Here is a 62,251-nt window from a genome sequence, read left to right as displayed (position 1 = left end):
AAATTGGGATGATTGAGTTACAGGGGGTTAATTTGTATATTAGAACATTCGAACCACTACTGTAGAGGTAAAATGCATGGTATGCGATGTGCAGGTCCGCGTGTTTTATTATATGAATTAACGGGTAGAGATGAAGAGTATTGTATCGCACTCATGCATTGTTGATGATAATGATTTGGTACTTGATTACATGATTTTATGACACTTAATTTAATATTTTCAATTTATTGTGATAAAGTTATGTCCCTATTGAGCTGTTGAAGCTCACCCCTCTATTGTTATGCAGGTTTAAGAACTAAATAGTAAAAAAAAGGGTAGACAGGATGAGATCAGATTAAGTGTGAGGATATAATTTTGTATTTATTTATTTAGCCTTGTAAATAATTATTGAGTTATTTTAAATAAGAAGAATTTTATTTTTCACTCCGTTATTTCAGTTTTATTTTAATTAGTTAGCTTTTATCTCACGTTTCGGATTCAGAGTTATTTTTCCTATTGACCCCGGGTCCGGGGCGTGACACGCAGCCTAGCCCAACTCCTGAGAAGGCCTGCAGCCCTTCTTGGACCCATCTACATGTCCCCAGCCCAACCTGCCAACATCCTATACTATAGTGCTAGTAATTTATTTTTATTGAGAATGGATCTCACATAGATAGGAGGGACTTTGCATGGACTTATAAGTCAGGGTTTTATGGTGAAATCTTAACTTTCTTCAAGGTATCAGAACAAGTTGTTGTGTGAAGTCCAACGGTTGCACGTGCTCTACATACTAGGCTTGAAAATTTACCACACGTGAAGAGATATGTTGAAAATAAAAATAAGACCTAATCGGATAAATGGTCCACGTGGTCATAAGGTATTCGGAAGATAGCCCCTGTGGTAAAAAAATTTGGATTTAAACCCTTGTGGTCTAAGTCTATTAGGATTTATGCTCTTTTGTCATTCCTCCGTTAGGCTTGACAGAGAAAATACCACTTTCCGGCCACTCCCCAGCCCACACCCTTCAAATCCCTCAAATGCATCCAAACGCTACTGTCTTCCAATCCCAACCCATTAAAGCACCCGTCGCCGCCTCCCCAAAACCCTGGCTCCGCCTCCATCTTCTCCTGCTCCGCCCTCACCCTCTCCCCCTCCTCCAAAACCGCCGAGCTCGTCCCCTTAAAACTCCAAACTTTGATATCCGAGTTCCAATCTCTACCTCAACCAATCAACAAAGTTAAACGCCTGTTGCACTACGCGGCTCTCCTCTAGCCGTTTGATGTCTTGGGTCGGGTTGCTTCGAACCGGGTCATGGGCTGCATCGCCCGGGTGTGGCTTGGTGTTTTCGATTTCGAAAACTTCGCCATTTGAGATTTCATTTTCTTGCAACGTTTTTCCAATTCCATGACCCTGCACTGCATGCCTTGCAGATGTGCTCTGAGCTTCTCATTGTCATTTGAGAGATCGATTTTCCCAGCATAAAGCACAAGTTGTACATTGGCATCATCTTTCCTCAATTCTCTATTTTCGGCCTCAGTTATGGCGCTATAAGGGGAGTCGGTGTAGGACTTGGGATTGTTGGTTGTGTGGAGTAACCTTTTGAGCTTGGATTGCTGATAGACAAGAGCTTGGACTGCATATTTTGATGAAAACTTTGTGTTATGTGAAAGGAGTACGCAAGTCTCTACTGAGAGCTTCCCATAGCTCAACACACAACATATCTTCATCTTTTTGTCTTCGGACAGTCATGGGCTGCACTGCCCGTGGTCGACAGCGCGTCGCCGGAGGAGGTGTTGCAGGTCAAGACTAGGGATGAGCAAATACCCATTGGTTATGGGTAACCGCGGTTATCCGCCTATTTAAATTAAACGGTTATGGTTATGGGTAACCGTTTACATAAATAAACAATTATGGGTATAACCGTTTACTCACGAAACTTAAATGGACGGTTATGAGTATTAACCACGGTTATAAACGGGTAACCGTTTACCCATTTATTTTATATATGTAAAACTAACACAAATCATGTTCTCGATCCAATAATACTTAGCACCCAATAAATTAGCAAGGAATTTGTTTGTACCATACTTGACCAATCCCGAAACTACCGAGCACCGGCCAACGCTATACTGTCAAGGACCCAGAAGAGTTCCCCTCCGACCAGGAGGCCAATCACTACTCGACACGTGTCAAGATTAGAAGCCAATCAGAGCGCAGCACGTGTCGACATCAAGAACCAATCACAACATGACACATGTCAATGTGACAAAGCTACAAGTTTTTCTATAAATAGGGGTCATTCCCCCACAATATTGCCTAATGCCATTTTGTGTTAAATCATTCACAAGAACTCACTAAATTGAGAGCTTGATCCTTTCTACTTGTGTAAGCCCTTCACTACTAATAAGAACTCCTCTACTCCGTGGACGTAGCCAATCTGGGTGAACCACGTACATCCTGTGTTTGCTTCTCTGTCTCTATTCATTTACGTACTTATCCTCACTAGTGACTGAAGCAACCAAGCAACCAAGCGAAGGTCACAAAACCTGACACTTTCTGTTGTACCAAAGTCTTCGCTGATTTTGTGCATCAACATTTGGCGCCGTCTGTGGGAAACGACACTTATTCCTACTCTCTTCAGCTGTGTCAAGCTGGTTTCTATCATTCGTACACTTTCTTTTGATCAGGCATCCCTCTCCAACATGGGAAGCGAAGGAAGCCACAGCACACAGAATGACACCCCCCTTGCACATAGTGCGAAACAACGAAAGAAGGAAGGAAAACGAGTTCTTCTTCAAGCTAAAGTCGATGAGTTGGAAGCTCAGAACAACAAGATAGCAATGAGGAATGAGGTCCTCCAGGAGCAATATGAGAAGCTCTTCGAGACACTCCACGAAGCTAGGCAAGCTCAGACACGCGAGCTTGTTGCCCCCGTGGAAGTCAACCATCAACTGGGTGCCCTCCAACATGGAGGGTCACATGCATTCGACATAGATATCCCTGATAGGGAACAGATTACCCCTCGACTTGATAATCAACATGAGGCTTCTCTTAACCCAGTTGCTTCGACCCGAACCATGAGAAGTGGAGGGAGACACCTCTTTGCTGAAGGGGCAGAAGGATCGAAAGCCGTCTTTCGCGATTGTCGGGATTTCCTGAAGCAACGTCGAGAGAATTCCATCCATATAAGCTCAAAGATCAATGACCCAAGGATTTCTGAGAGACTCGGTCCCCTGCCACGGCCCAAGCCGGCCACCAATTTGGGGAAGGGGCAACAAGTCCTAGAGAGACATGAGGGTACAGGGGACTCAGAGGTGTTCCGACAGACATACCCTGGAAGCCAGTACAGCGAGTCCAGGGAAAAATCACATGCCCTTGATCAAACCTTCCTAATTCCAATAGGAGATGGAGATTTACGAAAGAAAGCTCCAGTGACACATAACTCCGCTCAGGACCCCCTTGTCCTACAACTTCTTGAGGAAGTAAACAAGTTGAAGGCTGAACGTCAGGCTGAAATACCTGACTGGAACCAACCCAGGCCTGGCCCTCTTACAAGGAGGATCCTCAACACCCCCCTTCAAGCAAAGACAAAGCAAAAGCTTGGCTTGCAACTTTATACTGGAAAAGAGGACCCGATTGAGCACCTTAACCTCTTTGTGTCCACCATGGCATACCGGATGCACACCGACGACGAGCGATGTCTTCTCTTCCCCTCCACCCTCTCTGGTGGAGCTCTAAATTGGTATTGTCGTCTTACACCTGAGACGGTAGACTCATTTGAGGAATTGAGGAAACTATTTGTTTCCCAACACATTTTCCAAACCGATCGCTTGCACTCTGCAGATGACTTGTACACTATCCGCCAGAAGCCAGACGAGTCATTACGTATGTATGCTGGCCGCTTCAGCCATGAATACTCCCGGTGTGCCGAGGCAGACGACAAGACTGCCCTCAAAGCCTTCACGGCAGGCCTACGTGATTGTTTCTTTAAATACATGATCAATGCCAATACTTGGAAGACTTACTCTGAGGTAATGGCGCAGGCTTATAACCATGCCTCCGCCGAGGCAAAGACATATCAGGAGAAACCCCCTACAACCATCCTTTATCAACAAGTGGGAGGTGGAAGCCAGACTCACCTAAATGAGAAGACCTCGACTTCCCAAACAGCAGTGGCACCTCCCCATGCCTTGCATAATGCTTCACCGAATCAACAGACATATCAATTTCAAGGCAAGAGGAAGGATTTCCATCCTCACCACTCTCCTTTCAGTAAAAAGAGTAAGGGACACTATCCCGATAACCAAGGGTATCGCCACAATAACGCTCGCCCCAAGGCAGTCAATGCAGTGGGTCAAACCCGCGTCAAGATACCCCCTACCCCAAGGTATGAGACATACACGCCCTTGAATGCCACATGCGCGGCCATTTACCCCAGCATAGCTCACCTGATACCAAAGCCAAAGCCGAGGCACCCAGATTACACGCCCCCGAATAACGCGAGCAGGTTTTGTTGCTACCATGAGCATAACGGCCATGATAGCGAAAAATGTATCATCCTCCGTGATCGTATTGAAACTTTGGCACGAGAAGGAAAAATTGATCAATTCCTTCTTCACCCTCAAAGGGATAACCGTAACCAACGCCAGGTGAATGTCATATATTCCATAAGCGGCGGCACACCCATATCTGAATCTTCCAATAGGGCCATGAAAAGCAGTGAACGAACTTTGAGACCTGGCCATCAAGTGTTTCACGTGGAAGACATCAGAGGAGGCAAGTATCAAAAGCCTAACTGGGATCCAATATGTTTCTACCCTGAGGAAGAAAGAGGTATAATCTACCCTCACAATGACCCGCTGATCGTGGAAGCTCACATAGCAAATTTTGATGTGAAACGAATCCTGATAGACACAGGTGCTTCAGTCAATATCATGTTTGCTGAAGCTTTCAAGGCACTTAATGTAGCTGAACACTTGCTAGATCGCTCGATTTCTCCTCTGATAAGCTTCTCTGGCGATATCGTGCAACCTTTAGGGAGTATACACTTACCCTTCACCATTGGTACAGGCCCCTACACAGCTACTATTACCACTAACTTCTTAGTGGTCAATTGCCCGACGGCATACAATGTCATCTTTGGGCGCACAGGCATCAATGATCTCAAGGCTATGGTATCCACACATATGCTGTTGATGAAATTTCCAACCCCCCATGGCAACGGCTACATCAGAGGAGATCAGCTTAGTGCACGATCATGTTACAACACTTCAGTCAAACAACAACACCTGTCTGTCCCCAAGGAGACTCTCTCTATACATAACCAAGTCGTAAAGACCAGCCTAGATGAAGCGAACTTGGATCTTCCTGATAGCAACAGTCAACCCGACGACCTTCGAGATGACTCCTTCACCCAGCAAGCACAACCCGCTGAAGAGTTAGAGAATGTCTCTATCTCCAAAGACCATCCAGACCGCATGGTGAAGATTGGCACTACTTTGTCACCACTCCTTCGGTTGTCGCTGATCTCCTTTTTGCAAGAGAACGCCGAGGTCTTCGCTTGGTCATATAAAGATATGCCGGGCATCTCTCCCGATATCATCTGTCACCACTTGAGTATTGATCCCAAGACCAAACCAGCAAAACAGAGGCGAAGATCTTATGATGTTGAGCGATACGAGGCGATGAAAGCAGAAGTTGATAAACTCAAGGACATAGGCTTCGTCCGTGAAGTTAATTACCCAACATGGGTAGCAAATGTTGTCCTTGTTAAGAAAAATCCGACCAAGGAAAGTCTCCTGCTTCAAAAGGTCTTGTGGAGAATGTGTGTCGACTACACCGACCTAAACAAAGGATGCCCGAAGGATAGTTTCCCTCTTCCTCTCATTGATAGACTTATAGACTCTACGGCAGGGTGTGAGCTCTTGAGCTTCATGGACGCTTATTCAGGATACAACCAAATCCTCATGAACCCCTCAGACCAAGAACATACGGCTTTCACTACTGACAGGGGACTGTATTGCTATAAGGTCATGCCTTTCGGCCTAAAGAATGCAGGAGCAACTTATCAGAGACTGGTCAATTCAATGTTCGCCGAACAGATTGGGAAGAGCATGGAAGTTTACGTTGATGATATGCTAGTCAAGAGCAAACATGCTGACCAACACATCACCAACCTATCTGAAACTTTCACCATTCTAAAGAGGTATCGAATGAGGTTGAACCCCAACAAATGTGCCTTCGGCGTGGGCTCTGGCAAATTCTTAGGCTTCATGATTAGCCAACGAGGCATTGAAGCTAACCCTGAAAAGATCAAAGCAATCCTCGACATGAAAGAGCCAATAACTTCAAAAGACATCCAAAGCCTTACTGGCAAGGTGGCAGCCTTAACCAGATTCATCTCTAAGGCCACAGACAGATGTGCTCCTTTCTTCAAAGCACTCAAGGGAAATAAGAAGTACATTACATGGACGGAGGAATGTGCCAAGGCATTCAGGAATCTCAAAGAGTACATGAGTAAAGCCCTTCTGCTCTCCAAACCAGAAGTTGGTGACACTCTCATCATCTATCTATCGGTTTCGGCTTCAGCAGTCAGTTCTGTTCTTATTCGAATGGACAGTGGTGTCGAACGGCCCGTCTACTACGCTAGCAAGGCCCTACAAGATGCGGAGACACGATACTCCAACATTGAGAAATTAGCTCTAGCATTGGTCATGTCTGCTCGGAAACTTCGCCCTTATTTCCAAGCACACGCCATCATCGTGCTTACCAATCACCCTCTTCGACAGATACTCCAGAGTCCTGACACGTCTGGACGAATGATCAAATGGGCGATAGCATTGGGTGAGTTTGACATCTCCTACCAACCAAAACCAGCCGAAAAAGGTCAAGCAGTAGCAGATTTCATAGCCGACTTCACATATCCTGTTGACATTGCTTCTACACCTGAAGCAGTAGCTTCATTACCATCGGAAGCTCAGAAAGTAGAATCAACGACCTCAACATGGAGTCTGTATGTTGATGGCTCATCCAACCAACAGGGCTGTGGAGCGGGACTAGTCTTGACTACGCCCGACAAAGTAGCAATGGAGTATGCTATTCGTTTCAAATTCAAAGCATCAAACAATGAGGCCGAGTATGAAGCCCTTCTAGCAGGATTACGTTTGGCCAAACACCTCGGGGTTAAACAAATTGATATTTTCAGTGACTCCCAATTAGTGGTCAACCAGGTTACCAACAACTTTGATGCTAAGGACAGCTCCATGGCAGCATATCTTGCGCAAACACAACTTTTGCTCAAGCACTTCCACTACCAGATCACCCAAGTTCCTCGAGCGGCAAACAGTCATGCAGACGCCCTGGCTCGCCTCGCCTCAGCTGTGGAAGACAAGATTGGAAGAAAAATTCATGTCGAACTGTTGGCAACACCAAGCACCATGGCCGCAGAAGTATGCAACTTACAACAGGGGGATAGTTGGATCACCCCGATCTATAATTTCCTTGCTCATGGCACCCTCCCAAATGATAAAGTCCAGGCTAAGCAAATTCGATACAAGTCTACCCGCTACCTGATCATCAATGATCAACTCTATAAGCGAGGTTTTAGCCTGCCATACTTAAGGTGTCTTACGCCTGCCGAGGCGGAAATCGTCCTTCGGGAAATACATGAGGGAGTCTGTGGAGATCATGCTGGATCTCGGTCCCTAGCACACAAGACTTTTCGCCAAGGATATTACTGGCCAACACTCCACCAGGATGCCATCAAAGTATCCCGCTCATGTGACAAATGTCAACGATATGCAACTATTCCTCATTCCCCTCCAGAGCCTCTTACTCCTATGATCAGCCCTTGGCCCTTCGCCCAGTGGGGACTTGATTTGATCGGCCCAATGCCGGCAGGGAAGGGCAAAGTCTGTTACGCAGTCGTTGCAGTGGACTACTTCACAAAGTGGGCCGAAGTAGAACCCTTGGCAACCATTACTGAGGCAAAGATAGAAGACTTCGTGTGGAAGAACATCCTTTGTAGATTCGGCATTCCCAATGCGATAGTCACTGACAATGGGCGACAGTTTGACAACAAGAAGTTCAGGTTGTTCTGCTCTAAGTTCAACATCAACTTATGCTTTGCCTCTCCAGCTCATCCCCAGTCTAATGGACAAGTTGAGGCCATCAACAAAATAATCAAGCGCACTTTGAAAACCAGCTTGGACAAAGCTAAAGGCTGTTGGCCAGAATTTGTACCCCAAGTTCTTTGGTCATATCGGATTTCAACAGGAGAAACTCCATTCTCACTTGCCTTTGGCACAGAGGCGGTTGTCCCTGTTGAGCTCGAGCAAGCAACATTCCGAGTCCAGAACTACATTCAAAGTGAAAATGACAAACAACTCACCCTCAACTTGGATTTAGTCGAGGAACACAGAAACCAAGCTCACTTGAGGAATGTCGCCTACAAGCAGCGCATCTCCAACTATTATGACTCTAGGGTCAAGCCTCGTTCTTTCAAAATAGGAGACTGGGTCTTAAAGAAAAGATTACTCTGCGACAGAGTCCCGAGTGAAGGCACACTTAGTCCAAACTGGGATGGACCGTATGAAGTCATTGGCATCAGTCGCCCTGGCTCTTACACACTTAGAAGCTCCGATGGCAAGACCCTTGGCCATCCATGGAACGCTGATCACTTGAAGTACTACTACAAATAGACTCACGATGTACAAGTGTTGAGCTATAGCCGTTCGGCATCCTATGTAATGAAGGCCATTTGGCAATGAATTCAATAAAGAGGTAATTTAGCCAACTCAGCCCTCACTCTTTTACATTCATAGCAAGCGATGCCGGAACCCTTCTCAATCAGAAAGCAATCTGTCTTCCACAGTCACTACAAAACAAGCAAATGAAGACCGTGTCAAGCGCCAAAAAAAAAAAAAAAAAAAAAAAAAAAAAAAAAAAAAACAACTTCATCCAAAAAGCTTCACCCGAAAAGCTTCACCTCCAAAGCTTCACCCACAAAGCTTCACCTAAAAAGCTTCACCCAAAAAGCTTCACCATCAAAGCTTCACCTAAAAAGCTTCACCCAAAAAGCTTCACCTAAAAAGCTTCACCCAAAAAGCTTCACCATCAAAGCTTCACCTAAAAAAGCTTCACCCAAAAAGCTTCACCCGAAAAGCTTCACCTAAAAAGCTTCACCCAAAAAGCTTCACCCGAAAAGCTTCACCTAAAAAGCTTCACCCACAAAGCTTCACCTAAAAAGCTTCACCCAACAAGCTTCACCCGAAAAGCTTCACCTCCAAAGCTTCACCCACAAAGCTTCAACACCAAAGCTTCACCTACAAAGCTTCAACACAAAACCTTGCTCCAAATAAACAAATTTTGTTCACAAAACCCAAGATGCCCTTGAACTTGTACAAAAACACTTGGGTAAACATAAACATTTTTTGTTTTACACCCACAAGGGCCCAAAATTTTCCTTCTTATTTATTCACTTATATATGTTCCCAAACATATTATAATAGATCCAACAACAAGCCAAAGTCCCAAATTTCATAATGGACAAAAGTACAAGCAATTCATCAATAATGAAGGTGCTACAAAAATTGGAATCTGCCCCAAAATAGAAATCCAACCCAAGAGACTTTTTCTCTCTCTCCCTCTTCCGCCTCCTTTCATCTATCAAATTTCTGCAACCTCTGCTCTTCTCCAATGGAGCTGAATTTTGGACACCCTATAGTTCTTGAGCATATGAACAACTTTCAAGAAGGAACCATTTCTGTTTGAGCGACGGAAATTAAAGTGTTGAAGCTCCAAACATGATAGTCGGCTTCTTGCAGATTTCGAAGCTGTTGTGATGTTTCGAAGATCTGGAAATATTTAACCGTTAGTTCATCCTGAATTTTTGATATGTTATGAAAGAGTCGATGAGGAACAACTTCAATGAAGAAAGCATACCGATCTGAACAAGAGAAAATGGAGTTTCGAAGCTCACAACAAATCTGACGGGTTGACAGACAAATAATAACCAGTCATTCATCATACCTGAATTTCTTGAGTTATACAGCTCCGAGGGATCTCAAATTTGGATATGTTGTAGTTCACAAGCTGAGGAACAACTTCAATGAAGAAAGCATACCGATCTGAACAAGAGAAAATGGAGTTTCGAAGCTCACAACAAATCTGACGGGTTGACAGAAAAATAATAACCAGTCATTCATCATACCTGAGTTTCTTGAGTTATACAGCTCCGAGGGATCTCAAATTTGGATATGTTGTAGTTCACAAGCTGAGGAACAACTTCAATGAAGAAAGCATACCGATCTGAACAAGAGAAAATGGAGTTTCGAAGCTCACAACAAATCTGACGGGTTGACAGAAAAATAATAACCAGTCATTCATCATACCTGAGTTTCTTGAGTTATACAGCTCCGAGGGATCTCAAATTTGGATATGTTGTAGTTCACAAGCTGAGGAACAACTTCAATGAAGAAAGCATGCTGATCTGAGCAAGAGAAAATAGAGTTTCCAAGCTCACAACAAATCTGACGGGTTGACAGACAAATGATAAACAGTCACTCATCATACCTGGATTTCTGGAGTTGTACTGCTCCGATGGCTCTCCAATTTGGATATGTTGTAGTTAAGGAATTAACGAACAACTTTCATGAAGACAACTTTGTGATTCGACCTACAGATGATGGTGTTATGTTGAAAAACAATTCCAGTTGTTAGGGGAAATGAAAAACAATTCCACCAAAGAAACATCATTATGATGTTTCATCATTATGGTGTTTTCATCATTATGATGTTTCATCATTATGGTGTTTTCATCATTATGATGCTTTCATCATTGTGATGCTTCCATCATTGTGATGCTTCCATTATGATGTTAATGCACCAACGGTTACACCTTCTGCAATTCCACTTATTCGGGCCTAGCAACCTTCATCAACAAAATCTATGAAGAAAAAGTCCGGGGCTACCACTTAGAAAACAAAAGAATGAAGTTTTGGTACTTACGACATGGACTATTAGCAAGACACCTCATTCGTCAACTCCCTCGACTAGAGACTTGGGGGACTCCCACCATATGCTACTACGCCTTGGTACTCAAAAGTTCGTGACTACTCAGTGACTTGGATTTTTCAAGTCTCCAACCGAGAAGTTTTCCTCACTCGGGAAATTAAGGGAACACTACCTCAAACTACATGCTTCACTCACAAAGCTTCAACAATACAGGTTTCAACAAAAGCAAAAATTCAAAGAACTTTATGAAGAAGGCTTTGGTGTATTTAACACAATATGTTGAAATGAAGCAAAGCTTATTTATTAATATTTTCGATAAGCCACAAATATGTACATATACATGAGTCAAAATAAACAAACAAAAGGGAGCCTTCACAAAGGTTGCTTAGGGGAAGTCTCAGCAGTCGGTAGAGCCCCAGAAAGAGAAAGCACCGGAGGGTGGTTATCCGGAGCCTCAGTACTTGACAAAACCCCAGAAGGAGGAGGCATTGGAGGTTCATCATTTGAAGCTTCATTACCAGGTACAGCCCCAGAGGACGAAGGCAATAAATGCCTTTGGAACAAACCCACAAACCGCTGATGATCAAGTAAAACCTTACCATCAGATTCCTTCATCTGGTCAAGCTTCCTCTTCATGTTTGTAGCATAGTCATGGGCGAGCCGGTGCAACTGCTTATTCTCATGCTTGAGCCTTCTAATCTCCTGTTTGAGACTCATCACTTCAGCAGCCAATGATTCAACTTGGCGGGTTCTAGCAAATAGGCGTTGGGCCATATTAGACACAGAACCTGCACACTGAACACTAAGAGCCAGAGAGTCCTTAACAGCCAACTCATCAGACCGTTTGGAAAGTAGTCTGTTATCTTTGGGAGTGAGAAGGTTCCTGGCCACCACTGCAGCGGTCATATCATTCTTCATCACAGAATCCCCAACGGTAAGAGGACCAGTAGGGGATATGAAGGATGGGCGCCATATATTGTCTGGAGAAGGCGTGGCTGTCTCTTCTCCAAGGTTCAAGTCAAAACGACGGTCGGAGGGTCCAGACATTTTCAAATGTGTTGAAGAAGGAAGAGGTCAGACAAATCAAGATCTTAGAAGTGCAAGAAATGAGCTTCTACTGGTAGAGATTCAAGTGTGCTGTGGAACTTAATGCCAGCCTCTATAAAAATCTGCACTCGACGGAGCTTCAGAAATCGAAGAGGCGTTTGCTTTCTCAAAAGCTTGGCTGCTCAGAGACCACGAGGGCCGATCTCAGAAATCGAAGAGGCGAATGCTTTCTCAAAAGCTGGGCTGCTCAGAGACCACGAGGGCCGATCTCAGAAATCGAAGAAGCACCTGCTTTTTCAGCCTCGTCAGCACCTGTCACATGCACACTCAGCTTTGCGGAAATTACGGGCAATATGTCGAAGATTTCTGGTGAAGTAGAAAGCACGTGAATCTTACTGTTCAATCACCGCTCTCCATATGCACCATCAACTCCTCGGGTACCACATATAACTTTGTCAAAGATCTCTGACAAAGTTTAGGCACGAGAATTTCGAAGTTCCAGCTACCCTACTATTACCCATAAGGGTAAAGGAACAGCACCACTGCTTGACAACTGGAAAGTCCCTATGTGTGTCGACCTCCGTGTTTTGCGGCAAGACAGGTTGGCAAGAACGTCCAACCTTTACTCACATTCGAGAAAAGACTCCCAACATAATTACTTTCTCAAAAACCGGAGTAGCACCGCTTTCCGAATCTCGAGAGTCAGATCCTCGACGGGATTGCTTGTTCGAAAACCGAAGAGGCACAACTCTCAGAACTTCGAGAGCCAGATTTCCTTAGATAAAGCTTGTCTGTAATCTTCACACGTAATATCAGCTTTCCAGATACCACATACCACTTTTTCAAAGTGCTCTGACAAAATTAAAACACGTGAAGCTGGCAGCTCCCACTACATTGCTGTGACCAAGAAGGGTAAAGGAATAGCATTACTACTTGTTATTGGGAAATCCCTATATACATTGACCTCCCTCCTCAACGGACAGGCAAACCTGCAAAAATGCTCAACCCTTTCTCGCATTCGAAAAGGCACCCTCAACATAACCTCTCGAAATACTCAGCTTTATTTCCCCCCGATAATACCTCAGCAAATAAGCCACACCAAGAACAAGAGTATCTCATATCATCAGGGTCGAAAGCAAGAGTATCCCATATCATGCTTTCTCCCTGTCTTTGTCTTTGTCCTTGTCCACACCTGCAGGACAAGGAGAAAGAGAGCAGTCAGTCGGAACCTGAAATCAAACCTCCAATTTGGAACTGACTGCCTGGAGCCTTTGCCTGGTCGCTTACTTAGCATTGCTCTCGAGTACTCATCCTCAACTGCTGTCAAGGTCACGAATTCCACCGGCAAATACCTCATGACAGTTGATCAGATATTGGCTCTTTACACTGAAGCTGCCAAGCGTGAATGAGTCACTATGAAGGAATGTTCTGAAGGACCATTTAAATGCAAAGGTTGCACACCACTTCTGCCATGCAAAAGATTGAAGCAGAAGGTTCAACGGTGGGCTGAAACAGATCACTACAGCACGACACCTTTCCATACCACATTCATTATTCCGTCAACAGCAATAGTATCCCATATCATCAAGGTCGAACGTACTCTAGATTTGATGGACTTGTTTTGACCCTCAAATTTTTGAGTCGGCCTTATACTCTGAAGGGCACCAGAAAACCCTCCAGCACAGTTCAAGAATAAGCCTGTGGAAAGTTACTTCTTCAAAAGCAAAAGTATCTCATATCATCTCTTATCCATTTGCTTCTCCTTATCCTGGCAGTTGAATGAGAGACAAGGAGAATGAGAACAATCAACCGGAAGCCGAAGTCAAACCTCTGCTCCTGGGTTGCTTACTTGGAAGTTTGACTGCTTACCTTGTCTGTCACCTCTTTCGGCAGATCTCCTAGCTCGGCGACTTGGGGGACTCCTACTATAGGGTTTGTATCGCACTTGACCAAGCCCGAAACTACAAGTAAGCTTCAAGTGAAATTGATACATTACCTTGTGCGTCAACATCAGCTAAATACACCATTCCCGGATGGAGGAAAGGTACTTCCAGAGAAGGGCAGATGAAGATCAGACCACACTTCGGTACTTAGAAGTTTCGTGATTACTCAAGGGATTGGATCTTGCAAGTCCCCAACCGAGGAGTTTCCCTCACTCGGGAACTTAGGGGAGCACTGTTTGTACCATACTTGACCAATCCCGAAACTACCGAGCACCGGCCAACGCTATACTGTCAAGGACCCAGAAGAGTTCCCCTCCGACCAGGAGGCCAATCACTACTCGACACGTGTCAAGATTAGAAGCCAATCAGAGCGCAACACGTGTCGACATCAAGAACCAATCACAACATGACACATGTCAATGTGACAAAGCTACAAATTTTTCTATAAATAGGGGTCATTCCCCCACAATATTGCCTAATGCCATTTTGTGTTAAATCATTCACAAGAACTCACTAAATTGAGAGCTTGATCCTTTCTACTTGTGTAAGCCCTTCACTACTAATAAGAACTCCTCTACTCCGTGGACGTAGCCAATCTGGGTGAACCACGTACATCCTGTGTTTGCTTCTCTGTCTCTATTCATTTACGTACTTATCCTCACTAGTGACTGAAGCAACCAAGCAACCAAGCGAAGGTCACAAAACCTGACACTTTCTGTTGTACCAAAGTCTTCGCTGATTTTGTGCATCAACAGAATTCATCGATCATTCTCTCAATAACACTGCTACAGGAATGATGATTCTCATCATCAAGGAATTCACCAAATTAATTTAAATTCCTTGTGGGTAACCGTGAAATTGACAGATATGCTTTGACAGAAATGTCTTCTAAACAATTTTTGTAACCCAATAATACTTAGCAAATATTATATTATTGGTAACAGTTAAAAATATCGTCCGTAAACTATTATTTTAATTATTGGAATGGTATAAGGACTTAAAAAATTAAAATACGGAAATGTACGATGAATGCACTATAACGGTGTTTAATTGTAAAAAAAGAAAAAAAGAAAATTATGACAGTTTTTTTTTTAATTTTCAAGTTGTTAGAAAACATGTAGACGGGTGAAAAAGGAGTAATGGTAAAAAAAAGAAAAGATAAACGGGTTAAAAAGGGTAAATGGGTAAACGGGTATTAAACGGTTACGGTTAAATGGGTATGCGGTTATGGGTATGGTTAACCGTTTATAAATAGTTATGGATATAGGTATAACCGTTAAGACAATTACCCAACGGGTAAACGATTATGCGGGTATGAATATAAACGGTTATGGGTAAATAACCGCGGTTACCCGCCTGCCATAACCGTTGCCCATCCCTAGTCAAGACCGATGACTTGTCATCCCTCAATGTGGTCTTTTCTCTGTCAAGCCTAACGGAGGAATGACGGAAGGACGTAAATTATAACAGACTTAGACCACATAGTTTAAATCCGAATTTTTTTATCATATGGGCTATCTTCCAAATACCTTATGATCACGAGGACCATTTATCCGATTAGGCCTAAAAATAAATCTCACATTAATAAGAGTATATACTTTATATGAGCTTAATGATTCGTGAAAAATGTCACAATCATAAATAAATAGTTGTCTATAATTTAGGCACTATGAAAAGTAGGTGATGCCAAAAATCAAAGGTAAGGACTCACGTGGATGTCGTTCTTTAATAAAAAATATATTGGGACTATAGTTTTACCTCCTTGTAAAGAAAACTCTATGCAGGCACCTAACATGATTTGGTATCATAAGTCACCCCGCAATCTTGAACGAAAACAATTTCTTTGTGACAATTATAATTTGAAAACTTAATTTCGCCGTTGCTTTATGAAAACGAAGGCGTAAAGAATCGTCAACAAGGGCGTCCTAGTACATGAGCTTCGAAGAATATTTTTTTTTACTGTTTACAACTATAGATGTTGTTCATAGACTTGTATCATTTGATGATACCATGTGAATCACTAGAAACATATAAAGTGTATGCTAACCTGATAACGAAGGTTTCGAAAGGGAATTGGAGCAGGCTAATATGAGACAAAGGATTTTCTTTCCAAAGAGGTTCTATTTGCAGATTCCATCCGTGAATCTATTTTCTTCCTTATGAATTCTAGTCTAAAAAAGAATGCTAGTTCTTATTGTTCATATGTTGTGATATGAATATACAACACCAATTCGTTATGTATGGATGATGATACACCATTAATACAGAGCCAATTCCAATAGCATTATTGGAGGATTATGGGGACTCTTGCAAGTGAGACTTTTCAGAAGCAAATTTCAGTTTTACATCATAGTTTAACGTCAATTCCTAACCAACGTTATAAAACATTGTGCTAAAAACATGAGGTAACGGAGAGTCTCACTTTTGAAAAAGTATCCTTAACATTTATCAATTTCAAAATCAATGCAATCTTTGAAAATCTGTCTTAAGCCCAATTTCAATTTTCATTTTCGTTTACCAACCAAAAATTCATCAAACCATTAATTTCTTTCTTTTCAAAACATGCTACATGCTATTTATCACATGCCCATTCATTCTGACCTCGAATTCACAATTAAACCACCAGGTGAAATTTTATCTACAAGTTCCACATAAAACGAAAAATGGAAATAGTTTTCAAATGTAAGATATAAACACAAATTTAACATTAATAATATAATCAATGAATTTAACGAGGATTAGTTGAGTTGGTAAAAATCATTCTCTTCAATAGACCAAGATTAGGTTCGAGTCCCGCTGCCCACAATCCCTCTTGGTGTGCAATTTATAAAAAAAATAAAAAAAGACTAAGGTCCCCTCTATAAATCCTTAAAAAAATATGAGGTATTCATCAATTCCCTCCCTGAACTTGTGACAATTGGCCAATTTCCCCCCTCAACTTTAATTTTGGCCAATTTCCCCCCTCAACTCTCATAATTAGTCAATTTCCCCCCTCAACTTTAATTTGGCCAATTTCCCCCATCAACTCTCATAATTAGTCAATTTGCACCCTACTGTTAATTTTTTTTTAATTTTCCATCTATTCTTTTTTTTTTCTTTCAATCTTTCTAATAACTTCCAACAAAGTACTAAAATTAACATAAACTCACCTGCATAATATAGGGTAAAATATACAAAAACATAATACAATTAGTATGTGATATGGGTTGATTATAAGAAAAAGTTATGAATCGGGTTTAAAGCATATAGAAGAAGAAATAATAATCCTAAACTCATGGATCAGACCTATTTCAATAAAATGTGTTATTCTTAATAAGGAGTCGAAAATTATGAATTGACTAGCCATTTTTGCACTAAAGCTCGATTCTCCGCAATTTAGTTGAACTTAGCTTTCACTTTTATAAAGAATTGTATTCACATACAAAAATGTACACATCAATCCTTTTCGTTATCAATTTTGTATAGTAAAAAATCAAATAAAATTACTCCATACTGATTTATTATGACTAATAATACTATCTATGATAAATTGTAAAATTCTAAATTTTAATCTATTTGTAATAGGATAAAGACATAGGAAAATGATTAACATACATCTTATTTAGTTTCTTACACACACTTGTTTAATTATGATCAAATTAAAAAATTAACAGCAGGGTGCAAATTGACTAATTATGAGAGTTGAGGGGGAAAATTGGCCAAATTAAAGTTGAGGGGGGAAATTGACTAATTATGAGAGTTGAGGGGGGAAATTGTCCAAAATTAAAGTTGAGGGGGGAAATTGGCCAATAGTCACAAGTTCAGGGGGGAAATTGATGAATACCTCAAAAAATATTGTGATACGCTATGGTCTTGGAATAGAATAACGTTCCATTCCCCCTACGTTTTTTCTTATGAAAAGAAAAAGAAAAAACAATACAATTGCGAATCTTATTCATAAGGACAATTCAATACTTGGCTGAGAATTCTATTTTAACATTGAATAACGACACTTAATACTATAGTCTAGTAATATTCCTCTTCACTTGTAAATGAGAGGTCTTAGGTTCCATTCTCGCCAAAGGCGAATTTGAACCATCTTATTGCTAGTCCGTTGTGAGGTTAAGCTCACCCCATTTTCCTTAATGTAAATAATATCGTATGTTCAAAAAAAAAAAAAATTGAATAACTCTTCCTTTCAACTTGTTATTTTTTTGGTAAACATAACCTTTTTCGGACTATTATTCTTGCAAACAATCAATCAATCCCCCCAACTAAACAATTTAAGCACGAATAATGACAAAGACTACCAACAAGAGCACATTAAATCTAGGAGATTGAAAATATTCTGATATCAAGTTGAACATTCTTATGAACATACCAACAAACTACGAAGATTAATTTATTCATAAAAAAATAAAGGTAAAAAAATACCGAGACGACTACAATTGAATGTTACATCTAGACTAACTTCCCCTTCCAACTTGTTTGTGATACTTTCACTCTTTACTTTTGGTACACATAATGGGAGCACTGGACCACTGGGACCATTTTACCCCCATCCAGAAATCCACTCATCAACGGCTCTCTACTTTTTCTACGGAATCGGATCCCTTATTGAGCATAGGATGGGGATCATTCTGAACGGGCCATCTGGACCATTAAAATTTGATTTAACGATTACAATAATTATAACTTTTAGAGGACCCTTTGTTTATAATCGTTGGATCAAATTTTAATGGTTCAGATGATCCGATCAAGATGATCTCCATCCTATTTTTTTATTATAACAATATAGAATAATTTATTCATAGTTGGTACAAGTAATGTTACATCGATTATCTATTTATTTCATCATTTATATTATCTATTTGATACGATAAAGTCTCTTTAATAAAAATAAGACCTATACATTACATTTTAGTCGGATTCTTGATGCCCATAAACTAGCTTGCAACCATTCGCGTCTATACCAAACAGGTGGAGAATGGATAAGGCTCTAGCCACGTGTCAAAAACCCACCACGCCAGTCCAAATTGCCGCACGTGCTGACTCATACTGAGTTTCAATCTCAGTGAATTTCCATTTACTGACCATCCTATTTCCGTACTCTTTCCATTTATGTAGTCACGGTTAAGTTACGTTAATATTTTATATTTTTACTATTTACAGCGACAGAGGTAGATTGTTATGGTTAAACCAGTCAATATTTTATATTATTTTTTATAAATATAATAAGATAAAAAGTAATTAGAATATAAAATATTAACATGTTTAACCGTGATCGAACAAATAAAGGGAAAATGAAGGTTACCCAAACAAGAGCGCAGACAATCTGCCTCCTACAGCGACACCACCACCCATAGATACCAAGAAAACCAGAAAGATACCAAGAAAACCGGCACAAAAAATAAAGGTCTCAATGGGTGATTCGAATCCTCTGGTTAAATTCTAACCCTAGGGTTCCGAAAATTCCCGATTTATTGTCTTTATAAATTTCCCATTTGTGGACGGAAGTCCTTGTAATTTACAATAGAATTTTGGGGGCAATGCTTTTGGCTGCGTGCGATATCTTCTAAGCAAGTGTCCCATTGTGAGAGTGCGAACTCAGGGTTGCATGCGGGTGGTTGCGTGTCTGCAAGGTCGTACTCGCTTCTGGGCTCGGCGACGGAGCCATGGCGGTTAAGAAGGCGAGCGAGTCGTTCTCGAAGAGCTTGATCGACGAGGTGCAGAGATGGGGATGTATGAAGCAGACGGGGGTGAGCCTCAGGTACATGATGGAGTTCGGGTCCCGGCCGACGCAGCGGAATTTCATAATCTCGGCGCAGTTTTTGCACAAGGAGCTCCCCATTCGGATTGCGAGGCGGGCAATTGAGCTCGAGAGCCTCCCTTATGGCTTGTCTGAGAAGCCTGCCGTTTTGAAGGTGCTTTCTTTTTGTTTGTTTTGTTAAATTATGGTCTCTTTTTTTGTTCTTGGAATCGAATTGTGGGAAATGGGATTTGGGTTAAATTTTGTATAAATTGTTATATTATTATTTATTTGATTACACCATAAAAGGGTTATGAAAAGCTTTGACTAAATATCCACTTTTAGTTAATTTTTTTCTAATGTGAACGGGGATCTCCCTGCTAATTGCTGTCTGGGTTTTATAGAATATCCATTGATTACTCTGTTTCTGTGGACTTTGTTCTCTGAATATGTGAAGTAAGTTTTTTTTCCTTGGGCAAAAGTACAGTAATTTTTCTTAGGGTGGGGAGAATGTGAATTACTTTGCTAGTAGGTCTATGTGCTTTTGAAAAGGTGAATTCTTTGCTTTGAAAAGCAAAATGCGCACGAGTTGTTTGCAAAATCGTTCTTCAGAGTAACGAGTGCGAATTGCTTGAGGCTGAGATTGTTCCTTCTGCAAATTACAATAGTACTAGATCATCCGAGCTCTTGTATTTGAGCATTTAATAATTTAGACAGTGAACTATGAGGAAACAATATTTTAAATGTACTTGTTCAAGAATCAAATATTGCAAGGATGTAATTTTGCTTTTTTTTATTTGCAGGTACGAGACTGGTATTTGGATTCCTTCCGTGATCTTAGAACCTTTCCTGATATCAAGGATGCTAAAGATGAAAAGGATTTTACACAAATGATTAAGGCGATTAAGGTAAGACACAACAATGTTGTCCCGATGATGGCTTTGGGTGTTCAGCAGTTGAAGAAGGAGAAGGTTCTCTACGAGGATCTTGATGAAATTCACCAATTTTTGGATCGCTTCTACATGTCAAGAATTGGGATTCGCATGCTCATTGGTCAGATTGCCTTTTTACTGTGATTTTTTTAGCTTGCTGGTTTTGCAAGTTATGTCACTTTTCTTTCAGTGGGTTCTAAAATATCTCTAAAACTCAGGCCAGCATGTTGAGTTGCACAATCCCAATCCCCCTCCTCATTGTGTGGGTTATATAGATACAAAGATGTCTCCCATGGAGGTAGCACGAAATGCCACTGAGGACGCCCGTGCAATGTGCCTGCGTGAGTATGGAAGTGCACCTAATGTTACTATCTATGGGGATCCCGATTTTACATTCCCGTAAGTATATTTTGTTCTCACTTGGTTGGGTCTGTTTCTAATTGAATCGATTTTACATTCCAGCAAGTATATTTTTCTTTGTACTATCCTGAAACTTATGTGACTCTTTGCATTGAACCAGTAGTGGTGGTTAGTGATATATTATTATCCGACAACTAAAGTTCTGTTTGTTTTCATAACAGGTATGTTCCAACACACTTGCATACTATGGTCTTTGAGTTGGTTAAGAATTCCTTACGTGCTGTCCAAGAGCGTTTCATGGACTCGGATAAAGTTGCGCCTCCTGTTAAATTAATAGTTGCTGATGGAATTGAGGATGTCACTATCAAGGTATTATTTTGTGTGATTCAGAGAATTTCGTTTGTATATTGAACCAATATTCGTGAGATGCTTATCAATGAGGTGCTTATCGAATTGGTACGGCTGAATTCATAGGTCTCGGATGAGGGGGGTGGCATACCAAGAAGTGGTCTCCCCAAGATTTTTACATATCTTTACAGCACTGCAAGTAACCCTTTGGATTCAGATCTTTCGGAAGCTGATGCAGTTACAATGGCTGGATATGGGTACGGGCTTCCTATAAGCCGCTTGTATGCGAGGTACTTTGGAGGGGATTTACAAATTATCTCTATGGAAGGATACGGTGAGTTGTCAAGTTCCCGAACCTGTTCCATTTAGATTATTACACACAATTAGTGGGTTTCGCAATCACACTCATACCGTTTGCTTTACCTTGGTTTCTTTGTATGAGTCATGAAGAAAGGGTATATTATGACAATAGCCGTAAGCTATTGTAATTAAACCCTTGTCTACGTCAATGTCTAGTTATCTGCACGTTTAACACACCGAAAATTCTACACGGTTTTCATCTGCGTTTGCAAGTATGTTGCATTCAGAGTATTACGCATGTTTAGCAAGACTTTCGCAACCAAAGTCTGACAGTGTTGTATGCATCTTTCCGTTATCAGTTCATAAGGGGTAAAGCCTGTCGATGTCGCTAGTTCATCATCTTATGTCTTTACTTGCCTCTTTACTCTTGAGAGTCACCCGTCGTTGTCTATCTGCATCATCGTTGCTCATCCACTCGACATTTTGCACCTTGCTTCACCCACATCACAAGCCCGTTGTGTTGCACGATTGCGGAGGACTTTCCCATCTGAGTTCTGAAGGGGTAGTTCTTGTACAGTAACTACATCGTATTCTGGACTGAAAAAAACACTTGCATCTTCATCTGTCCCTAAAATCACCTGTCGTTTTCTTTCGCTTCGCTCACCGATTTTCTCACATGGACGTATACTTGGTGCCGTGTATGTACAGGGACGGACGCGTATCTGCATTTGTCTCGCTTGGGAGATTCTCAGGAGCCATTGCCGTGATGCGAGCCTTGTGTTTCGACGTTGATCATTAGGACACGGTTGAATGGTGAAATTAATTATTTCAGGGGATATTACAAGTGAAAATTGTCATATAGACGTTTATTGTAAATGGATAAGTCACTGTCAATTTTTTATTTTCTAATAAAAATTGGCAGTTAGTATTTTTTGTGTAGTTTCTATTTAGTTTTTACCTCACCAGGTAAATCAGAATATATATATTTTAAACATTTGCCTCTTTTGGCATTTCCTTTCTTTATTATTACTAGCATTTGCGTTTATGAACACAATTTTTTAGAAAATGAGGAGAGAGAGGGAGAGAGAGAACGTGAGGGGAGTTAGAGGTTTTTGTTTTTGGTTTTTATTTTATAATTTTAATATTAGAGGTATTTTAACAGCATCCATAAGTAAGGTTTCAATAAAAAACAGTAAAATTTGAACTTGTGAAATTACATTATTGTCCATCAATTTTTTTGTGTGATAGAAGACATTAAGTAGTATTTTCATCATCTTTTGGAGATTATTATTGTTAAGAGATGGGGAGAGAAGGTTGGGGGGGGGGGGGATAAAAATGGAGTTTTGAATTCAAGATGCATGGCCTCTAATCAACTTGTTTTTACAATTTTGTTTTGGGTCAAAACCTGGTCATATAATTTTACAAGTGGAAATTGAAGTAAATATAGTAATGGATCATGAGGAACGGTGAGATCTATGCTAATCTGAAGAGTAAAGAACCAACGACGACGCTTCCTTGGAACGAGAATTGAAATTTCTCTGGATTACTTGCCAAACATCATGATGAAAAAAAGGAGGTTGCCTAACCGAAATTTGCAATCCAATACCCTGGAAAATAAAAAATTAGATGCGTTTGGGAAGGAGCAGTTAATCTTATTCTTGTTCGCTCACCGCAAATGTAATGCGGAGACAAGAAGCTCCCCCAATCAAATGAATACGGCAGCCTGGCACGTTGGAAAACAAATCTACAAGCCAACACCTAACCGAGGCAACCCACGTAACAACATGCCATCAAATATTTGAAACTACAGAATTTCCTCCATTGTCACATTGGTACAGTTAGACATCAATAGTCCCTCTCCCTCTCCCTCTCCCTCTCTGATTGTCAAATAACAGAAACCAATAAATCTCCATAGAGTTTCAAAAATCTGGTATATATATATATATCAGTGCCTTCTTTGCTTTGCACGCTGATACGTCCCTTTCCCCTTAATCTTCCATTTTTCATTTCCGCCTGGCCGGTTTTTCTCTTCTATCTCGCGAACCTTCCGCTTTCTGCAAGGTTCATGAAATAAGCATCAGCACAGTTAAGTGGTTATAATTTGAAGTTTGAACTTTTTTCGGATGCCAAAAGAATCCTCCTTAAACATATGGTTTCAGAATTTGGAAACAGTGGATGTCTCTAGCTATCATACCTGTAGTTCCCAAGGTTACGATCAGAAAGCACTTCCTCTGCAAGGGACACCTTCCTTTCCTTCTTTGTAAGTCTGCCCGAGAAGAAATCTAATGGGGACTCTATTATTGTCCCTACCTGATAAACAACGAAAACACAGATAACCTCGTCAAATATACTAATACATCCTAGGAATGGCTACTTGTAATGTTATTGTGATACCATATTCTAACCTGGAAATACTTGTTAGGTTGTGCATCACCCTTCTTGTAGTGTCTCTTTGGATCCATAACATTCCTTAACTGCAATTAGAAAATCGAATCAGCCAACTATACTTCGTTTAAACAACGATGAAAGCATCAAATAACACCAAAAGGTAAATGAAAATTGTGCAAGAGCAGGCATAAATCCCACTAGGTTCAAATAGATATCAATTGATATGCTTTAGAATGGAAATGGTCTGAACGATACCGGAACCATGGAAATATGAAAAATAACTGAATGTCGGAAAGGATTCCAGATTCCAAAGAGCTACCACCTTGTTTAATGTTTCTACAAACACCACTTGCTAAAGTGTACCATAGAATGTGCTAGGATTTGACAAGGTTCATTTTCATCCAAATGAACTTGACAAGGACTTGGAATCATACCAAAGTGGACCATCAAATGCAAACTTTGAAGTTAGATCGGCTTTTAATTACATTCTCCATACTAGAGATTGCAGTTGAAACTTGAAAGACTGTCCGATGTGAACTACATCCAAGGTAGCAGAAATTGATGCAATAACATGGTAACGACAACCATAAGCACCAAACTTCGAAAACACACAGAATCCTATAACTCTATTCAGCAGATGCATTGATGCAATTGCAAAACCCAGTAAAAAAAGAAAAAGAAAAAAAAGCAATGTTCATGACTACAACATAGTGCCAAAGAAATTATTACCAGAAACAAAACAGAATTTAACACACCTTTAGTAATTGGAGATCTTTTTGCAACTCCGGGGTCATGGTTGGTGCAGGCATGTCAAACCTAAATCATATAAATTATTAAAAGACAAACAAACATGTAAGGCCGGGTTCAAATCTTCCGGTTTGGATTAGTTTAAAGCAAAGTTCTAAAAGACGCTAGGCGCTAATTGGGTGGTGGACTTGGGCTTAGCACCTAGGCGGGGCCTAGACGAGTGCATAGGCATATTTAAGTAAATGTATTATATTTCGTATAAACAAGTGTGTGTCTATACTTAAAAAAAAAAACATATATATATATATATATAATTTTATTATAAACTACAAAATAGGATAACAAATACATTATGAAGTATCGAAACATAATGAAAACATAGGGAACAAGTATATAATGTGTGTTCATTTAAGTATTCAACAAGTCTCAGGTGTAGGCGCCATTTCTTAATTTTCAAACGCATAGGTATTAATTGGAGCGGTGAGTAACAGCTTAGCGCCTAGGCCCTGCCTAGACGGGGATTTTTAGAACAATGGTTTAAAGTAGAAAATCGCTTGCATACAATAAAAAAGTTGAACTTTAGAGGATTCCATATGGGTTTCTAAGAAAATCCAAGACTATAAGGAAACAGAGTGAATTGAGCTGATGACATACCAGCTTGTTCCAGCAGTGTCTTTGATCTGCTTCTTGGCCAGTTTGTTCCGCTTTACCGGGTCATTCGGCGGAACGAAGAGGCCATCGACAAGCTGCGTGCTGGGTTTCCAAAGCGGATTGCCTTCGGGGCGAGGTTTGGAGCCAGACCCACCTCCATTTTTGGACGCCGATGAAAAAGCAGGCAACTTTGGCTCCCACGAGAGCCCAATCACCGCATTGCTTTCCGCCATTCTACAACGCAAATAGGGAATCAAAACTCGAAGCAGCGCCTAAGGAAATTACACACACAAGCTGATGAGCATAAATCAGTCATAATTCCTAGAAAACTCATAGAAGAGAAGAAGGTAACGTACTGGCGGCGGGTTAATCGTCGAGGGCGGCGGCTAGCTACGTTGCTTCGCCGACAATGGCTTCGGACCGAGAGAGGGAGACTGAAAAACTAGGCTTCAGGAGGAGGCGGCGTCGGAGAGAGAGATTGTTAAGTCACCAGACAAACGGGTCGGCCCAGAACAAAAGCAGCAGCCCAATAGGGCAGAAAGAGTATTTCCAGTTATGCCCTTTGCGTGTATGGATATAATTTATTTGTTTTTGTATTTTTTGAACGTAGTGACGTGTCGTGATGGTTAGGGTTACATCAATAAAGTGACAAATGGTACTTTACATTGGCCCAAGACATTTTCCTTATCCTTTCTTACACTAAAAAATCAAGAGCACACCGTGTCTTGAGTTGATGATCATCTTTGAGCTAATCTAGCCTCTCCGTTTTATGGTATAATTTTATTTCCAAAAGATATGATTATATCTTATATTTTGAGTTTGAGAAATTTCGGATCGTAGAGAGTGTATTCAATCGAGAATTCGAAATATATTAATGAATTTATAAATTCATAATTTTTTATAAAGTTTAATTGAGTTGTAGAGATTTCATATAAAATTTTGATTCTTTTCCCTCAAAATCTCATGGGAAGATGTGAGATTTGTGGATGCTTAAAATACACAATTAAATTTCTTCAATTTCCTCTAATTCCTCAACTTTCTTAAATTCTTTAAAATCAATTTCTAGTTGAATATATCTGGAATGTTATGAACTTCTTTAAAATCCTAATTGAATACACCTGGATTTATAAGGATTTTAATAAACTATCTTAAAATTCTAATTGAATACATATTAAATTTAAATTTCAGATAATCACTTAAAATCCTTATTCATTAAAAGAATTAAAATCTCTCAAAATTCCAATTGAATAGAATCTGATAATTTCAGAATTTTGAATAACTTCTTTAAAATCCTAATTGAATATATCTGGAATGTTATGAACTTCTTTAAAATCCTAATTGAATACACCTGGATTTCTAAGGATTTTAATAAACTATCTTAAAATTCTAATTGAATACATATTAAATTTAAATTTCAGATAATCACTTAAAATCCTTATTCATTAAAAGAATTAAAATCCCTCAAAATTCCAATTGAATAGAATCTGATAATTTCAGAATTTTGAATTAAATAAATATGAAAGTCCATCGAGTTAACTAAAAGACCCTCAAATAACAAAGAAAGTACAATTTGAGAAAGAAAACAACTATTGGTAAACTCAGGATCAAATTCAGCCAAATATCTATGGAGGCAGATTATCTGCCCTCTTGTTGACTTTTCAATCCCTTCTATTTTGTGTAGTCACGATTAAATCACGCAAACATTTTATATTTTTATTATTTTTTATCTTATTATATCTATAAAGAAATTAATATAAAATATTGACGTGATTTAACTGTGACCGAATAAAATAGGAAGGGATGAGAATGACACCCAAACAGGAAGACAGGCCTCTAAAATCTATGACATGAAGTTGACTCAAGATCAAATTCAGGTCTCCTAAAGTCACACAACATTATAATCTGATGGTATTCATCTTTACTTAGAAATGAGAGGTCTTAAGTTCGAATTTCTTGAATGACGAATTTGATACCACATTAAACTACCCATTGTATGACTTTACCAAAATCTCTATTTTATGTGTATAAAAATATCGATGTATTAAAAAAAAAATCAAATCCCTAAAAAAATGGAAAACGTGCCCCAAGGCCTTTTCGATCGTTTTGTTGTCCAAATCAAAAACGAAAAGCGGTCGCCCTTATCTTATCACCACCACCACGACGGTCACAGTGGCCCGATAGACGCGACATAAGTCCCAGCAGCTGCGCGACAAACCAATCAATCTCTTCCACAAAAACCATAAAAACACAAACCTTCACTTTCACTAGCGCTATACTTGCCGTTGAACGCGACTAGAATACTCAGATATTTTCAGATTCCACTCTTCTTCGTCTACTCCTTTCAGTGATGTACGCGGCCGAGGCGTTGGGGAAGTTCTCGGTTTTCAGAGAGACCCCTGCATCAATGGCGGCCATGAACCATCTCAGAGGTCCGGTTCGAATCCGACCCATGTCCCAGAACTTCATCAGCAGCAAGAACTTGCTCTGGAATCACGGAATGAAGTGCCAGTGCAGCAGCGGCGGCGGCAGCGTGGACGAGAAGTCGGCGTTTTCTGTGACTTCGTCGAGCAAGTACGAAGTGGATTACTTGGGAGAGAAAACCAAAGGGGATTTGAATGTCAAGGTGGAGCATCTCGAAGCTTTTGGTAACTTGATTATTCCGCTTTCCAAATTCCAGTGCAATCTTTCAATTTTCCCACTTGTGAAACTGCAACCGTATTGCCTGCTGCGTAAAGTTTTGATCTTTTTCGAAAACCCGTGTAGGAATTGATGGTGATGTAACTTTGAAAGGTCCCATTGAGGAAGTTGCCAGAGTGGAGGCTGAAGAAGCTGGAGACTTGCTCAGAGACTTGGGCATTCCGGTGCTGTTGTTTAATTCTTTAGCTGCTTCATTTAATACATTTCTTTCCTTTGTTTTTCGAGTAACAATTTTGGATTTTTCGCTCTGTATTTTTTAACAATCTGAGTGTTAAAATCACAACCTTGTTTTCTTTTCTTTTGTCTATGGTTGTCTTGTTCCAGTGAATAGCACATTGTTCATTTGCTTACGGTGGTACTTGTGCATCGAACTTACCATGTCGAATTTTTATATGCAGAGCCCTTTTTCGTCAAGGCAATCGCCTCGTGGCATTTTTTGTAGCCGCACATTGAATCTTCGATCAATCAGTGCCATTGGATATGATATGGACTACACATTGATGCATTATAATGTGATTGTAAGTTTCACCATTTTCTAATTGACAATTCTGCTGAAGTGTGACATCCGGATGTTATAGTTCTGCATTTGCTAATAACTAGTGTTGGAACCTCAATGCATTAGTTACCAGTACATTTCTGGTTACTGCTGGTGCCGGAGGAGGTGGAATTGTGGATTGTCTTGTCTGACATTAATTTGTGTCTTGCAGGCTTGGGAAGGGAGAGCTTATGATTACTGTATGGAGAATTTGAAGAAAGTGGGCTTCCCCGTTGACGGTCTTGCATTTGACCCCGACTTGGTATCATCTCTAAACAAGTTGAAATTTTTACGAGTATTTACATTTATGCAAGTCATAAGATGCTTGATTTACATTGTTCTTCCCAACTTTTGTTCTATATTTTCATATAGGTTATTAGAGGCCTTGTCATAGACAAAGAGAAAGGAAACTTGGTGAAGCCTGATCGATTTGGTTATGTTAAAAGGGCTATGCATGGCACAACCATGCTATCTAATCGAGCTGTGAGGTACACTTCGATCCTTTTTCTGATTATTGAGAAACAGTGGAGAATGTGACTCACTTTTATTGTCATCCCATGGATTTATGATTACTCTCACACTGTAAATACAAATTCAGTATTCTGATGAAACTAACATTAAGGTTCCAAATGAATTTCCATATGTATTATATGCATTACTTTGTAACATTGTGTATATGGCGCTTAGGTTCTTCCAGCATGTAGCTTCTTAGTATATCATTTCGGAAAAGTATATTCTATAGTGTGGCCTAACTTTCTTTCATTGAAGTGAGATGTACGGGAGGGAACTGGTGGACCTCCGGAAGGAAACTCGATGGGAGTTCCTTAATACACTGTTCTCTGTCTCAGAAGCTGTGGCTTATATGCAGGTATCGCCTTATCAGTGTTTTTCTTTGCTAGATCACTGTTTTAAACATTGTTGTTGTTATTTTTCAGATTTTACTTATGTAGATATGACTCTTCATTCTTTCAGATGGTTGACAGATTGGATGATGGAACCATAGCCGCAGAAATTGGTCCACTTGATTATAAAGGGCTCTATAAGGCAATAAGCTCTGCCTAAATTATATAGAGCTTTTTCTTGCTCCTTTTTAACTTTTGACATGATTTCAGGCTGTTGGAAGAGCCCTCTTCCGGGCACATGTCGAGGGTCAACTAAAGGTTAGTATATATATTTATTATTTGTTTATTGGATAAGAATCAGATATTAGTTCATGAAAAAGAACTGATTTGGGCATATATACAGAGCGAAATAATGTCGAAGCCTGAACTGTTTGTGGAGCCTGATCCAGAATTGCCATTAGCGCTTTTGGATCAAAAAGAGGTTTGTCTTATAGAATCTCATCTTTTTTGCATAGCATGTGGCTATTATTTTACTCCTAATTTACTTAGACTTATTTGTGCATTAGGCTGGTAAAAAGCTTCTGCTCATTACCAACTCAGATTATCATTACACAAACAAAATGATGCAGCATTCCTTCAACAGATTTCTTCCCAATGAGATGGGTTGGAGGGATCTATTTGACATTGTAAGTCAACGTCATCCATCTAGTTTTAACTTCGTGCTACATTGAATAATAATTACTCTTGGGCATCTGCTACAGAAGGCTATGATAAATAGTAATGATCTTCAGATTTGTAACGAGGTGTCAACAGCAGTGAGTTACACTTTTTGTTTATTACGCTCATATGCAGGTAATAGTCTCTGCAAGGAAGCCAGAGTTCTTCCAAATGTCACACCCAATGTATGAGGTAGTGACGGGTGAGGGCCTCATGCGTCCATGCTTCAAGGCTAAAACAGGTGATAATGGCTAATGCTCAGTACTTCTGCTTGTTTAGCACTGAATATCTTAAACTTGTTTGAGCAAATGTTGTTGAACATGCTTTGAAGGTGTCTAGGATAAACAATTCCGGAAACAAAATTGCGTGTGATTGTATGGACAATAATGTCTTCTCATAGTCTTGATAAATGGCTGGTGACATATAGTAGTCATGACTCAAAATTTGTAGTAAACTTTGTTGTGCCGAAGCACACCAGCTGGTCACACATACACGAGTGTCAGTATCGCAGATATTCCCCCCACTTTAGCCACCCGGGAGATAAATGGGTATGGGATTTTAACAAAAGGCCTCGGCAATAGTGTGTGTGGTATCACTGCTTATAAACCAATAGATGATTATCCTCACTTCCGATGTGGGACTCAATTGTGGCTCTAATCTCAGCCACCAAATTCCAAGAACTTTATGTGCACGGAAGAAATACAGTGAATGCCTGATTGGATACACATCTTCATGGCTATAGTAGAAGAATTTGGTTGCATGTATTAAGGCGCACAGCTTTCCAGGATCTCCTGACGATTCGTCTGTGCTTTGCATTGATCAGATTATTTGATTAATTTATACTTAATTAACAATCTCATTCTCATTGAAATGTCTTCTTTCTGCAGGGGGCTTGTATTCAGGGGGAAGTGCTCAGATGGTTGAGAATTCCCTAAATATCCATGGAGATGAAATACTGTATGTTGGTGATCATATCTACACAGATGTAAGTCAATCCAAAGTTCATCTGCGATGGCGAACAGCATTGGTTTGCCGAGAATTGGAAGAAGAGGTTTGTGTAGTTGATTTCTCTTTACATGAGTTGATAAAGGGAAAGTGAAACTAACAATGTGGCATAACTCATAATATAGTACTGCCTAGAACAAACATCGAGACTACAAAATAAACCCGCCTTTTTATAAATATTTCTGTTATTCCTGAGACCAAACACCTGCGAATGAAATTTGTAATTTGGTGTCCTAGTAATTTGGATTTTAATATCCTTGAACTGTTGAATGCTGATAAACGTCTCCATTTGTTCATGAAAATTTGGAAACTGCAGTATAGTGCTTTGATTCTGAGCGGGGGTCATAGAGCAGCACTAGTAGATCTTATAAACCAAAAGGAGGTCGTAGGGGATCTTTTCAACCAACTTCGGCTCGCCTCACAAAGGCAAACTAAGGGGCGCCCTGCTCAAGTAAGCTTTATCTTATGAATTTTTGCTTATGTTTCTAGTTAGCTATAAGCTAAATTGGTTTTATTTTGAATCACAGCATTCAGCAAGCAATGTGAATGCCTAATCGAAGAGTTATGGAACGTAGTGCTTCTTAATTTTATCTGAAATTTTCTTTACTTTTAGACCCTTGCTGCAACAAACTTGGAGGATCAAGAACTCTCAGAAAGCATGCAAAAGCTACTTATCGTTATGCAAAGACTAGACCAGAAAATTGCTCCGATGCTAGAAGCAGATGGAGAGCTCTTCAACAAAAGGTAAGAATTGATTTTTCATTTTGAGGGTTTATCTGTGGAAAATGTTTCAGTCTTGTGAACATACAGTTGACCTTGTGAACCTGCTGTGCATTAGGTGGGGATTTCTTTCCCGTGCAGGTTTCTGGGATAAAAGCCATTTGATGAGGCAAATTGAGAAGTATGTACTTTCTTCCGACATGTTCATCTTTCGTTAATGTGAACAGATGTTAAAATTGAAATTATGAGTTCCCTCGTTGACAGTGATTCTCTCAATTCCGTTTCCATCTTTACAGGTATGCTGATATATATACCTCCAGGGTGTCCAATTTCCTACATTATACACCGTTCATGTATTTCCGATCACAGGAACAGGTAACTCAACTATCATGGCTTTCTTGTATCGTGCTTTCTGTGAACTACTAAACACCATAGGTTAAATTGTAGAATGAACCAAACTGTCTTCTTCTCGTGCAACCCTGCACGATGAAATGCTGACAGAGAACATGTGGGTGTACCTCCACTCTGCATTCAAACTCGGGATTTTTCGTAACCAAAATTCTGATGCCGTGATAACAATGTAAAAAGAGAGACCTACAAGCTCGAAGAAGATGCAAATAAGCAATATATTACACGCACACACAACCCTATTGTTTTCATGGCTACAGCCTTTGAACGAACACTTATATCCTTTCATCCCTGCAGACACTTGCTCATGATTCGTACTCATACTACTGTTCGAGGTTTAATGGGCCTGCCATGGACGATGAGGTGAACTTTATGTCGTAGAAACTGCAATTTTGTTGTAAATATTGATCAAGTGATCAAGTGATCAAGTTGATCACATTTATTTTTATTAGATTATCCTAAATCGAGTGTTGGTCTGTATGATGATCCGGCACGAAACAAATAATGCTTTCCATCTCACCTTAACTCTGTTAAGTTCTCCAATGATGAGTGACTTGTTAACGCCCTCGAGCATTTATCTTTAGTGGCGGATTTACTACACAAATGTTATTTAACTTATTTTTACTAATTTAACCATTATCAATTCAGCTATGTCAAGGCTCAAACGAATGAGGCAAATTGACATATTAAACCGAATATCTCACTCCTGTGTGGCATCGTTTGATAACAACTCATATGAAATGGACTAATTATTTCATTTTCACGTCACATTTCAGTTTAATAATGTAGCGTGGCAGTTTTTGCATACGACATGTGAAGAGGTTTAAACATAACATTATATTATTGAATCAGGACACCACGATAATGGTGAGTCTGTTTTATATAAGTCTTAACCCACTTCTTCACTTTTTTAATGTAAATAATATTGTCGTTTGTTAAAAAAGAAAAATAAATTTTTTTTTGATTTTTAGAATTTATTAGGGTTTATATTAGAGAAAGTTATAATTCGTTTGGATGTACTTTTAAAATAGCTAAAAACGCATTTAGAGAAAATGTTTTTGGGTTTCAAGAGCACTTTTAAGTTATCTTCTAGAAAGCACTTTAAGTGATTTTCTAGGATTAACTTGTATTTTTACTAAGGATGGGTTCCAAAAATATTTTTACCAAAAACGTTTTCAGTTATTTAAAAGCACATCCAAACGAGACCTTAAATAGGCCTTAAATAGGGTAGGAAAATCGAACCTATCCCTCAGGAAGCACTGTTGTTTCCAAATTTATACGACTTGTCGTTCATACCTTTGTCGAAGATCAAATGGGTTAAGAAGAAAAGGCAGAAGCTGAAAACAAGAAGCAATCTGGAAATGGAGATGAAGAAGTTGAGATGGGCAATGGACGGCAGCTTTTGGGACCTCGACGTGTCGACTCCGAGGACCCTCGACGGACTCGTCCGACCTGTTCCCGGCGACCCACTTCCTCTGGGCCTCACCCGAGGCCCCAGGCTTTCCCGGCCCAAGCAAATCGACTTCATGCAGCGCTTCATGGCCTCCATTTTCGTCCCTTCCTACACCGCCGCTGATGGCTTCACTCTCCAGCGAGTCCTCACCCTACCCATTGGCGAAAATTGGTACCCGCCGCCTAAACCCACCTCAATTTCCCCTTTGCATTTTTCAAGTTGAATAACTAATTCTCGAATTGAAAAGCTCTCTGTAGGTTCGGGACGATTCTGGGTCAGTTCAATTTCCAGCGGTTTATCTCCGCCGTGAAAAAGAGCGGTAAGGAGGCGCCGCCGGACTCTGTATCTTCGTGGATGCAAAGCATTGGAACCCACCTGCGAGAGAAGTCCCTGTACGCCCTTTCCTTCTGTTCTGAGTTTTGGCTAACAGCTGATGACACATTGGTTTTGAGTGTGGACGGTTATGGCGATGACAAGAAACCCCGAAAGAAAGCACTTTTTCAGCACAAGGTGCTTTTTTTGATTTGGAAAATTCTCAATTTTGTGCCCTTGTTGCTGGATTTGTAGTAATGCTGTGAATAATCATGTACATTGCAGTTTTCTCATCATAATTTGACAGTGGAGGCAGTTTGGCCCGGGCTTTTCGCTGACAAGCCCGGAAACTATTGGGATGTGCCATTCTCAATGTCACTTGATCTGGCTTCGGTTGCTTCTGACTCCGGGGCCAGTTATCGTGTATGTGCACGTCATAATTCAGGGACACCCGAGCGGTTTGACGGTGGCCAGAGCGATGGAGTTCCTGTTACCCTGCTTCCCGGTTTGTCTGTCACAAGTGCATTTTCCTTTAAGAAGAACTTTGAGCTTTGGAGGAGTCATGCTCAGAAGTTGAGAATGGTCCAACCATTTGATGTATTCCTTTCAAATCCTCATGTTTCGGCTTCCGGGATTATTGGTAAGGCACTGCCTCTGCTGAATTGTGCAGGTAGTTGATAAGGAAGGATTAGGGAAGGAAGAAGAGGATGAGTTTTTCTATAAGAATTTAGTTAAACACCCTTTTGCTTATATAAAAGAGAAATCTTTTTCCGGAACTTATAAGAAACCACCAGTTGTAGCATTAGTAATTTAGATATTTGCTCGTAAATTGGGATCAAGTAGTCCTGTGCCCTTTGCTGTCGAATACAATTTTTGGCAGAGTTGTCAAGTGGCATGTACTCTTAACTGTACAGAGGAGTAGGGGGTGGTTACATCTTGTGTGCAGAAACTGCAGTATAATTTTGCTTATGTTCATTGTTAACAAACCTATGACAATTAGGTTTAAGGTCAGTTGGGTCGGGTAGTTTTATTGCTGATGCTTATGATGCCAAACTGATGCATGCAACTCTTGCTAATTGATATTTTTCAAATTCATTGTTTCAAACATAGGTGCTGTGATGACTGCCTCGTTTGGTGATAGTTGGGTTAGGTCACAAATTGCAGACGATGATCCTCAGGGTTTTAGAGGTTTTAGTTTTTGGGCTCCTGGAGTAAAATCTGCCTTTCTAGCAGATATATTTGCATCAGCAACATTTACAGCCCAGCATGGAAACTTCCAAAGGCTATTCCTAGATCTTTCTCGCTTTCATGCCCGCCTGGATTTTCCTTCTGGTTCTAAGTTTCTTTCAGGTGCAGCACATCTAGCACAAGATTATTTTAATTCTCAACAGCCAAATTTGGAAGCTATTCAGGACATTTGCCCCAATGCCACACTTTCTCTTCAGCAGCAGGTACCTATACTTCTCTTGTACTAGTTCTATCTTCCACTTTTGGCAGAACCGACGTCAATTGCGATTTCAGAAAAGCTTATAAGTTGAATAACTTGTTCTTATACCGTATGTTCCTGTGTTGAACTTGGGCTGCACCATCGTAGTAACTAGGATTGCTTCTGTTTTGGATGTTGAACCTGAACGGTGTTGACATGAATGTTATCTCTGAACTGTAACGATTTCTGCATTTCCTTGCAGATTTGTGGACCTGTCAGTTTCAGGGTTGAGTCAGGAGTTGCAGTTGAACTAAAGAACCGAGAGTGGAATATCCGCGTGGACGAGCCGGTGTTTGCTCTTGAATACGCGCTGCAAGTCCTCGGTTCAGCCAAAGCTGTCGCTTGGTATTCCCCAAAGCACCAGGAATGCATGATAGAGCTTCGTTTTTACGAAACATAAAACCATTTCGTATTGTGCAGCGATAGGGTTTGTACTGTTGGATCGTTTTGAGGGAGATTATACCGTTAATGCAAAAAAAATTATTCACCATATCTAAATGTATTGTTGGGTAGTTACAAGTTTAAAAAAAAAAAAAATTGCCAATTTTCCTCCCGAGCTTGGAAGAAGCTGTCAATCTCCCCCCTTCCCTTACCCCGAACTTTAACTTTTATAATTAGTCAATTTCTCTTTGAATTTTAACTTTTTTTCTCTCATCCGACAAATACCTTTACATACTACTAATGGTACTTAACCATGACCACCTAATTGTGGCAGTGAGCTCTCATTCCGCATTTGTTCTCAAACACGATTTGTCCCTCCAAATAACAAGGCAAATTTACGATCAAACATGCATGATTGCTCCATTTCCATTATTCTCGTAAAGAAAGTTGAAAACTTATGAAACTCCAATGGATCCTTGCACGTTAACTCTTGCTCTATATTCTTTATTTATTTTTTTTTTAAAGAGGAAGACTTTGACATTTGCTTCCATTGGTCGATAACATAAGCTACGTTTGGTATGTGCGAAAAAAGCTTGAGAATCGAATACTTTTGCCTATTCCATATTTACAAGTTCAGGTTTGAGAAATGATTTCCTGACTCACAAGAAAATAGAGGGAAGTGAAGCCCTCCACCCCTTTTGGTATTCACTTTCCTTCCCCACAAAAAAATAAAAATAATAATAGCTCGTACGTAATTTCTTGTAGTTATCGACCATAGGAAAAGAATTTTGCGTTTCCCTTCCCCAAGCAAAAGACAAAAATATATATATTCCTTCAATTTTTTTTTTCGCATATCAAACGCAGCCTTAAGATATATATTAATTGGTTAACACCGACCGTGACGCATGTAATAGGAAAAGTAATTAATAAAAAATCTTAACCGAGTAAAAGTCTCAACAGAAAAATAAAAAATAAAAAAACTTGGATTAAGGAACAAGAGACCCCCATATCAGCTTACGGATTACAATAAAATATGTTTTATCCGTAAACGACACAAGATCATGGTGTATACAGACATTGATGTTCATGATGTGCAATACGATGATCAACCACGTTAGATCCGTGTGGGATGTAACTAGTAATTAGCAACAGAGATGTGAAGGCTTATGTTAGTATAATCCTCTACATTAATTTTTAAATTTGGTGCATGCACTTGTCAATCGTCATAGAAGCAGAATGAGGATCCCTTCCGGATCTTCTAATTACGTTCGTTCATCGTACATTATGTGGCTAATTTTTTGTCAATTACTGTTTATATTTAATTTTAAAAAAAAATTACAATAATTTCTGACCGTATGATATACGATAAATGAACATGATTGGAGAATTCCTGGGATCCTCAAAAAACGGATCCGAAGATGATCCTCATTCATAGAAGCAGACATTAACAATTGCAACGTTAATTTTTTCTTTTTAACAATTAAATATTAATTTTTATGCACACAACTGTTGTGATAAAAATAATTAATTAATTTCTTAATTTTAAAAACACCTCAAGAATTGTCACTCAATACTACAGTCTAGTGGTATTCCTCTGTATTTGTAAATAAAATGTCTTAGGTTTAAATTTCGAAAATAGCGAATTATTACCAAATTAGGTTACCTATTGTGTGACATGGCCGAACCCCTCTCCTTAATGTAAAATATATCGTTGTACTAAAAAATAAATAAAAAATATTGAAAAAAAAACACCAAGAATCTTCCGTACTTATACAGTACAAATTGTATACTCCTGCACCGCTGTCATATGATAAAATTTTCAAATAACGAAATGCATGACTTATGCATTATAATTATTTAACGTACGTAATTCATCGTTAGACATTATTTTTTTTATTTTTTTCTTTAATGGACGTTGAATATAAATGATTATCTATGTCACTCCAATTCTTAATTGCAAGGTTGCAGCATAAATTTGGTAAGGTTGTTGTCTTAACTTTGTATATTGTGTGTTACTAATTAGTCAACACCCCTGACAGTTAGGATTAAGGTGGTTGAGTTGAGTTGTTTTGTTGTCTTAGCATCCTGGCCACTGCGAATGCATAAGATCGATGATGCAAGACACTACAAATTGCAGTACTGATTGACCCTTCAAATTCATGGTTTCAATACATAGGTGCTGCTATGACTGCAGCTGAACCCCCGCATGTATAAATAGGTTAAAATCTGGGATACACGTTTTTGACATTCATTTGTAGGAATTACTTTGTAACAATCTAAACCGTCTTATTTTAGTACATCATTTATAGAACATTCTTACAAAAAAAATTACACAAATTTAAAACCATTAAAACATTCATTTATAGTAAAGAAAATTGACGAATACGGTTTTACAAATAAACCATAAATTTAATCATACGGTCATATAATTTCGGATTTAAGTGATTTTTAGTAGACATGATCTTTGAATGGTGACCTAAAAGATAGACAATTTGAATCATTAAAATACATTACGGAATGAACCTCACAAAAAATATGTGTCTCCAAATCCTGATTATATATATATATATGCAGTTCTCTTTCTGTTCCTTTTAATTTCTCATCTAAAAGAATGCAAAATAAGGTGATCACATAGACAGTATGAATACATATATTTTGTATGAATAGTTGAATTATTGAAAATTTATTTGGGTGAAATATTCGACTTCTTTAAACTTTAGAGTCATGTCTAGATGCAATTGTTAATTTTTTTTTTATAGATTTTGTTTGATGTTTTATTTTCCAGTTACAACCTGGATATGTCTAATAATCCAATCTAACACAAGAATTTTAAGAAAAAAATTAACCTTAGAATTTGAAGTTCAATTACTTCTAGTATTTGCATGACGCTTTATCGCATTGGCAAAAAACAATAATATTTATACTCCTTGGGCGGGTTTGATGCAGGACAAGCCAAATTACCGAGGGAGATAACCTAGGAATCTTTCTATCAGGGGCAACGGAACTCGCTCGTGTTGCTAATCGTGGATTCATTCACACGACCAAGTCATACGCTTGATTTTAGAAATAGAGAACACTCACTTCAAATGCACAAGGCAAATAAACTATTTTTCATTCATTCAAATCCCCTTTCTCGAGGGTTTAGTACATATATTTATAAGGGATACAACACAATGAAACTCTAGTCCGAATTGGACTTTTGCTCTACCACAAAAATATTTAAAATGTTATGAAATGACTACTTAATTATTTGTGTTGCTCTAAAACAATTAAATATATTTGATGGTTCCAATACGCATGAGACTCTTGGTAGATTCCAATACATGCATGAGAGCTTTGGTTATTGCATCATTCTCCTCTTCTCTGAAGAAACTCGTCCTCGAGTTTAAATCTTTGTTGACTCTGTTATAATCTTTGGTTTTCCTCTGTGTTAGAAGATCATGGTTGATATTTTTCATATGTTTGAACATCAAATGGTTGAAGAGATTAGCTTGGTTGATTGGAATTCTCCACCAATTTATGACAAATATGTTGATGACGACTTGGAAGAGATTAAGAGGATGCATTGACATCTCACCAATCAAATTTTTCGCATCAAAAATCAACGACGAGGCGATGTGGTTTCCCAAGGGGAGGGAGGCATTTGTTTGCAATGTGTTGACCTTTTTCATGATTATGCTATGTGGTTTGAGTCAACTGAAGAAGGAGATTTTTGTTTAGCATTTTACGATGAAGTGGCACAAGATACAGTTAGTTTGGATTATCTTAGTTCAAATTATGGGTGTGAAAATATTGAGGCGTCATCTTTAATTCATTTGAGTATTGACAAACCCCGTCCCGAAGGAGGGCATGCTGGCCGTCACGTGAGTGTGACGTAACCATTTACACAGCTCGGAAGCTTTTAAAAAAATACAATTACCAAGATGAAACACCCGAGGGTGAGTCCTACTTTTGTAAATTCTGTCATAACACCGCTGGATTCCTCGTGGCCACCAAAGCTCTGCTAATTAGAACCTGGAGGGGCGCAAAACAAAATTGAGTGGGTCAGTAAAACAAAGTTTTTCGAAAACTTTTCATTTAAAACATTTCTAACCCCTCGCTGTAAAACATGTATACTTTCCCAGAAAATAGCATAATAGCATAATACTTTTCATAAATCTCAAATCATCAATTTTTCTCAAAAACCAGAAAGTATGCCATGTTATAATTTCAAAAACAGAATGAATGATGCACCAATGTAACAGGTGAAATAATGAATTAACCGGAGACCCTGCAGTTGGTCCTGTACGGTTAATTCTATAGCTCAACATCCAATCCAACCGGAGTCACCTCGGTGACCTGTACGGCATTACACTGCATGTAAGTCGGAACTACCTGAAGTAGTCTGTACGACATGAATGGTGTAATAATACGCTCTAGTGCTTCTCTCATCAATCATCTGTGCACATAATCTAAAGTCACCTACTAGTCGGAACCACCTGTAATGGTCTGTACGACTAGTATGTCGGAACTCTCTCATGGTCTGTACGACATGCACCTACTTGGATCCAAGGTGAGCGTGCGGTGCGGGTGAATAATATAAGCACTAACACCATGATTGCAGGTTATGAGCTATCAACATAATACACATCATCAATGATTCACATGAATAACATAAAACTCACCTGATACTCACATGTGCGTCCATAGCACCAATTCACATATATATATGCATCAATTATCAATTCATATAACTCATATCATTCATATCATGCATGCATGGCATTTTAGAAACATACTTTCATTAAAACTCAATTTCTGGGAATTTCAATAGCATATAGGTATAAACAGAAAATACTGCCCACTCACCTGGAGTTCGCCCTACAATTCCCTAGCACCACACATCAAGGCGTCATGACGATCGCCGCCTAGAACAATAATCAAATCCAACCTCAGAAAATATCGATAGAATATATAACTTATATAAAACACGTCACTACGTAGTTCGATCCGGAAGATTTGCAACTCAGATTTCAAATCCATAACTTCCAGAGGTCCACAATATACCTCTAGGACATCATCCTAAAATTTCATTACCATCCAACGGTCGGATCTCCGTCAATTTCCAAAACCAAGTGATGGTTAACATTATATTTTGTGAACTTACAACTAGGGATGGATTTTTTTGCCAAATTGCCATGCCAACCGAATTGCCAACCGTGCCATACCGATTTTGTGCCAAATTTTTTGTACCAATCGGTAATGGTACAGTATTGTACCGTACCGAAATTTCATGGTACGGTATTGGTAATGGATACCATTACCACGGTATTACCGTACCATACCGAAAATATAATATAATTTATAATTTATATAATACATAATTATATAACACATATTTATAATATTCCAATAATTTGAAAATAAAACCCTACTTATATTAGCATTGTTGTTGGTGACTTTGATCTCTTAAAATTGTGGAAATCAAACACAAAAGAGTTCCTAATTCTTTCACAAATAGCCAAAATATCTTTGTAACCCCCACTTCTACTGTTGCTAGTGAAAATGCATTTAGTCTAGGGAGGAGGGTTGTGAACCCTTTTAAGGTATCCTTGACTCCTAAAATAATGGAGGCACTAGTGTGTACTAATGGTTGGCTTAGGGCAGGTGAAGTAAACTTCTACAAGGACCAATGTAAGATATGCTTCAATTTTACAAGGAAATAGAAGAAGAGAAAACAAGAAAGATATGCTTTAATTTTTTTAGTAAATTTGTTATTAAATGGTTTTCAACTTTAATTCTTCTTACTACTAATTAATATGTTTTCTTTGTTTGTAATGTAGGCTTGACACAAACTCAATCTTCTACAAGTTCAATGCCTCCTCCAAAAGCTTCGACATCTCAAGCTTGAATAACTGATCAATGAATTCTCTTTTTTGAAGTTTACTTCCAATTTTCATTTGGTTTGAAACTTTAATTTCTATTTGGATTGTTAACTTCTATTTGTTTTGGTTCGTAACTTCTATTTGGATTGTTAGCCTAATTTTCATGATGAATTTTGATGCTTCATTTGAATTATTATGTGTGTGAATTGTGAATAATGAATAATAGATGAATTTAATCTATAATGTATGAGATAAAGGTACAAAAAAAAAAGTTTTGCCCTTGAATTGGGTTAAAAAAAAACAAAAACATATTTTGTCCCAAAACAAAATGGCAATTACCATTGCCATACCATGCCAACCAAACTTTTGGCAATACCGAACTTCGGTATACCGAAAGTTTGGCACGGTAATGGTAATAGATTTTACCAAACCGAAAGTTTGGTACGGTAATTGATACAAGGGTTTTGGTACGGTAACCGTACCAAACCCACCCCTACTTACAACTCTAATTCTGGAAGATCCGTAAATCGGATTCCCGATCCGTAAGTTCTTGTAATCCTAAAATATTACATATTATAATGTATCAAAATTTGGTGATGATCCAACGGTCAGATCGTCAATTCACATTTTCACCTAACCACGAATCGAGACGAACTTAGGTTCAATTACTCAATTTACGTCCATCAATTATCAAAACTGAACCTATAACCTTAAAAACATGCTAAGAATGACATTGGCAGGCCATTGGCCACGCGCCGCCGCGGGTGGCGGTTGGCCGCTCCGGCTCGCCGGAAAAATCCAACTATTTCCAAAAATTCTCAAAAAATACATAATTGAAGATCTCAATGAGTAGAGTAAACTTTATACCTGAAGTCAAGGCCAATTGGGCTTGGAAGCACTTCAATTTCACCAAAACCGTGAAGAACTCTAGAATTGGGTGTTTTCAATTCGACCTTCAAATCAACTCCACCGTCCAATTCAATGCTTGGGCTTTGTTCCAGGTCCTATGGGGATGCTATGGGTGTTAGAAATTGAAAGAAAACGTTTCAATTTTTGAAGAAATTTCACACTAAGCTACCGCACACCCCTCACGGTTTTAATCAAATTTCAAGGCCAAACTCCTTGATTTTTGGGGTGTAATAGGAAGAGGGAAGATCATAGAAGGTTTTCCAAGTGATGGATTGATGTAACTCACCGGAAAAATGACGAAATTTCGACGGAAATGGGTGAAGAACACTGGCGGGTCGCGCGGGTACACGGGTTGGGGAAAACCCGTTTCGTCCTTCTCTCCTCCGCTTCTCGCCCTCTCTCCTTTCCTCCTTTCCTTCCTCTGGTTGGCCAGTCAGCTTCCTCTCTCCTCTCCCCATTCGGCCTCTCCTCATTCTTCTCCGATTGGGCAGCTTTGCCCAATCTCTCTTTCTCTCTGTTTTCTTTTTTCCTCTCACGCACACACACATACAAAACTTTCTTTCTCTCATCCCAACCATCAATTTCAAATTCCTTTAATCTGGGTCATCCAAATTTTAATAATAAAATTTATAAAATGCCCAAACTTCAAACTTTAAAATCTTATTCGTTATAACTCCAAATCACGAACCATCTGCGCCCACGCTTCCGTAGTGACGAGTACCACGAGGATATGTCAAGAAAACAAATCTTAGATGGCACGACACAACGATTAACCTTGAATAATGCGCGTACCTCAATGGGCATTTTTATAAAATCCTTTACTAAAACTTTAAAAATTCTTAAAATTAGGGACGGACTGTCACAAGTATTCCTCCCTTATTTGATCGTTGCTTGAGTAATTGTGAAATTTGTGATGGTTTTAGCTTGAGTAATAACAAAAGTTTCGGTGGGAGAGAAGAAGGGTTTTCATCTCACGAATCTTTGAAGGAAGTCGGTAATGTTGCTGAAGTGGGAGATATCAAATTCCAAGATATTGTTGATATGAAAGAAGATGCTATTTATGAATACATTGATTTTATTGGTTTTGAATTTTAATTGGAAGGCTTCTCAAGTTTCATTTGATTTAGTCAATCAAATGAAGATTGATATCAGTTGGATTGCAAAAAATTTCATGGAGCATGAATTTACCACTTCAAGAATAAAAAATATTCTAAGTACTTATTCACGTGGAAAGGCAAAAATCAGTTTCAAGATTATAACGGAGTCAACAAAGATTTAGGGGGGTGTAGTCAAACTAAGATTTTAAAAGATTTTAAAAGTGATAGATTTGATAGGATTTAAGAGGATTAAAGACTCCTACAAAATTTATATGGATTTTAAAGAATTTGAATGGATTGTGGTGGATTGTGGGGGAAGGATTTGAAATCCTAGGGGGTGAAGTTGGATTCTTTTTAGTTTTGGTTATACATACTTTTTGCTTTCAAATCCCACAAAATCCACAACTTTTTGAAATCCTCCAATATCATAATTTTTTTAATACACTTAGATTTGGATGGATTATAAAATCCTTTAAAATCTTTTAATTGACTACACCTAGATTTAAATTTGAATGGATTCTAAAATCATTTAAAATCTTTTAATTGACTACCCTAGGATTTTAAAGTCTTTTAAAATCCTCTCAAATTCAAGTTTGATTACACCCCCCTTAAACTCGAGGATGAGTTTCTTTAGAGAAGAGGATAATGATGCAGTAACCAAACCTCTCATGCATGTATTGGAATCTACCAAGAGTCTCATGCGTATTGGAACCATCAAATATATTTAATTGAGTTTTGGAGCAACACAAATAATTAAGTAGTCATTTAAGAACATTTTAAATATTTTTGGGTAGGGCAAAAGTCCAATTCGGACTAGAGTTTCTTTGTGTTATATTCCTTATAAATATATGTACTAAACCCTTGAGAAAGGGGACTTGAATGAATGAAAAATAGTTTATTTGCCTTGTGCATTTGGAGTGAGTGTTTCCTCCTTCTACAATCAAGTGTTTGACTTGGTCGTGTGAGTGAATCCACGATTAGCAACGCAAGCGAGTTCCGTTGCCCCTGGTTAAGTGATTCCCAGGTTATCTCCCCCAGTCATTTGGTTTGTCTTGCATCAGGGTTGATCCCCATCAATTACCTTTCCCCCTAATATTAAATTATTTAATCCACTAACGCTATCGTTTGTCCAAAAAAAAAAAAGCTATATATATAATATACTATAAATCCCTTAGACCTACTTCAATCATTGGAGTACAACTCAAATTTTAGGTTCTAAACTTACCCCAACTTACTCCAACCCTTGGGGCAAATATGAGTTTTAACCCAAAACTCATTTATGGGGCAAATTTAGCCCAGGATTTCCCCCAGTTAGACTCACTCCAACCCTGCCTTATAACCTAAAATTCTCCTTCTTTTTCCCCCCAAAACCCAACCCAACCCATGTCCTAAAACTAACCTAAAACCTAAAACTTATTCTGAGTCCAAATACCAGCCCAACTTTAGGCCACAAAGCAAAGTGGACCCTATCGGGGCTATGAAGTCCACTGCCCAAAACCTAAACGTCTATGCGTTGCACGTGCTAGGCTTTTTATGCAGCCCAACCAACCCACGTGAGGTTGTTCCCCCGGGTGTTAGACAATTATATAGCCCAACGACTACTTTTCTTCATCCAATGGCTGGATTTAAATGGGCCGTTGATTAATCCAACGGTCCAAGTTCAATTTTTTTTTTAGTTTTGTATTTATATATTTATTGAATCCAACGGTTTAGATTAAATATAGGGACACTTTGGATGTAGTCCCTAACTATCAATATTCTTTGATTGAAACCTTGTTAGTTTTTAGTTTTTGATTGAGGTCCCTAACATTAATATAATAATGTAAGTTACTATATTTTTAAATTAAAAATTAAAAATTGAAATTTGTAATTGTTTATATTAATGAGATTTTAAATAAAACCCATAATTTATGGGATTAAAAATAATAAAATATAAATTATACTCTCTATTATATTGTGTGTGTGTGTGTGTGTGTATACATATATGTATGGGTACATTAACCAAAATTAACAAAAAAAGGTATTGTACCAAAACATGGATACATTCTCAAATCAACGAAAAAGAATGTACCCATATAAGTTTAAACATGGATTAAAAAATTTGAATGGATTTTATATTAAAAAAAAGGTACATTTTACATATAACAAATTGATATATTTGAGAATGGGTACATTTAAGATTTAAAAATTTGAAAAATTATATGAATGGGTACATTTAAGATTAAAAAATTGAGAATCTTTTTATATATATAAAAAAACTAATAGGTACAAACTTAATTTAATTTAATTTTTTATTATTTTAGAAATGTTTGAATTGAAAATTAATTAGAAGTTTAATAGAGGTGTGAGTATTAAACCCTAAATTAATTACTAATTTTTATATTAAAAATTATATAATAAACATGTAAATTCATTATCACATTAATGATAGGGACTTGAATCAAAATTTGAGAACTAATAAGGTCTTAATCAATGAACAGTAAGAACTAGAGACCGGATACTAATTTTTCCTTAAATATAATAAAATCTAACGGTCCAAATGTAAAACCAAAGGCTAAAATGTCGTTTGTATTAAGTTTAAGTGGTTTATCATGATTTTCATGTATTGATTTAGTGATTTTTCAAAATTTATCGGAATTCAAATATTTTAAGGTTAAAATGTTCATAAAATTAATTTAGGATTTTTTAAGTTAATTTAAAAAAAAAAGCCTTAATTCATTTTTTGATAATCTCGGGCTAAAATTTTAGGCCAGAAGGGTTGGAGCAGAAAAGTTGTTTCTGGGTTAAAACCTAAATTTTTTAGGTTATAAGTCAGGGTTGGAGATGATCTTAGTCGGGGTTGGCCCACTATATATGTATGTTTTTAGTTTGATATTTATAAATTCATTGAACTCAACGGCTAAGATCTAATATGGTCAAATCCAAATGGTAAAAAAGAAGATCTAATGGTCCAAATTTAAATTTAACAGCTAAAGTAATTAAAAAATTATTTTATGTGTTTCATATTCTTTTGTTTCACGAGTTTCATGGTGTCAGTTTATTGCTTTTTTAATATTTATCAAAATCTATATATTTTTAGGTTAAAATGTTCATAAAATTAAATTAGGATAGTTTACATAATTTTTTTTAAAGTTACTTTAGAAAACAAAATTATCCTAAATTCTTTTTTTAATAATCTCGGACTAAAATTTAACCCATAAGGATTGGAGGAGGAAAATTGTTTTTGGATTAAAACCTAAATTTTTTAGGTTAAAAATTTTAAGTTTTAACCCAAGGGTTGGAGATGATCTTATAATCACCCTTGAGTTACTGCAAATCTCATTTAATATAAATTTGTAATGTTCTTTAGTGAGAAACACTTTTTTCTTCAAACTGATTATGTACTTATTCATTAATTAGATCAATCAACATCGTAATCTTTTTTTTTAAATGTCAATAATAGTGCAGCAAAAAGAAAAAAATATGCCAATAATATCACTTGGCGGAGCATTATGAAGAATGTGCAAATCCAAGTTCACCCTATTCCATTCATACCAGAAAATGAACAGCATAATTCACCAATATAGGGATGGGTAGAAAATAAGAAACACAACGAGTCACTGACCATTGATGAAGTTGATAGCTAGTGAAGGATCACATTCAACACTATTTACTAGATTTTTTGAAAAGAAAGAAAATCAAACTGATGGATCCTTGTTCGTTGACTCCGTACAAAATAAGTAAGATTGATAACTCGATAAGCATAAGAACTTTGGATTATTACAACAACTGGCCATATACGTGGAAGAAAACTGTGATCCTTAAAAAAAATTTAAAAAATGTACGACTTTGACTTTTGCTTCCGCATTCGTCGAGAAAATAATCTCTCTGCGCGAAAATGTTGATTAGTATTTATATATATTGTTAATTTGGTTGCATGCGGTTGTCATAGAAGTTGACAGTTATCGATCACACCGTACATTTTTTCTTAGACAGGGAAATATTACTTGTTTAAAGAATTAATTAATTGATTGATGTCAAACAACTACATTTTTCCGTACTTATACGTACCAGTTGTAGTACCTGCACGTTGTCATGTTATAGTAATAAGATAACTTGGTTCACAATAAACCCTAGCAAAAATCTTATATATCGTCAAACCAGGAAAAAAGGACAAAACAAAAAAAAAAATATCACCTTATTGCCGAAAGCAAGTATAAATACATGGATGTCTAACAGTCTATGGATGTCTGTAGAGAGAGAGAGAGAGAGAGATGGCACGTTCCCTTGAAGAAACGCCAACATGGGCTGTTTCAGTATTTGCTTTGATTTTCTTCTTCCTATCCTTCCTCATCGACACTATTCTTCACCTTTTAACAAAGGTATGCATGTACTTACTACTGTATTTATATTATGTTACTGTCATATTAATCATGAAACATGAGATGGTTTCGAATGTAATTGGTTTTTGTTTCATCGTGATCAGTTTCTCAACAGGGGGAGAAGAAAATCCCTAAACAGGGCTTTGATGAAGTTCAAAACAGGTTATTGCAAGCCTTTGTTGATTGCACTCTCCACGAATTGCTCGTTGTCTTTCTGCATTTCTCAATTAGTCGAAAGTCTCTTATGATTATTTTTTCAGTGGAAGTTCGTGCTAAGACGCACAATAACCATTTACTTTGTTCTTAATTCATTTTCTTGTACTTTAAATATAGAAATGATGAAACTGGGTCTCATGTCACTGCTTCTAACGATATCAGAAGAACCAATATCACAAATCTGCGTTGGCCAAGCTGTGGCAAACACTTTTCTTCTATGCAAATATCCCGTTAACTCCTTAGACGTAGAACCTTCTGTCTCATCAGCCACGCAAGTCCCACGCTCAAATTCCACCAATCGCTCTAAGGAAGTCAACGATCAAAACTATTGCGAGGCAAAGGTACAATTTATAGTTTATACATACTATATGCAATGACTTATAACAATCATGGACCTAATCAGGCTTAATATAGTAGTAATTTCATCTGATATATATGTTAATATATGTAACGTAGCACGTGTTAAAAAACAGGTGACGTATAATTGTATACAACTCTTGATTGAGAATACCATAATTTTTAATTTGGTTCAACCAATATTAATCAGTCCAAAAATACAGCTACCATGATACCATCCATTATATTATATTCTTTCATCCATCGTACTACTACTAGTGCCAGTAGTGTAGAGTCAATGGCAGCAGTTAATTTATTTCCCTTTAATGACCTCACTTAATTTTTTTTCTTCTCTTGCGGAGCCCTGAGAAAGTAACCGGCGTTAAATTAATAATATGATTTAATTAATAATAATAATAATAATAATATCATGGTATATGGTCGTTTGGGATTAATATATACATTTTTTAATGTGGTATTTAGGGGATGGTTCCTTTATTGCCAAGGGCAGGAGTCTTGCAGCTGAACATCTTAATCTCTCTGGTGACAGTTTTTCATGTGCTCTACTGCATCTTAACCATGTTTCTCGGGATGGCCAAGGTATCAAAACAAGTATCTTGCAATGTGGGCAACTCATATGTACATCCTTTATATAAGGCTAATAATACTAGTAATATTATTAAGGATAACACTTGTGTTACCACGCTTACGAATAACTAATTTTTATCGTCCGAAGATTATAACTGGAACAGTTCATTCATTTTCTTTGTCATCATCTAATATACAAAAAAATGTTCAATTTGGAGAGCGTTTAATCATCCATACTTGTTAAACCAAAATCAATGGTTTTTGGTAACAAGTAGTATCTTTATGATGAACTGTCTATTTATTTTATGCATATAAATGGCTAAAAGATCTACAAATTGAATAATTTTTTGCATATATGATCTTTAGATGATGATAAAGATAATGAACGGTTCTCATTATAATGTTTGGACGATAAAAGTTCGTTTATTGTAAGTGGGAGAAGGGACACATGCATTAACTTATTATTAATATTCTTATTATTATTTTTGAATGATAACACTAGTATTCCTCCCTTGCCGGATGAGCTCATTTCCCAACATGAATAATGTATCTTAACCATTCAAATTTCATAATCGAAACTGTTCAATTTCTTAATCTTCGTTTAAAAATTACCCCTACAAAAATCATTTCATTTGCAAGCACATGATGATAAAGTTCACAACAACAACAATCAATAAGATTATTATTAGCCATGTTTTACCTTATTGTAATCGTATTACGGTACGTATTAGCCATAATTTAGTTATCATCATAATTACTATTTATTATTAGGATGGTGATATGCTAGAAACACAAAATTAACATATTTGTTTACAAACTGCCCTCTTTTATTAGAGTCTGCCATCAAGTTGTGTCAATTTTGTGTGTCCGGCTAACTTTATTCTTTTTGGAAACATCACATTTGTCTATTTATCTAATCAAAATTAAATGACTACCTATATGATTTTGGAGAATACTTGCATCCCATGAGGGGATACACATATATCTCCATTTGCAAATAACGTATCTTGAGCAAATAAACAATTGAAACCATTCAATTTCTTAATCGTCACACTTGAAGATCATTCTTAAAAAAAAACATTCAATTCTAAAATCGTTTAATCATCCAAACATATAAAATAAATAAAATGGTCCATCATGAATATATATGTTACTGGTACCCACACCGTTGATTTGTTCTATACATTTTAATGACTAAAAGACCTTCAACTCAAATGATTTTTGTACCGGGGTGATCTTTAAATTAAATTAAAAAATTAAACGGTTCCGATTATGAAATTTGTAGGATGAATACATTATACGGGGAGAATAAGCTCATCCCCACAGAGGGGGAACGCAAGTATTATCCTATGATTTTTGTTTGAGCTACTTAATTTTTCGAGAATGCTCTCTCCAAATGATAATTAGTTTTGCAACTAAATTCTAATTAAATGTATTTCTCACTTACAATCTTATTAGGGCTCGGTTAATGATGTTGGCATGCATGCATGTGCTTTCTTCTTATAATTAAAGATTTGTGTCTTATAAGTTTATAACTTTCATCGAATCTTGATTCTGAGAAAAAACAGATGGGGAAATGGAATGCATGGGAGAATGAGACTCGAACACTTGAATATCAGATCCTTAATGGTAACTCTTTGCCTCTGTTCTGTAAGACTGTATATAATAGTTACTCAGTATATATGTATTTACGCTTCACGCTTCTGAGGAAATTTTGTTATGTATATACAGATTCAAGGAGGTTCCAACTCATCCACCAAACTCCTTTTGGGAAAAGACATTTAAAGTTCTGGAGTAAACATCCTCTGCTGCTTTGGCCTGTAAGTCATAATATAATTGGATCCTTACGCCTGATTTCTTAATTTCGTACAGTAATTTCAATACTTCATACTGTTTTTAATTAAAGGAATAGGGATTCGAAATCGGGACTTATTCCAATATTATGGAAGAAAAATATTTCAAACAAAAAGATACAAAAGATTATAGTAATTTTTTGTTAGTTTAATACTAGACAAACATATACATATATTGAGATTAATTTATTAGGAAATTAGTTCATACCAAACAAATGTTTTGACTTTTTCATTAAAGTCCAAAACTGGGTGTTAGTTTGAGTTTTCTTTTTGTTCCTTTTAGGTGCTATATTTTAATATGTAAGCATTTAGTTTAGGTACAAAGTTGTTTATTCATAGGTTATATATATTGTAAGTATATGTATTAATGCAGACCAAATTAAAAATTCAATCCAAAAAGCTTTTATACGACTATATGTTCATAAAATTTTGGTGTTGTGCAACTATATTAATATTTCTTGTTTCTCTCCTTGCATTGCATGGTTTGTATAGGTTTGTTTTGCTCGACAGTTCTGTGGTTCAATCTCAAAAACTGATTACATGACTCTGAGGAATGGTTTCATTAGGGTAAGCAAGATCAAATGTTATGCGTTGGCCTCGATTTTAAAAAAAAAATGTAAAAACATGTGTGTGACTAATTTCTTATGTTTCATGTTTGACTTCACAGGCCAACTTTGCAGACGGCAACAACTTCAATTTCCTGAGATTCCTTGCAAGAGCTTTCGATGACGACTTTGAGCAAGTGGTTGGCATTAGGTACGAAAAAATACTCGCTTTTAATAATGAGACAATGTCATAAACATAATGTATAATATTTTTAACAAATGAATAAGATACAGATGTGAGTTAAGTCAATTGATTAGAACAATGCATCATTTCTCTTTGTACATAATTAATTTCAAATTTTCGTTGTTTAAGTAAATTTAGAGTAATTTAGAATATCTTGTAAAAGAAACAAAAAGCATGATATTTTGGGAGACTCTTACTCATCAATCATTTGCCAAGTAGTAATACACAATCAGAACCCCTAATCGATCACCAACTTGATTTAAATCAACTGCGCCATATTAACAACACAACCATTAATAATATACATTTTTCGTATCTTGCTACTCATGGTTAACACAAGATGCTTTAGCTTGCTACAAATTATATGTAGAATATGACATTTTGGTAATCTCTTGCAGATTTTGGATTTGGCTCTTCTCTATCCTTTTCATATTTCTCAGTTCGCATGGTAAGAGCGGCTTAAGCTTGTTGGAAAATAAAAGTAATATATATGTTATTTTATATTGATTGACGTTTAACATTTTCTTTGTTATGATTATTTATTTATTTATTATTTGCAGTGTTTTATGATCATTATTGGCTGCCATTCATTCCCTTACTGGTACGGCATCTATTATACAAAACAAAACAAATTAATCAACGCGTCAAGTTTCTATTTTTTTAATTACATATATAGATATTATATAATACTGCCAACTTTTTTCCTTTTCTTAAAGATTATATAACACTGCCGACTTTTTTTCATTTTCTCAAAGATCGTGATAGTCGTGGGAGCAAAGCTGGAGGTGATAATAACTAAAATGTGTGTGGAGAGCTGCAAGAATACTTCCGTTGTTCGAGGACGTGTTTTAGTGCAGCTCAATGATGACTTGTTTTGGTTTGGTCGACCCAGATGGCTTCTTCACCTCATCCAACTCGTCCTAATCCAGGTATACTTCAATGATTTTTATTAGGAATAATTCTTAAAAGGATATTTAAAAACTAGACAGTTTAGGTTATTCAACGTCGTTACAAACACATGCATGCATGGATAACTATAAATAAGGTATTCATAAAATACAGTTCTTGTCAAACGTTTTACTGTTGTTACCACACTGAGAATTTGGTCACGCACATAAGTAAGAATTAATGACAGTTTATGATCTGCTTGTTACAAAACAAATTCACTTGATGATCTTCCTAATTATCATCAAGATTTAATGGCAGCCTCTAAATCTTGTATTTAAATTTTAAACAAGAACCACTGCAACAAAAGGGCCACTACGTAGGGATATTTCATTCAGTTCTAATATTTTTTAAGAACCAATTCGATCAATAATCCGGATTTACCGTCTGACAACATGTGCCAAACAGTGGCTACGAAACATTCCCCTTGCAGTATTTCCAAATTATAAGAATGATATTGAATATAGCATTTGAACTGGTTTTGCAGAACTCCTTTCACCTGGCATTCTTAACCTGGACATGGGTAGGTATCTTATATAACTTGACAAATTCAAGCAATTTTTACTTCCTGTAATTAAAGCTGATCCTGTATATATTGCCAATTGTTACAGTTTGAGTCTGGTTCAGGGTCTTGCTTAAATCGCAAAAGTGAAATCATAGCCATAAGGATTACCATGGGAGTGGTTGTGCAGTTAATTTGTGGTTATGTGACCCTGCCTCTCCATGTCCTTGTTACCCAGGTAAAGACTTATCTCTCCTTAACTAAGTGACTATGATTGGCTTAGATTGGATCGGAAAACTCATAGTATTCAAGGTATGTTGAAGGAAGAAATGATGAAATTTCCGTTCAACTTGAAGGTAGAAGATAGATTACTTATAAAGGACCTCATCCCCTTCAATCCCCACAAAATGAAAATTATTCACCTCAACCCTTACACATACCTTGAATTATATGATTTCTTCAATCCAATCTAGGGCTGGTTTGGTATTGCTGTGCTTTGAAAAAAAGTTGCTTCTGCTGTGTTGTGAGAATAAGCAGTTGTAAAATAAAGCTGTAGAGTGTTTGGTAAACTTTTTGTAAAAATGCTTTTGAAAAGAAAAAAGCAGTATTATAGTGTTTGATAAACTTTTATATAAAACAGAAGTGAAAAGAAGCCGGTTTTTCAAAGCTGGGTTTTGTATCTTCTTGTTTTTGGCTTTTTTTACCCAAAACTGTGAAAAAAAGTTGAAGCTGAATGTTTACCAAAAACAAAAAAGCTCCCAACCTTTTTTGATACCAGCTTTTTTCAGAATCACCTCAGTACCAAACCAGACCTCAATCGTGTGCACCAAACAAGAGTGTGAATCCAACTCCCACATCGGGAAATTAAGGGACCTTATATGTCATCATAAGGAGTTTAGTTCCTTTCCATATTGTCAATTAGTTTTACGATGAAATATAGAACATCATCTGAAGGTCCTTCAGATGTAGTACCCTTAAGAAAATGTGGATATATATGAGATTGAAAGAATTGAGATACAGAGAGTAATGGATAGTAATTTCAAAATCAATGACATTACTTCTTTTTTGTTTTTCCTTTTCATTAATGGTTGGTTTACTTGATAGATGGGTTCTGGCATGAGGAGAGCAGTGTTTACTGAATCTGTAGTTGAAGGCCTCCAAAACTGGCACAAGAAAGCAAGACACAGTCTTTCCAAGAGCAGATCCATTTCAAGGAGCCACTCCCACTCATCGTCGCATCTTGCACACAATTTTGACACAACTGAAGTTTCAATCTCGGATAAAATAGTTAAGGAAGCTCCAGATTCTGATCAGCGTTTTCCACCTCCTGTAGCGATAAGCTCTTCTTCAACCTCTGAAATCACAGAAGAGGAAGTCCCACAAAAAGCTCCACCAACCCCATACATAACAAGTTTATCCGTTATTCCAGAAATCACCAAAGAGGAAGAAAATCCGAAGATCGTTGCAAGCACTGTGACTTATGATGGTGAGATATCTTTTGGGAGCAGTTGGAAATTTGAAAGTAGCGAGCGTCATGGGAGAGAAATCACTGAAGTGATTGATGAAGACCATGACTCTGAAATATTAGCTACTTTTGATCAACAACCAACTACAAGCACATAACTCTTTGTGCACCTTGTAAAATGCTTTACGATATCATGTTACTATTTGTATAAAATGAAATAAATATAAAGTAATGATAGAGAGGGACAATACGTTGTTGATATTTCGCATTTAACGTTTTAAGCACTAAATCGACAATCTCCTAGAACATATAATCCGTCTTTCCTAATAGAGCTAGATTTCAGAGCATAACGTGGAGGATGATATTAAGCAATGTTCAACGTTATGGACCAAAGTGATGAGTTTCAAAAACCTCAGTGACCGTGAAAATTTTAAAGCTGTCAACAAATCACCGGATCCAAAGGAAAGAATTATGTGATACTTATAACAGAAACTGAATTTCAATGGTGAATAATCATGTTATTACTTCTTGTAAACTGCTTGGTACAAGTGAAATTCTTAGTAGAATGGAAGCTTACATGAGCCGATAGTATAATGCCTACCAAAACTGGTTGTGGAGCAACTGGATGGAAGCCGTAGATGCTCCTCGTTATACTTGACCGTCACGAGACAAAGCCCATGAGGTGGAGTAAACATGGTATATTTGGCAAGCGCCCTACGATCTCGTGTTGCCAATAGCTTGGGAACAATATCAGGAGGAAGCGCTTCCCTTCCAATTTGAATCAGCAGAGCAACCTGCAGTGGTGTAAAAATGCAAATGCTTATGGATCCGTTGCTTGGAACTAAAAAGACATTAACTTCTGACAAAAATGGTTAAAATGAATGCTTCACCATGTTCCGGACTTGTCTGTATAAGAAGCCGGAGCCTTCAACTTCTAGCTGTAAAAGAGCTCCCTAAACAAGGATATGACTAAAGAATCAGTTATTTATTGATACAAAAATGAAACACAAGTGCTAATCAAATTGGTTTAAGATGATTATACAGAAATATCAATCAATGAAAAGTAATGCAGAGAACTCTAACATTCAACTACTGTTCAAGAAATCTTGTGGGTTTTGGTTGCTACCATTTCAATGACCTCAAAACGGAATATATCCTTCACTGGATCACGCACTCGTTCCTTCTGGGAGGCATTGACAAAAGCAGAGAAATCATGCTTTCCAATAAAATACTTTGAAGCTTCTCGCATAACAGCGGCGTTTAGCTTATGAGCACTATGGTAAGCATAGTGACGCTGAAATGGATCCATGAATGTGTCGTTATATATTTTGTAATGATAAATCTTGCTTCTCGCTGAAAAACGAGCATGGAATTCAGGCACTGCAGGGCTGATCTCCCTAACTCGGATATCATCAGGAAGAAGACCGTTAAGAGCAGCATGAATGCTTTCAATGCTGTCATAGTTGAAAGGTGTGACAAAGTGTGCAACCTGAAAAGCTCAACTGCAAGTAAGTCTGTGATATGTTGTTGGTTGTGAAAATGCTTGTTGTGAGAAAGTCAGACCTGACCCCAGGCATGTACTCCTTTATCTGTCCTACTTGCACCAACGAAATGAAGATCCTTCCTTTCCAGCTTTGTTGCGCCCATTAGAGCATTCTCCACAAAGCACTGTATTGTAGGCGGTGAACTCTGGTATTGCCATCCTGTCACATTCATTGAGGTGTTGGGAGATGATTGATGCAGAAAGTTGGAGCTTAACATCAAGTTGAGAACTTTTGAAATGGGCATCTTAAATATCTCAAACTGGAGAGGTTCTTGGGTGTCACCGGTTGTATACAACCATAAACCTATCTCTCCCATCCCAGGCATGATGAGATAGACCCAAGGCAGACACATGATTATATATAACTGGTAATACGGCAGATTTCTCCTCAACTTGAAAACAAAGAATGACCTTCACGACTATAAGGTGCCCGATTTACAAAAAGAACATAGCACTAGCACAAGTAAGATGCACAAAGTTGGAAGTTGAGGAAAATGTAAAATCCTTCTCAGCGGCGTTATGTCAAATATATCATAGAATCATTTTCTAAGCAGAGCTTATTGTCAGCAGAAACTTTTTTCCTTTATATACAAGCGATATTATACCTTAAACTAATCAAAGTTGTGGGGAAGGGATTCGAAATCAGGTGCACAGAAGAGCATATTTGCTCTAGCCAATGTAATTCTCATCGAAACATAAAATCGAAAAATAAAGAAACCACTTTTTCCTTCAATATTAGCAATTGGGTTCCTCACAAACGTAATAATTAGCAAAACCCAAGACTTGCCAACGCCTAACAAAGCAAAGCACATCACAATTGAAGCAGGAGGAGGGCAAAGCTCAAAGCTTTGAATTTTAATGCAAGAAAGAAATAACCTGCATAACGGGTGCCGTCATAAGCAATCACCAAACGCCACTTGTACCCACCATCCCCTGTCTGCTTCCTTGCCATTTGCTCTCCAATTCCATCCTTTTTCTTCTGCAAAATTTACCCATTTCTATCATCACCAGTGTGTGTGTGTGTGTGAGAGAGAGAGAGAGAGAGAGAGAGAGAGACTACCGAGCTGCTTATAGAAGTTGTGGGAATTGGAGGAGAGAGAGAGCCGTTACGATTTGGAGGAGAAGGAAGGCCTACTACAACTGCATGACTACCCATCTTCTCATCTCTCCACTCAAAAAAACCCACAAACGTCTGTCACATTGTTTTCACTCATTACATTGCAATTCCAAAGGGTTTAAGACACGGGAAATCAAATCTTCAGCCGTTCCAAAAGTCAAAAGCAATGAAGAAGCAAGATGAACGGTCTAAAGACGCGGATGCACCGCGAGTCCACGACTTAGCTGCAATCCTGATGCAGTGAATCACAAAGGCAGATGACTTACCTGGTACGGCCTTACCGTCACTATGTGGTTTCATGCTGTTAGTACCATATTACATTGGGTCTTGTTACTTGGACTTTCAGACATTGAGTTCATGATCTATGTAAAAGGGAAGGAGCCCTTAGTCTATAAAAGAGACTCTTCACCCTCACAATGGGAATGCCTCACAACCCTCTCACAAACCCTCTCATATTCAGAGCAAAACTCTCTCAAACTCTCTCTTTCTCTGGGGGACTCCCCCTTACACTTGTAATCCATACATACAGTTATAGAGAAATACAATCAACATCAGTGTGGACATAGCCCAAACATTGGGGTGAACCACGATACATCTTGTGTTCTTTACTTTCTTGCAGATTCACGGTCGGATTTATGTTGTTCCAAGATCCTTCCGGTTTTGTGCATCAACATTTGGCGTCGTCTGTGGGAATCAACACGAAAAACTATGTCGGTTCTCTCTCAATTTTTCATCTCACCACCGTGAAACCTCACCACAATATCCACCGAGAATCTGCAAAACCCAAGAAATCTCTCTCTCTCTCTTCTCCTCTTCATTTTCGACCTTCTTTCTTTCTCTCTCTCTCTCTCTCTATGAGATTATGAGCACAAAAACAAAACAAACAAAAGTGATTAATTAAGATTAATCCAAGAAGAAAATCCAGTAAAAAGAGATTAGGCGAGAGAGAAAGCGTGAGAGTAAGCTATCAAATGCGTTCGGAGTCGAGCTTATCAGGCGGAGGCAGAGGAAAAGGAGGAAGTGGTGGCGGCCCAGAGATAGAATTTTCATCATCTGCAAATGCATTTGCTACATCAACTTCATCGTCTTCTTCACCATCTCCATCTGGGAAGCGGGGCAGAGATCCTGAAGATGAGGTTTACCTCAACAATTTCCACTCTCACAAGCGTTATCTCAGCGAGATTATGGCATCTATTTTGAATGGACTCACAATTGGAGATCCATTCCTTCTCCCTGACAATCTCATGGAATCTCCAGCAAAGTCTGATACCTTGTTTTATCCAAGTCTGTTGGTGATAACCGTGATATCATATGACTCAAACAGAATGGGCCATCTGATGGTATAAACTGTATAGTTTCGACTGGATGTGGTTATGATGCACTCAGATAAGCTTCATTTTGCAAGAATGTAATCGTACTTTTAACTGTCATACTTTGGGAATACATATAAGATCCGAACAGCGCCAGATCCTCCTTCTCAATGCCGCTTGGAGATTCCCCTCATCTTGATGGGAAGTATGCAATATTTGGGAAAGTTAACCAAGGTGATGAGACATTGAGAGCGCTTGAGGAACTCCCTACACATCGGGAAGGTACATTTCGGATCTCAGATTTGGATGAGGCCTCTGCTCATAATTCCACTGCTAGAGCAATGATGAACAAACAGAGAAGATAAGAATTTTATTCTTACAACATGTAAGCCATCAGAAGATGCCATCAACTTTTGAAAAAGAAAACTTTCATCATGCATGTTCCTACTTTTCTGAAGAAGCCACTGGGAAAAGCGGAGATAAGATTCCTGTTCTCATAATAATTCATTATTTCCTTATCTGCCATAAAAAAAAAGGGCAAAATGTCGGCAAACCCAGAATAGTGGGCTGGAATGTTATGTGGAGGGCGAAGACCCATATGCCCAAAAGAGCCAGGCATTATGGCTATAAACTCCAACCTACATCCCTCCACTTAAAGGTTCACCCTCTATTATCGCCAACCAGGTGATCAAAAGTATGTCCAGTACTCTAAAATTATTCGGCAGTCTGCTGCTATTATCACCAACCAGGTGATCAAAAGTACGTCCAGTACTGCAAAATTATACATAAGCATTACTCATGTCAATTATACATAAACATTCATGAGCATCACTCATGTCAATTATATATAAACATTCATGACCATCACTCACATCAACATTCATGAGCATCACTCATGTCAACATCCATGAGCATCACTCATGTCAATCAACATAAACATTCATGAGCATCACTCATGTCAATCAGTTTTGAAAGCTTCATTTACAGAGATCCAACTTCGAGAGCTCCAACTTCAAAAGCTTCATTTACAAAAGCTCCAGCTGCAAAGCTTCACTTTCAAAGCTTCACATACAAAAGTTTCAATGCATGGTATACAAAGACCGCATCCGAACAACCGTCACTTCGGCCCATACATAGATTGAATTTGAAGTCTCCAGGCAACAGACTCTATTGACTGAAGACTTGGGGGACTACACTATGTACCATATATTGGGCTTCCATAACTGGGCCTCATGAAAAATACTTGGGGGACTTAGCCTATTATTTATGTACTGATGAGTAAACCTTTATTCTATAAAAGGGACTCCCTCACTTTCATTAGAGAGTACCCATTATTCATGTACGGAGGAGCGAACCCTTATTTTATTAAAGGGACTCCCTTACCTCCATTAAAGAGCATCGCCGCCAGCTGAGTAACCGCCTCGCCGCGAGCATCACTCCTAACCCATCACTTATGTATTGAGGAGCGAGCCCTTATTCTATAAAATGGACTCTCTCACCTTCAACGCCACAAGCCGAGCTAACCAATGCAACATAAGCCACAAGCCAAGCAGCCTCGCAACATGTGCTACTTCTAGTTGAGCATCATTTCACATTGAGCATCACCTCATATCGAGTATCAGTTCTAGACGACATCTAGTTACTTCGGCCCACACATGGACTGAATTTCAAGTCTCCAGCCAAAAGACTCTCTTGACTGAAGACTTGGGGGACTACTGTTAGTACCATATTATATTGGGCCTCGTTATTTGGGCTTCCAGACATTGAGCCTATGATCTATGTAAAATGGGAGGAGCCCTTAGTCTATAAAAGGGACTTCTCACCCTCACAATGGGAAGGCCTCACAACCCTCTCACAAACCCTCACATATTCAGAGTAAAGCTCTCTCAAACTCTCTTTTTCTCTAGGGGACTCCCCCTCACACTTGTAATCCATACATATAGTTACAGAGAAATACAATTAACATCAATATGGACATAGCCCAAACATTGGGGTGAACCACGATCATCTTGTGTTTTTTACTTTCTTGCAGATTCACGGTCGGATTTACGTTGTTCCAAGACCGCTCCGGTTTTGTGCATCAACACGTGCTAATAAATAAAAGGGTAAATCTCTATCAGGATCGACCCTGAGTATTTGGGGGCCCTGTGCAAAATTTTGATGGATGCTCTTCATTTTTTTTATGTTATATTTCTTTATTATTTTTTTTCAATTTTTGCCTCTATAAAAGTAAAATATTACAAGTTTCTGTAACAAAAATAAGTTGTTTGATTGGGCATGCTTTTTTCCTTACGTTCAAAGGTCTTGAGTTCGATACACGTTGGATGCGTTTTTGTTATCTCCTTTTTATGTTTGCAAATTTGCAAAAGCTAAAAAAATAGAAAAGCAATATCAAAGGTATTCGAACCCAACACATGGGTCATAAGGTAAAAAAGCTAAACCGCTAGCGCTAGAACCACATATAAAATTACCTTTTGCATCTAATCTATTTATATGCATCTGTATACATGTAATGAAAATTTGGGGGCCCTTTTAAATCTGGGGCCCTGTGCGGTGACACCTTTTGCACACCCTCAGGGCCGGCTCTGATCTCTGTTTTGGTTTTGTGGTTTTTAACATTTAGTACATCAAGTTTTTTTCGTTCCAGAGTCATACCTAAAGTGTAAATTTTGGGTCAGTCTCATATATCCGTTAGTCAAACTGTTTAGTATCCCATTAACTATGATGTGGCATCCATGTGGACAATGACAGGGTGTCACGTGTCATCCACGTGGAAATTAAAAATAAATTATTTATAAAATAAATATAATTTTAAAAAAAATTAAAAAAAAAACCCTTCATCTTCCTCGAATCCCACCCGTGCCCACCCTCCCATCTCCCACCTCTTCGTCTTCCCCAACTCCTTTTCTTCCCTTTTTTTTTACTGCAAATATCATATTTCACCATCAAACACACATTCAAACCCCCCCAAAGAAACAAACTTTCATGCAAAACTTTACCAGGAAATCACAAAAGCATGAAGCTTCATTCATGCAAAGTCAAAAAAATAAAAAAACCCCTCAATTCCCCAAGTCTTGAAACTTCAATGGAAACTGGTTTCGCTGATAAAAACGATCAATTTCAGCCTCATTCGCACTTAGCCAGCCTCAATCAAACCTTCCCCCAAAATGTCCAATCTGCAACTAAAGACTTCATGCCACAATCTTCAACAAACCCACATCACCATTTGTGACTACCCATGCCCACCCTCCCACCCTTCCATCACCCTCCCACCCCAGTCGTCACCGGATACCCTCAGTGTTCATATGCCTCTCGGCTCGTGACCAACAATGATTTACATCCTCTGCAACTCTTGGATCTACCT

At 38.2% G+C, this 62,251-nt stretch overlaps 6 protein-coding genes and 2 long non-coding RNA genes across 11 annotated transcripts; 4 read left to right on the top strand and 4 right to left on the bottom strand.

Annotated features, from left to right (window-relative positions):
* Positions 1–9,485: 9,485 nt before the first annotated feature.
* On the bottom strand, positions 9,486–10,724 carry LOC139190687 (uncharacterized). The gene is made up of 5 exons (XR_011575033.1): positions 10,552–10,724; positions 10,371–10,468; positions 10,190–10,287; positions 10,009–10,106; positions 9,486–9,833 (listed from the first exon to the last, which is right to left on the bottom strand). It is a non-coding gene; the product is annotated as an uncharacterized lncRNA (long non-coding RNA).
* Positions 10,725–19,247: 8,523 nt separating this feature from the next.
* Positions 19,248–22,580, top strand: LOC103452620 (pyruvate dehydrogenase (acetyl-transferring) kinase, mitochondrial-like). The gene is made up of 6 exons (XM_008392136.4): positions 19,248–19,885; positions 20,514–20,763; positions 20,861–21,041; positions 21,224–21,371; positions 21,477–21,684; positions 22,359–22,580. Exons 1-6 carry the CDS (start codon positions 19,637–19,639, stop codon positions 22,415–22,417), a joined length of 1,095 nt encoding a protein of 364 aa, XP_008390358.1. The 5' UTR covers positions 19,248–19,636; the 3' UTR covers positions 22,418–22,580.
* An 847-nt stretch (positions 22,581–23,427) lies between these two features.
* Positions 23,428–26,096, bottom strand: LOC103452619 (rRNA-processing protein fcf2-like). 2 transcript variants are annotated; one of them, XM_008392133.4, is made up of 6 exons: positions 25,793–26,096; positions 25,440–25,708; positions 24,794–24,854; positions 24,056–24,124; positions 23,845–23,960; positions 23,428–23,704 (listed from the first exon to the last, which is right to left on the bottom strand). In XM_008392133.4, exons 2-6 carry the CDS (start codon positions 25,667–25,669, stop codon positions 23,596–23,598), a joined length of 585 nt encoding a protein of 194 aa, XP_008390355.1. In that variant the 5' UTR covers positions 25,670–25,708; positions 25,793–26,096; the 3' UTR covers positions 23,428–23,595. The 2 variants fall into 2 exon arrangements, with proteins under 2 accessions (XP_008390355.1, XP_008390357.1); XM_008392135.4 differs by having other exon boundaries at positions 25,440–25,670; positions 25,793–25,988.
* Positions 26,097–27,532: 1,436 nt separating this feature from the next.
* LOC103423921 (uncharacterized) lies at positions 27,533–32,921 on the top strand. Its single transcript, XM_008361994.4, has 17 exons — positions 27,533–28,081; positions 28,200–28,297; positions 28,532–28,651; positions 28,841–28,930; positions 29,041–29,156; positions 29,437–29,536; positions 29,641–29,712; positions 29,781–29,828; positions 29,914–29,991; positions 30,077–30,196; positions 30,363–30,468; positions 31,115–31,278; positions 31,549–31,683; positions 31,846–31,976; positions 32,071–32,133; positions 32,249–32,327; positions 32,658–32,921. The coding sequence occupies exons 1-17, from the start codon at positions 27,784–27,786 to the stop codon at positions 32,739–32,741; spliced, it is 1,902 nt and encodes a 633-aa protein (XP_008360216.1). The 5' UTR covers positions 27,533–27,783; the 3' UTR covers positions 32,742–32,921.
* A 682-nt stretch (positions 32,922–33,603) lies between these two features.
* On the top strand, positions 33,604–36,103 carry LOC103423922 (protein TRIGALACTOSYLDIACYLGLYCEROL 4, chloroplastic-like). 2 transcript variants are annotated; one of them, XM_008361995.4, is made up of 5 exons: positions 33,604–33,984; positions 34,071–34,323; positions 34,411–34,765; positions 35,236–35,576; positions 35,814–36,103. In XM_008361995.4, the coding sequence occupies exons 1-5, from the start codon at positions 33,722–33,724 to the stop codon at positions 36,009–36,011; spliced, it is 1,410 nt and encodes a 469-aa protein (XP_008360217.3). In that variant the 5' UTR covers positions 33,604–33,721; the 3' UTR covers positions 36,012–36,103. The 2 variants fall into 2 exon arrangements, with proteins under 2 accessions (XP_008360217.3, XP_028947108.1); XM_029091275.2 differs by having other exon boundaries at positions 33,689–33,984; positions 34,061–34,323.
* A 3,712-nt stretch (positions 36,104–39,815) lies between these two features.
* Positions 39,816–43,283, bottom strand: LOC139190296 (uncharacterized). Its single transcript, XR_011574414.1, has 3 exons — positions 43,052–43,283; positions 42,724–42,860; positions 39,816–40,006 (listed from the first exon to the last, which is right to left on the bottom strand). It is a non-coding gene; the product is annotated as an uncharacterized lncRNA (long non-coding RNA).
* A 4,827-nt stretch (positions 43,284–48,110) lies between these two features.
* Positions 48,111–55,136, top strand: LOC103452680 (MLO-like protein 12). Its single transcript, XM_029091830.2, has 14 exons — positions 48,111–48,223; positions 48,328–48,385; positions 48,557–48,780; positions 49,259–49,375; positions 50,932–50,992; positions 51,095–51,183; positions 51,709–51,783; positions 51,884–51,972; positions 52,404–52,453; positions 52,566–52,606; positions 52,761–52,934; positions 53,438–53,473; positions 53,562–53,690; positions 54,557–55,136. The coding sequence occupies exons 1-14, from the start codon at positions 48,116–48,118 to the stop codon at positions 55,073–55,075; spliced, it is 1,770 nt and encodes a 589-aa protein (XP_028947663.1). The 5' UTR covers positions 48,111–48,115; the 3' UTR covers positions 55,076–55,136.
* Positions 54,427–57,667, bottom strand: LOC103452618 (uncharacterized). Of its 2 annotated transcripts, none has more exons than XM_017336680.3 (7): positions 57,521–57,667; positions 57,337–57,439; positions 56,481–56,620; positions 56,044–56,406; positions 55,808–55,870; positions 55,495–55,711; positions 54,427–55,028 (listed from the first exon to the last, which is right to left on the bottom strand). In XM_017336680.3, coding segments are annotated over exons 1-7 (984 nt in total). In that variant the 5' UTR covers positions 57,617–57,667; the 3' UTR covers positions 54,427–55,026. The 2 variants fall into 2 exon arrangements, with proteins under 2 accessions (XP_017192169.1, XP_070666955.1); XM_070810854.1 differs by having other exon boundaries at positions 55,519–55,711.
* Positions 57,668–62,251: the final 4,584 nt, after the last annotated feature.

This window comes from Malus domestica, chromosome 13 (assembly GCF_042453785.1).
Source record: "Malus domestica chromosome 13, GDT2T_hap1".
In the NCBI taxonomy this organism is placed as follows: Eukaryota; Viridiplantae; Streptophyta; class Magnoliopsida; order Rosales; family Rosaceae; genus Malus; species Malus domestica.
This window is presented reverse-complemented; position numbering and strand designations above follow the sequence as displayed.

What these genes read in the sequence shown, in the direction of transcription:
- LOC103452620 (XM_008392136.4), top strand. Translation starts at nt 19,637, where the DNA reads ATGGCGGTTAAGAAGGCGAGCGAGTCGTTCTCGAAGAGCTTGATCGAC. An exon ending in AGAAGCCTGCCGTTTTGAAG is followed by an intron (nt 19,886 to 20,513) that starts GTGCTTTCTTTT and finishes TTTTATTTGCAG; the next exon opens with GTACGAGACTGGTATTTGGA. An exon ending in TTGAGGATGTCACTATCAAG is followed by an intron (nt 21,372 to 21,476) that starts GTATTATTTTGT and finishes CTGAATTCATAG; the next exon opens with GTCTCGGATGAGGGGGGTGG.
- LOC103452619 (XM_008392133.4), bottom strand. Translation starts at nt 25,669, where the DNA reads ATGGCGGAAAGCAATGCGGTGATTGGGCTCTCGTGGGAGCCAAAGTTG. An exon ending in GACACTGCTGGAACAAGCTG is followed by an intron (nt 24,855 to 25,439) that starts GTATGTCATCAG and finishes TATATGATTTAG; the next exon opens with GTTTGACATGCCTGCACCAA. An exon ending in CGTAACCTTGGGAACTACAG is followed by an intron (nt 23,705 to 23,844) that starts GTATGATAGCTA and finishes TGAACCTTGCAG; the next exon opens with AAAGCGGAAGGTTCGCGAGA.
- LOC103423921 (XM_008361994.4), top strand. Translation starts at nt 27,784, where the DNA reads ATGTACGCGGCCGAGGCGTTGGGGAAGTTCTCGGTTTTCAGAGAGACC. An exon ending in TGATGCATTATAATGTGATT is followed by an intron (nt 28,652 to 28,840) that starts GTAAGTTTCACC and finishes TGTGTCTTGCAG; the next exon opens with GCTTGGGAAGGGAGAGCTTA. An exon ending in AAGCTGTGGCTTATATGCAG is followed by an intron (nt 29,537 to 29,640) that starts GTATCGCCTTAT and finishes TCATTCTTTCAG; the next exon opens with ATGGTTGACAGATTGGATGA.
- LOC103423922 (XM_008361995.4), top strand. Translation starts at nt 33,722, where the DNA reads ATGGAGATGAAGAAGTTGAGATGGGCAATGGACGGCAGCTTTTGGGAC. An exon ending in AAGCACTTTTTCAGCACAAG is followed by an intron (nt 34,324 to 34,410) that starts GTGCTTTTTTTG and finishes TGTACATTGCAG; the next exon opens with TTTTCTCATCATAATTTGAC. An exon ending in TTCGGCTTCCGGGATTATTG is followed by an intron (nt 34,766 to 35,235) that starts GTAAGGCACTGC and finishes TTTCAAACATAG; the next exon opens with GTGCTGTGATGACTGCCTCG.
- LOC103452680 (XM_029091830.2), top strand. Translation starts at nt 48,116, where the DNA reads ATGGCACGTTCCCTTGAAGAAACGCCAACATGGGCTGTTTCAGTATTT. An exon ending in TGAATATCAGATCCTTAATG is followed by an intron (nt 50,993 to 51,094) that starts GTAACTCTTTGC and finishes ATGTATATACAG; the next exon opens with ATTCAAGGAGGTTCCAACTC. An exon ending in TCCAACTCGTCCTAATCCAG is followed by an intron (nt 52,935 to 53,437) that starts GTATACTTCAAT and finishes CTGGTTTTGCAG; the next exon opens with AACTCCTTTCACCTGGCATT.
- LOC103452618 (XM_070810854.1), bottom strand. Translation starts at nt 57,616, where the DNA reads ATGGGTAGTCATGCAGTTGTAGTAGGCCTTCCTTCTCCTCCAAATCGT. An exon ending in TGACGGCACCCGTTATGCAG is followed by an intron (nt 56,621 to 57,336) that starts GTTATTTCTTTC and finishes TGAATGTGACAG; the next exon opens with GATGGCAATACCAGAGTTCA. An exon ending in GAGTACATGCCTGGGGTCAG is followed by an intron (nt 56,407 to 56,480) that starts GTCTGACTTTCT and finishes TGAGCTTTTCAG; the next exon opens with GTTGCACACTTTGTCACACC.